General features: G+C 43.5%; 1 protein-coding gene and 2 long non-coding RNA genes across 3 annotated transcripts; 2 read left to right on the top strand and 1 right to left on the bottom strand.

Annotated features, from left to right (window-relative positions):
* Positions 1–3314: 3314 nt before the first annotated feature.
* Positions 3315–9245, top strand: LOC136403538 (uncharacterized). Its single transcript, XR_010751148.1, has 2 exons — positions 3315–4335; positions 4505–9245. It is a non-coding gene; the product is annotated as an uncharacterized lncRNA (long non-coding RNA).
* Positions 9246–10608: 1363 nt separating this feature from the next.
* On the bottom strand, positions 10609–13474 carry IRF2BP2 (interferon regulatory factor 2 binding protein 2). Its single transcript, XM_066382358.1, has 2 exons — positions 12317–13474; positions 10609–11741 (listed from the first exon to the last, which is right to left on the bottom strand). The coding sequence occupies exons 1-2, from the start codon at positions 13347–13349 to the stop codon at positions 11029–11031; spliced, it is 1746 nt and encodes a 581-aa protein (XP_066238455.1). The 5' UTR covers positions 13350–13474; the 3' UTR covers positions 10609–11028.
* Positions 13475–15603: 2129 nt separating this feature from the next.
* Positions 15604–24057, top strand: LOC136403545 (uncharacterized). Its single transcript, XR_010751149.1, has 2 exons — positions 15604–18530; positions 22807–24057. It is a non-coding gene; the product is annotated as an uncharacterized lncRNA (long non-coding RNA).
* Positions 24058–72089: the final 48032 nt, after the last annotated feature.

A 72089-nucleotide genomic window follows, 5' to 3' on the forward strand; every position in this document is an offset into this window, starting at 1 on the left:
AAGAGCCAGTAAGTTCCCTTTATAATTTAAGCTTATTGGAATGGAATGTTTTGTTACTTTGCATTTGAAAGCATCATCACTGATAGAAGTAGGCCATGGAAGGAGGAGAAACCTTAGAAAGGGGCTGTGATAGTAAATTTTATGTGTCAACTTAGTTAGGCCAGGGTACCCAGTAGTTTGGTTGAATACCTGCCTAGATGTTGCTTTAAGGTATTTTTAAGATGTAATTAACATTTCAATCAGTAGACTTTGAGTAAAGCAGATTGTGCTCCATCATATGGGTGGGTCTCATCAAATTGGTTGAAGGCCTTAAGAGCAAGAACTGTGGTTTATTGAAGAAGAAATTCTTTTCAAGACTACAACACAGAAACCCTGCCTGGGTTTCCAGTGTGCATATTTCAGACCAGACAACATCAGCCTCTCCATGAGATTTTAGCCCCCAGCTTGCTCTAAGATTTTAGACTTGCCAGCTCCCACAATCACATGAGCCAACTTATTGAAATAAATATATACCTATCTATTTCTATCTGTATAAAATGCACTGCTCACAAACATTAGGGGATCAGGGAATGTGCAGCTACCCCAGTACTTTCAGCCTTTTCTATAGTGCATTTTCACCATTGAAATAAAAGTTGGTTTTGCATCTCATTTGCATAATCAAACAACTTTCTTTGACTTGTTTTTCTGATGTTCTTGTTTAATAAAAAAACACACAAATGCTTCCTTTTTAATCAATTCATGTTCATTTTTAAATATTCTCTAATTTTTATGAGCAGTATATATGTCATAGAATAAATAAGATGACTCCAAACTGAGACGAGTTATTGAGCTGAGGAAGCAGAGAAGAGTGGCCAGTGGGCTGAGACAATGAAGAAAGGCGTTTCTGGAAGCCAACTGAAGACACTGTCTTTTCACAATTGTCTAACTCCAGACCAGTATCTCAGGGGCACAAACCTAAATTTAACAGGTACTAATTACATGCCAGACATCATGGTATGCATGTGATATACTTCTATCAATTCTCTCAACAACATTATGTGGTTCACAGATAAGTAAGTTGAGACTAAAGAGTTAAATACTAAGGTTAAAAAGAGATGGAGCCAGCCTGACCAGATGGTGGCACAGTGGATAGAGCGTCGGACTGGGATGCAGAGGACCTATGTTCAAGACCCTGACGTTGCCAGCTTGAGCGCGGGCTCATCTGGTTTGAGCAAAAGGCTCACCAGCTTGGACCCAAGGTCGCTGGCTCGAGCAAGGGGTTACTCGGTCTGCTGAAGGCCCGCGGTTAAGGCACATATGAGAAAGCAATCAATGAACAACTAAGGTCTTGCAACGAAAAACTGATGATTGATGCTTCTCATCTCTCTCTGTTCCTGTCTGTCCTTGTCTATCCCTCTCTCTGACTCTCTCTCTGACCCTGAAAAAAAAACAACAGAGAGATGGAGCTGGAATTTAAGCATGAGCAGTCCCTGCAATGCGTGAGTTTTACCATGGAGGGATTTGTGAAGAGAAAGATTAAGTGAACCAGTGAGTGAATGAATAACTATGACCAGATATTGGTTCTCTTCCTGTAATTTTTCTCTCTCTAATCTCTCAACTCTTGCATGTGTCATCTCTTTTTCCTTCTTGTGACTCGTAGTCCATGATGAGTTTCAACTTAATTTCACAGAAGTCCTCACCCCCTCCCCATAAACTCACAGGTGAATTGATCTCCATTTCATTCTTGTCACCACTGATCTTCAACTTGGGTAATGTTTGTGGATGAGACCTGGAATGAGTTCCTGCCATCACTACAAATTTGTGATGTTCATGAATTCTGAAGGTCTATGTGCAGAAATCTGTGACTTACAAGAAAATGAAATGACTTTTTTACAAATCTAACATTTTTACTGAAGTCAAAATCCAATGAAGATGTCCTTTTTTTTTTCATAATACACCATTTTTATTGATTATTTTAAAAAAGGCAATATGCTCAAACATATTTTCACCCCATTCCCCTTTCCTACCTGTCACCAGCCACACAAATACCAACTACCCTTGCTTTTAAAGCCATGAATGGACTTAGGTAAACCATTCTGGTGGTTATAGGTAGGCTGGTCCTTCACTAAATGAATCTGAGCATAGAACCTTTCAAGAAATGCATTCATTTCTTTCATTTGTAGTCTGGGTTATTTTATTTCCAATAGGACTGTACATCCCCCAAGGTGATAACAACTTTGCAAAGCATATGGTCCTACGTTTAACATCTGGTGGGAGTCCTAGGTAGACTCAGATTCGAGGGGTGACACATCTTCTATGATGACAGCAGGGGGAGCCCCTTCTCTCCAGTGTATCAAAACCCTTTGCTAATACCCCCTTTAATATAACCAAAAGTCTCTATTTTTAGTGGTACAATTCACTAAGTCCAAGTACCTAATGGGTATCAATACATCCTGTGCTTTCTCATGTCCGCTTGGTCAATGAAAAACCAAAAAGCTGTCATAGAGATTTCCCAGTTTGATTCCTTAGCTGCACTAAAACAAGCACATGGTAATAAAATAAATAATAAATTAATTAAAATAAAATTATGAAATAAAAACATAAAAGTGAATTGAATAACCTGAAATGACCACACAAAGTCCAAGAACATCTAGAGGTGCCCTGACCTTAATTCCAGTGCTTTTGTGTATCTGGAAGAGACCTGGACCATTCTGAGTTTTCATTTCCCAGCACGTTTTGTTCTCAGAGATCTCTGTGGTGACTGCAGTGCTGCTGGTCATGAGAAAAGAATAAAAGTGCTGCTGGTCACCGGAAAAAAATAATTCCCAGGAATCAAATTTCATCCTGAAAAGACTTCCATGTTTCTCAATAAAATAATGTAAGGAGCAAACTGTTTTGTATGATTTCCATCTTGAGCTTTTTTTTTTTTTTTTTTTTTTTTTGCATTTTTCCGAAGCTAGAAATGGGGAGGCAGTCAGACAGACTCCTGCATGTGCCCAACCGGGATCCACCCGGCATGCCCACCAGGGGGCAATGCTCTGCCCCTCTGGGGCAGTCGCTCTGTTGCATCCAGAGCCATTCTAGCGCCTGAGGCAGAGGCCACAGAGCCATCCTCAGCACCTGGGCCATCTTTGCTCCAATGGAGCCTTGGCTGCGAGAGGGGAAGCGAGAGACAGAGAGGAAGGAGAGGGGAAGGGGTGGAGAAGCAGATGGGTGCTTCTCCTGTGTGCCCTGGCCAGGAATCGAACCGGGACTCCTGCACACCAGGCCAACGCTCTACCACTGAGCCAACGGCCAGGGCTCCATCTTGAGCTTTTAAAACAGTTTTTGTGCCTGTTCTCTGGAAAGAAAAATACGTGAAGAAAGTCTTTGGTGGGCTGTATCTAGGTGTTCTCAAGTCGGGAACACGGTTTTATTTTTTTTGTAACGCTTCCCATTTCTTTAGCTACTACAACCACTTTTTAAATAGTATCCAAAACTATGACACAACACAGTCCATAATGAAGCTCCCATGGCCCCACTCCAAGGCTGGTAATGAATGTCACTTCAATGTCATTAAAAAAAAAAAGGACTGGGGTCATGCCTGTTATTGTTTTGGAGATATTGTTATAGTGTTAAGCTGAATAATTAACAAAAATTAGATGTTAATTAATTCAGTAGCACTTCAAGTGCCCAGTGGTACTATATGATAAGAGAAAGAAACTTTATTTTCTAATTTCAATAAAGGTTTCTTAATTTAAAAAAAAAAAGGCAACTCCCTTTTAGGCAGGAAGTGTTACAGTACTTGGAAGTCCCTATTTGGGCATGTCCTGAGATCTGCTTAATAAAGACATTTTTATGAACATGCCCCGTGCATTAGTAGTATGCTTTCTGCTAAGATGGATGTCCCTTAAACAGGATTGTTTACTCCACCAGCACGAAAGGTGTGCCTTATTATATATAGCCAGTTTAAAAAAAAAAAAAAAAAAAGGCAGCAGCATCATGATTTCCAAAAAGGGAATGACACTTGGGGCAGCTCTTGTCCTGTGCCCTCTTCAGCTCCGCGGACGCGCCAGGCACAGCGAGCGGCGTCAGGTTGTTGGCAGGCCGGCTGGCCGCTCCTGACGTGCGTTTCTTCTTTTCAGGGCCGCAGGGCCCGACGCCCGGGCTGGTGCGCATGGGGAGCGCAGGCTCGCCGGCCGGAGCCGGGCCTCTGCCTTTATTTGGTTCAGCGCGCGGGGCCGTCCCTGGACCCTTCCACGGACGAGCGGGGTATAGGCGCTGCTCCAGTCTGGCGCACGCTGCCCAGGTCAAGTTCTAGAAGCAGACCTGGAGCGCGGTGCGTCCGAGGCACGCGGGAAACAGTCTGCGGCGGAAGTGAGTGACCTCTTTCCCTTTCCTACCCGTTGGGTAAACAGGGTTGGGCAGCGCTGGTGGCTTTCTTCCTTTTAAAAAACGTCATTCCAAGCAACAATGACCAGTTAAAAAAAAAAAAAAAAAGGCTACAGTTGGCCCATTCTGACCAGGGCTCTGGTGTTTTTAACAGGCCTGCGATTTGTGTGAAGATGGTGACTCCAGCATGATGGGTGCAAAGTGAACTTGGTGTGTGACACCACCTTGGACTTGGGACTGTGCTGCTCCCAGGTCGAAGTCCAGCCAGCCGGGGTCCCGGGGTGCACGTACTAACAGACTCACTGCTCAGTGGGAGAAGTTACCCTAACTCTGCTTCCAACCTCTGGAAGGAAACAAGCTCTTGCAGAGGGTGGACTCTTGTCACTATGCGCCCTTAAGCAAGCTGACATGCTTACCTGTGCCAGACCTTCAGCTCCAAAGCCCAGATGATGGGCCCACTTAAAAGTGTTAGAATACAACCACCACCATGACACTGGCGGAGAGAGTATTATTCCAGAACTTCTCTAATGACTGTCAGCCTCTTGTGAAATTCTGATTTCAAGTGTATATGTGGTACAATAAATCTTTATATCTCTCACACACACACAAAACTAATTCAATTGCAGTTTGTTGGAAGAAACAAGAAAATGGGGTAAGAGGCTTTCAGTATGGGTGAAGGCTTCAATGATCTTTTTCTGTTTGGCAGCTGATACAGTCTCTGACACCGAGAAGAATGTGGAGGACATTAAGCCAAGGCTGTGTGTAAAGAAATGCTGATTTATTCAGACCCAGACCATCCCTACTTCTCTGCATAACTCTGAGTACTAGGGTTAATAATGTTAAATAATATGGTAAAAGAAGGTACTTCTCAGTAACTTGAGGCTGTTTTCATAGTCTTTCCCTCCATTAAAATGAATTTAGCCCCTTACTTCCAGTGAAATGTTTCTGTATTTTTCCTAGAGATAGAAATAGCCATTTATAGTTCAAATATTTATTTGAACTGTCCTAGGAAAGAGGTTTTTCTAAATGGCAGAGAAATATGCAGTGACCTAAACCTTTATTGGCTAAAGCTGCTACCCAAGTACTGCACAACAAAACATGATTTGTGTTGTGCATGACTCCTGTCCCCTCATGAATATTAACTGGCAGTCATGATATATAGTAATTACTAAGTAAAAGTGGTGATGGAATCTACAAATTATGTAACACAGCACATACCCCACCCCAAATATAAACTATCTTTAGAAATATTCAAATGTGACATTATGCAGAATATCTTATCTCAGAATCAAGGGCTTCTGCTGAATGGTTTGGAGGCTCTTTAGATTATGCAATCTAACTTCTAAAACCCATTCAAAGGATGAGATCAACCAGTGCAAGATGCCTGCACTTGAAACAGGAATGCTGGAGTCTTACTTACCTCCAGACATTGTCTGCCCTAGGAGAAAGTCATCTGCTAGAGGGTTTTCATGGCTGACTTTGTGATAAATTTTATGTGCCCTGAAAACTTGTTATACTATAATTTTGAGTTTTGAAGAGCTAGTCTACATTTTTTCAAATCAATATTCAAGACTGTATTATGGAAGAAACTGTTTATACCATTATAATAGGGTTGTTCTATTAAGATTTCACTTAATTCTCAGTCTGTTTTTTGGATCCAAAATAAAAGAACAGCTTTAAGACCCAATGTCTAAATGATTCCAAAAATTGATTTGCCTATGTTACACTTGTCCCAAAATAACTGTCTTGCATGGCTTGTGTTATGCTGCTTAATGCCATGAAAAAGCACACAATATTGTGATCAAGACCGGCGCAGATGTCTGTTGTCATAGGGATAGACCAGGTTAACAGATTGACGGGTTAACACCAAACTGTTTAAATTCGATGCAGATTTAATTTGTTAATGGTGAAGAGGGATAGTGTGGATATCCCTAATTATGGGTTTTTCTGGGGATTAATAGAGAAATCCATAGGTAATTCATTAACCCAGTCATTTTCCACCTTTGAACTGCTTAAGTAATTTACAAATTGACTTTTTGTACCTTTAAAATTACTGTGAGGGCCTGACCTGAGGTGGCGCAGTGGATAAAGTGTCAACCTGGAAACTCTGAGGTTGCCGGTTCAAAACCCTGGGCTTGCCTGGTCAAGGCACATATGGGAGTTGATGCTTCCTGCTCCTCCCCCCTTCTCTCTCTCTCCCCTCTCTATAATGAATAAATAAAAAATCTTAAAATATATAAAATTACTGTGAGGGATTCATATCTTTTGAGGAAAATGCAGGCTGCCAACAGAAACATCAAGATAGAAAGTCTGGGAAGTCAAATCCACAATTTTTACTAGACTCTAATCATTTGAATTATAATCAATACTATTGCCTAAACGTATTGCCGTCAGAGGCCTAACCAGTGGCACTGCAGGAGTTAAACAGAATCTTCATGCCCCTCATTTCTAGAACTTCAGAGGATGAAGTAGGTAAATGTGTCCCATTCATTGGTGACTCTGATCTTGGGCTGTGACAGAGGAAAGGCGTGTCTTCTCACACTGTTCCTATGAAGAAAAAGCGAATGAGGGTGACTCAGGACTTCCAGTGGCCTACTCACGACTGAGTTTTTCTGAATGATTCCACGTGTACACTTTGGAATCAGGAAGAGAAACATTTCACTCTTCACTAACCAAATAAAACCATCTATAAATCACATGCAAAACAACATTGAGTAAATCACATGCAAAACAACAGTTGAGTAAGGAAGGAAGGACTTAAAAGTCGTTCCGTATTTCCCCTTAACTTTTTCCCCCCTTTGGGGTATAAACAAAGACATCTGCCACATCAAGAGTCTGGTTTGTTTGTTTGTTTGTTTTTTAACTGGAAACTGAATGCAATCATAAAAGTTTACTTTAGAAGGAGCTTTTGAAACTTCAAAATGACTTCTGCAAGCTGCACTCCCTTAAATTTCATTAAAAACAAAATCTAGCATTCTTAAAAGGTTAACATTTCTTTTAACTCATTTATGAAATATTGTGTTCTGCATTACAATCTATAATTAATAAGACCATAAGACCGTTTCTTGAAAAGTTCTTTAAACGGGCTACTAAAAAATATTAAAATATAGTGATGAGTCCCCTGCCCCAAGTTACTGGACCATTCCTAATGAAAAATATACATCCAACTACATATTAACTGTTGCTGTTTAATTTAAAACACATAGTAAATCTATGTGTACCCACCCTATCCTCTAACTCCTTGTAAGTTTCACAACTTCCTTTCATAGAAAAGTCTGCCAAGCCATTAATCAATAAAGAATAAAAGCTGCAAACACTTAGAAATTTCTTACTGACAGTACAGGTAGTTTGTAAATGTTATCTCCTGCTTTCCACCTTTTCTATTGATAAATTCTTGTTTCAGGATATCAATAAAGCTCATAGATGGCTTTAGCTTTGACTCTATTCCAAAGCTTTCCAAAGGGCAGGCTTTTTTCCCTCTTTTGTCTTCCGTGTATTTCATTTGGCCCAATAGGGCTGTTTCACTCCAAAGCTTTCCAGAGACCAGCTCTGTGTCTTGATCTTTTCAATGCCGTCACTTTTTTCTCCTTTCAATCTGCTATTGCAGCATGGCTGGCTCTACCACAAGCCCAACAATAAACAAGTGCTTCCTGGCTGTACTTTGCTCAGCTCCTCACTCTGTTCCCCTCTCCAGATGCCCTTTCCCCAGACACTAGCTCTTTTTTTTCTATCAGCAGTTGCCTTTTTGTTTGTAACTCCTGTTCCACAGTTTCAGTCAAACCCTGACCCCAAAGCCACACATCGTTTAGTCACATTGCCATTAGTGATTAAAGCAATAGCCATTCTAACCCTACTTTAAAAATATTTAAAAAAAGGCCTCAGAAAATGTTCAGTGCTCCCAATTTTATTTTTATTTAATGCTAAAAGTTAAAGGAAAAAAAAGTATTGTAAATCTGACAAATGACAGAATGCAGGTGATATTTCCATAGCATGATTTTAAAATATAATGTTGATATTTGAGATTACACTCACTTCAGTTGACATGAGTTTTCATCATATATAGAAAAAGTATCACCTTCAATTTAAAAAAAAAAAGTTAAAAGGTGGCACACTTTTAAAATACTTGGTGGTCAAGGAAAGGTGTATAGTAAAAGTTGTAAACCATGAATATGTTCTCATAACTTTTAATGTGAGGCCACAAGAAAGACAGTACATCTGTTAAATTCTATAAATCGGTAAAGCAAAAAAGGGAGTTTCAACACGTATTGCCTAATATTTTGAGTATTAAACGCACATCTGAAATATTAGGATTTGAAATCTGATACTGCCCATGTACAGTAAGTAGCTTTCTGACATTTCTATCCAGTTGTGGAGAATCTCTGTACTGTCATTAGGTACAACAAAAGATCAAACCCATGTCCCCATGTTAACTTTTTAACTTAAGAGAACGCCATTAAAATAACCCAGATCAACACTTTCCAGCTGCAAGTCTCCCATGAAGGCCACCCACGACCTCCATACACAGCCCTTTAAAGCTGTTCATTTTCTTACCCTTCACCATCAGCACAGAGAAATGATAGGCTGTCTTTTCCACAGCTCGATAGACTTATTCACAACAGCAGGATGGTGCTTTATTATTTCTTTTGGAAAACTATCTGTATTAAGATTGCAAAACATACAGATGGCTACCACAAATTAGGTCCAACGACTGATTAACTTGTCATATCTAAGAGGTCAAATTTCAACTTATAATAAAGTGCCTAGGCACACATTTATACAAGACCGTAATAGTTGATTTCTTTACAAATATCTTTATGGGCATGTAAAACTGTTTCTGTGTGTGTACATTTACATAAGAGAAACCAGTCTGATTTAAAGTCATAGCTACTCCAATTTTTAAAAAAATGTAACAACTGATGAATCATGCAAGTCTGTTGGTCATATAACAATAACTGGTAACATGAATTTGCACAGCATTAATAGGTGCACTCAATAAAAACACTACAAAAATACTGTATTTGGTGCAGTATCTGATTTTCAAATGTTAACTCGACATTAAAAAATATTTGCGCAATTTTAAAGACAAAAACATAACTAAAAAATAATCCAAAGTGATTAACAATCTGTTTTCTCAAATTAAAATAGATGCTGGGATACATATAAGTTGTAACAGACCTTGAAGCAATGATTCAGCCTAATTATAGGGCCAAGTTACAAACACCTGAACATAAAAGGACTTATAATAGTGTTCCTGTGAATGTTAAAACAGCACAAAAGAAAATCCAGTATTGCTCTGAGACAACTATATTCTAATAACTGCTGATTGGTTTAAAAAATCATTTTACTGATGCAAAATAGTGATCAAAAGAACTTAGTTTACAAAAGGCTTCTAACAAGTTTGAGGTGGGGGCCTGTATTATGTTAAACCTTTCCTTTAATTTTCACCAGTTTATCATTTTTTTCCCCAGATGAACTAGGTATATTAACTTGGTATTTCAAACACATAAAGAAGGAAATTACAGGTTTCCTCCACCCCCATTTGGACTGTCACTGATATGCCCACAGTCCTAGCAGCACCATGTGCTGTTATTGTCATTGTACCATACTGTATTTAGCACTCACGAGAAACAGGGTGTAAGTGATAGTATCAAACAGCGCTACAGGTAAATGATAAAAAACAAAACACAAAACAGAAATGAAACCAATCTCGAAGTTCACCTGTACTGTAATTTCCCTTGCAACTCAAAAGAAATGACAACAGCAACAACAGAACTCTGGGGTGTTCACAAAGATGAAGGGGCACTGCAGAGCTAGGCCCTGTTCAAACATGGCAGTGCCACCTCTTACACACCATCATCCATTGCCACCACCTTCCGTCACCGACTTGTGTGTTATGTAACCTACTAGCATGCAGCATTATAATCTTACAACTGACTACGTGGGCAGTGGACAGTGATCGACTTTGCCTTAAAAATTCCCCATCAAACTCACACAGCCCCCAAAATCTCTCAGCAGCAAAACTCTCAGGCAGTTGTCAACGTCCCAACAACTGAACTTGAAGAACAAAATAGAGAAGCACTCAAAATCTATTTTCCTATTCCTCTAAGAGGAAATTTTGGAGGGGGGGATAAACTTTGTGATATTTCCCAGTGGCATGCCGACTCCACAACAGTGCCCCATTTCTTCTCCTTCTCCACCATTTGGCCTCCAGCCTGAGAAAGGGGCCAGCAATAAGGAATAACAGACGGTAAGGCAATCTTACAATGTCAGAAAATGTATTTGGCTTTTTTTTTTCCTTTTTAAAGTAAGTGCATACAAATACAGCTAGAAGCATTTCGGATTTTGCCAAGTGCTCTAAAAAAGCAGGGAGAGTCACAGCCTACATTGAATGGTAGCTGTCACCAGAATAATAAAACACAGAGATATGCTAATAACGTTAACAAAGAGGAAAATGTCTTTATAAGTACATACCTTTTGTCGTCAAGAAAAAATATAGAAACACAATGTATTCAAAAAAATCAAAATTATACAGCCATGTTTATGAAGTCTACATTTATCTTGTCTTGGAGATATATATATATATATATATATATAGAGAGAGAGAGAGAGAGAGAGAGAGATACAATTCAAGCAGTTTTAGTTAAGGGTAATGATTGTTTTTTTCTGAAACTGGAAAAGTCAGGAGTCTCTTTCTTTTTTCACTTTCACATCTCCAGCAAGGATGGTTGCAATTTCCCCTTGCATGAAAGCCCAGGGGACATTGGAGCCCACAAGAGGGCATTTTTCCCCACTGGGACAATAGACCTCTCCACTAGCTCCCTGCTGTTTGATGCTTTGTCTGGAGCAAGGGAAGCAGAACTTGTGCGAAGGGACTGACGGGCACTGCACAAAGTGGGTGTCCTCCAACCGCTCATGGCAGAGGGTGCAGCACAGGGGGGCACTGGCTGCCAGAGAGGAGTCTGGGAGGCTGGCAGGGTGCACTGGCTCCAGTCCTGTGCTGCCTGCCCCTTGGCCCACCCCCTCTCTGGGGCCTAGCCTTCTTTGGTTCATAGAGGACGGAGAGGATGGACTGCTGCTATTCCTCCTGGTCATGGAGTGAACCTGGTTGGCATCTTTGGAGGCATGACTGCCCCCTGCATTGTCTGCTACTAAGATCAAGGCTGCCATGGGGGACTGGCCATTCTGGGCTGCTTCAGGAGGTGTGGTCCGGTTGGAATGAGGTGAGGCAGTGGGTGGTGGTGGAGACATAAAAGAGGATGTAGAATTAATGGGGATCTTGAGCCCTTCTGTGGATGTGGACAGCCATGGCTGTGCCTCTCCATTGATCTTAGGGGGCCCAACTTCACCTTCTGGTTCTGGAGAAGGTTTCCTTTTCCTTGCTGTTCTTGCAACTGAAAAGAAACAAGCAAAGAAAAGGGAAAAAAAGAATAAATGAACATGCACTGAAAAAGATCTTTTCCTAACATGAAACAAAACTCACTGAAGTAGTTCCATCCTCTAAAAACCTGTAGGTAAATAAAACCTCACAGGAGTTTCAAATGCACGTGCAATTTAAAATACTTATGGGGCTGGTTCTGGAGCTCTACAGCATCTTTAAAAGCTACAGAAAAGGGCTCTTATACAACGGCCTGTTTTTGTGTGTGTGCGCGCGCGCCCGCGCTTTAAGATCCCCCAGCAGGTTAAAAGGTGACTGGTGCCCCTCTGCTTCCATCCAAGAATGTGCCGGGAAAGGAAAACCCTGTGTCAGTGCCTATCAGCCCAGTGTGACTCATCTCTGTTGTGCTGCTTCAGCACAGGAACACGTTGCCACTAAGCACTGGTTCCGCCTGGGGCCGAGCAGGAAGTTCGGTGTTTGTAGTTTATGGGCTAAGGTAGAAGCCTAAATGGAAAGAGCACTCCCCCCACCCTCCCGCGACTGCTTTCCGTCCCTCTCCCCTAGGTTCCCTCGCTCCATAGACGCCCCTACCTGCTTTAGACCCGTTGGCCTCGAACCCCAACAACCTGCCTGCAGTCAGGGTCGGTTCCTTCTTAAACTTGCTCTCGAAGGGCCCCGAGTGGCCATGCTGGTGCAGCGCCAGCAGCGTGTCCCGCACGGTCTTGGGTCGGTTGACCCAGTCCTGCTCTCCTGGCGCGCGGCCTTTGCCTGCGCCCTCCGCGCCCAGCTCGGCGGCCCCGGCCGCGGTGGACAGACTGTCAGACGGGCCGCGGTGCGCAGGCGGCGGCGCCTTCTCCTTGGCCGCCACCTCGCGCTGCTCGTGCTCCGAGGCCGCGCAGCTCGACACGGACGCGGGTCGCTTGTGAGCGCCCAGCTCGGCGGGCGCCGGGGAACCGAGGCCGGCGGCTGCGGCCCCGGACACTGCGGCCAGCGAGGCGGCGGCGCGGCCGCTGAGACCGAGCGCGGCGGGGAGAGGAGCGGCCGAGCCGTTCATGAGCGGTACCAGCGTAGGCGGCACGGCATGGCCACGCCGTGGGTTCGGGCTCTGGCGGTTCAAATCCGGCGGCTCCTCCAGCTTGGAGAAGCCGTTGGGCACCAAGATGCCATTAACGGGAGGCGGCTGCGGCGTCGGCGTCTGGGTCAGGCCCGCGGCTGGCCGGGCGCCGCCGAAATCGGGGCCGAGGCGTGGGGGCCGCTCGGCGGCGGCCAGTGGGTAGCGCTCCAGCGCCTGTGGGGCGCGCGGGGCTGCGTCGGTCCCGGCGTGGCCTAGCTGCTGCTGTTGCTGCAGGAGGAGGTCCTTGGCCGAGAGCGACGGCGGCTTGGCTGCAGCCGGGGCGGCGGCGCCGGGTGGGGAGCGGCCCTCCGGGAAGCAGCCGTGCGCTCGCTTCAGCTGCCGCGCCGTCTCGATGACGAACTCGACGCGGTCGGCGCCCTCGTAGTTGACGCAGCCGCGGCACACGGGCTCCGTGAAATCCCAGATCATAGCCCAGGGCATGCGGGGCAGGTCACACAGGTAGCACGACTGCCGCCGGGACGCGGCAGCCACTGCCACCGCCGCGGCCATGTCCACGAAGCTCGGGGTGGAAGGGGCGCCGCCGCTCGCCGCCGGCCCCACGCGCGCCCTCCGGGCCCCCCAACCCCGCGGCTCCCCCACCAGCGGCGGCGGCGGCAGCGGCAGGGGCAGCGGCAAAGGCAGAGCCCGCGCGGGCTCGGCGCCCGCACAGCGCCCCCGGGACACGAGGGGCGGCGGGCGCGGGGCGAGGGGCTGCAGCCGTGGCAGCACGGCCCCCCGGCGGGCGCGGGCGGGCGGCGGGGGCTCGGCCGGGGCCGCGGCAGGCCTCCAGACCGGAGCAAAGACGGGACGCGCGGACGAGCGCAGCAGGTCGCGGCGGCAGCGGCGGCGGCGGCGGGCGCAGAGTGTGGCGCTGGGGGCGGGGAGCGCAGGGGGCGGGGGCCGGGGGGCAGCCGCCGGGGAAGTCTCAGCCCGAGCAGCGGGGCATGCCGCGCCGAGGCGGCGGCGATCGGGCAGCGTGGAGCCCGGGCGCGGCACAGGTCCCGGCTCGCTCTGATGCTCCCTCACAGCTCCGGTCGTCGCCGCTCTCTAGCGCGTGCGTCAGAGCCCAGCCTGCCTCAGCTCGCCGCCTCGCTATGCCGCCGCAGCCAACGCCGCCACTGCGCCGCTCCACTTCTACAGACTTGATTCTTCGACAGCCTCACACTGCGTCTGCGCGGGACACCTCCCTCGTGCGCGCGCGCGCCCGTCGTGCCGCGCGCGTCCTCGCGGAGACTTGAGGCTGTTTGGAGAGCCCGCTATGTGTCCAACGGGTCACGCGTCCCGCTGAAGGCACCTCAAGTGTCGCCTGCTGTCCTGCGGCCGCCCGGAGACCTCGACTGCTTAGTCGGGACTCTCTCTCCTCCTGGTCCGTTTGGGTAAAATGTTACTAAACCTCATGTTTTTAAAGCGAGAGCACTTTGTGACTGTGCTGTCAGTTTTGTTTGCAGGCAATGTGGCTCTCAGGTCTTTAGGAGTTACATTGTTCAGTAGTGCTTTACACTTGCATGTGTCTGGGGGTCATGCGCCGCCGGCCCTCTTACGTTTTTCTAACACAGGAGTATGATCCCTCTCAAGTCTGGAACCTTCCAGAGGGCAGAGGCGGAAGACAACCTCCTCTCTCCTCCACTCCTGGGCCTCGCGGCGCCAGCACCAGGCAGCTTGTGTAGGTCTGAGGCGGGCGCGTGAGGTGGACACGGGGTCGAAGCCCGCGTGCGCCGCGGCCGAGAGTGCGCACGCTCCGCGCGGAAGTGACTCGGCGCCGCTGGCGGCTTCATTGAGTGAACGCACATTCCAGGGATCCGAATCTGCGGCCAGCGCGCCGCGTCACTTCGTAGCCCCGTTCCTGTCGACCCCGCGCCTCCAAGTCCCGCCTCCCGCCGGCTCTGCTGCTGCAGGCCTGGTTCCATGGTCCCGCGTGGATTTAGGTGGCGGGGCGCGGGCATCGTTGAGAGCGGAGCGACTGTGCGCCCATCACGCGGTCCGGCCTGGAGACGTCCGCACCTATAATGAATTGCCAGCCCGCTGTGCCCTGCACTGTTGGCATCCAGCTCTGCCTGGGCTGAGCTGAGCACTTCAGTTTCATTCTTGCATCGGGAGGAGCTGGTGTATGTTATAGTAAATCACTTTTGGCTGGTCGTTCGTCTTACTAATACACGCAGGCTTAGTAATTCTAATTTGGAACTTGGACACTTCAACTCTGCAAGGGCAGCCTCTGGAACTGATTTTGTTGGAAAACAGGCCCACATGGCTTTTGAGACTGGAATAAGCTGGTTAAGTGTAGGAAGAACAGGGTACTAATTATATTCTTTCCTACCACTAGATTGGTAGGTGGAGAGAGAAAAAAATCCTGCTGACGTTTCTCTCTAGTTGTTGCTATTGAAATGCCAGGTTGCTTCAAAGGATTAACCACAAGGAAGAGGAAAAACACCCTTAGAAAAACAGTGGAGGGAGCTGCTTAAAGTACATGAAAAAACCTGTTCGCCATGGCACAGAAAACATAATGCCAGACCTAAATGTTTTTTTCAGGCTAACACTGGAGCCATTCTCTAGGGCAGTGGTCCCCAACCCCTGGGCCACAGACCACACCGGTCCGTTGGCCATTTGGTACCAGTCCGCAGAGAAAGAATAAATAACTTACCATTATTTCCGTTTTATTTATATTTAAGTCTGAACGATGTTTTATTTTTTAAAAATGACCAGATTCCCTCTGTTACATCCGTCTAAGGCTCACTCTTGACCCTTGTCTCGGTCACGTGATACATTTATCCGTCCCACTCTAAAGGCCAGTCTGTGACAATATTTTCTGACATTAAACTGGTCCGTGGCCCAAAAAGGTTGGGGACCACTGCTCTAGGGGGTTTCCAGAGAAGGTGCGCCTGCCATAAAGGTGTCCCCTTCTGTACCAGATCCTGCCCCACAATTGCAGTGCTGCCTCACCCTCTCCTAGCTGGAGACAGCAAATTTGGCCACTCCGATCCCCGCTGTTCTACCTCTTTTGGGACCTGCCCCTTTGGTCACTCTCCATGGAGACCGTGTGCCAAGTTCTAGCATTTGACTTGGCCCACCGGGCCACTGCCCAAAAGGGATAAAGCCTAGTCTGTGCTGCAGAGAGATGAGCCATCTCAAGAGATGGCCCTACTTGGCAGTGACAGAAACATTTCAAATCTAGGTGTTAGAGCAATGGCCTAATTATATTCATTTACTTGCAAGCGACACTAATACCCTTAAGGGAAAGCCCAAAGTAGAAATACTGAGATGCAAATTCTGCTTTGAGAGGTACTAAGTAAGGATTTTTGTAGAACAGAGCTATTCTCCAAATAAGTGGAGAATAAGTTCCTTTTTATTCTACACGACCAGTTTAATGTCGAAACGGGGTTGATGTAACTTCCCTAATGAAATGCTATCAGGAAAATGGAAAGTCCTAGTTTATAGTCTCTGGCCATGAAAGGTTCCAGGATCAAGGGGGTTAAGGCTGGTTGGCGCTGGAATCAGGGCAGCAATTCCTTATATTGTATCAAGTCTTTCCTGCTGCCTGGCCTTTCATGTAGCTCTGAAGCAGCTTTATCGCTATATGCTAAGTAAACACAGCTTTGTTTTTGTCTCCCACTCCCACCCTCCCTCCAGCACAGCCTGGAGCTGGATCCTTTCCAAAGCATGGCTGCAGCCATCACTACCTCCTCAAGCGCAGGAACCGGGTTTTTAGGGTGAGGCAACGTGTCTGCAATTCGACGCAATTCGCTGAGACAAGGCAGTAATTGTAATTGTAGTTAATCATGTGATGACTTATGAAAGAGGAAGTCGGTATGTTTTAGTCACGTAGACTGTGCCCTTCTGCTTAAGGCCCCAGGCCCTCTCAGAAGAGAATTATGGTAATCTTTGCCATTCACAGTCAAGATTACCAGCTTGGCTGCAGTGAGCTCCCACCCATTACTATGTAGACCGGCAGGCGGAGGCCATGTGCGCTGTGGTGAGGCAGTGGGTTGAGAGGCTGGCTTTTAACTAGAATGCTGAAATGCTGCAATTTGACTTAAGAACTTAAAGGAGAACACTCCTGCTGAGAGAGGAAATAACAACCCTGTACAGCTCTAATTTCTAAGATGAAAACAAATATCCCTGGCTTGATTGCTCAGTTGGTTAGAGAATCCCCCAGATACTCCAAGCTTGTGGGCTCCATCCCTTGTCAGGGCACAGAAATCAACGAATGAATACATAAGTAAGTGGAACAACAAATTGATGTTCCTCTCTCTCTAAAAAACAATCAAAAATTTTAAATACAAATAAAAATCCCAGTTTAGAAACAAAAGGAAAGACATTCAGTATGATACAAAGCTGGAGTAAGAGAAGTGATGGGAGGGTAAACCAAAGGAAGCAGCTCTACGCAGTAGCTCAATGAGAAGAACAGATCTGACCTCCCACACTGAAGTTTCCATGAGCTTCCACTGTGTGAGCATTAAACGTCTAAAATCTGAACCTGTTACCCAGAACTTACTGCAGTCAAAATGCTCTTGTGCTGACCGTGGACAGGGCAATGTGAAGAAATGGTTTCCTACTACAGATTTCCACATAGCAGGGGGAGGGTACCACCCATACCCCCAGCAGGGTACTGTGCAGGAGGTGGTGCATAATATTTCAGGGAATGCTGAGTTCATGCCTTTACCCTACATCCGTGATGGTGAACCTACAGACACGCATAGCCATTTTTGATGACAGGCAGCCGCATGCGGCCACATACCAGAGAAGTATGGGGCCGCATGCCGAGAAGGACGTTTCAATCTTGGCTCCTGCACGGCCAGGTGCAGTAGCTGAAGATGAAACATTTGCGGTAGTATAGACACTCTGTGCTGGAGGTCTGTAGGCCAAAACAACAGAACTCTGGCATAGAGTGTCTAGTTCTGAGACTTCCGGTTAGGCCATTAGGGGATCTTTGACCTCATTTCCGGCTAGCGGAGCAGGGAGCAGCGGAATGCCGTGGGGGATGCATCTCTGGGGGCCCTGTGATCGCCATTACCAGCAACCACATAACCACAGCAACCATCATCCAGTCTACTGTTCTGGGGTGTCGTGGATTTCTAATTGACCATCATTACTGAGAAAAATGAGGAGGAGGCTGGGAGAGGCGAGGGCCTGTGCTATGAGTGCCGTTTCCCGCCATTAGAAATAGCGGCAGCCATATTAATTTACATAAGATGCAACTTGCAGAATTTCAAGACAACATCTGGGCTCAGGTGTTTGTCGACTTGAGGTCAAAGCTTGAGAATTGGGAAAGGTGCCGCTTGGAGAATCAAGAGGAATGCCACTACGAACAGGAAATTTGGAGTGCCTGGAACCGACTACCAGACACTTTTAGCACCCTGAAAAATATAGCAATGGCTTTACTCACAATTGTTTCCTCTACGTATTTTTGTGAGACCTTATTCGCAGCGTTAAATAATGTCAAAACCAACAAAAGAAACAGATTGACAGATTAAGTTAGTAGTGCTTGCTTGAGCTTGAAGTGTACAAAATACTAACTTTCAGTTGAAGATTTAGCCAATGAAATTCAGCAACAAAAAAATTACTAATAGGCAGATTAGTTAAAGAATTCCCCCTCTCCCTCACTTATCTTAGTTCATGGCACCCCATACAAGTTAAATAATATCAAGACCAACAAAAGAAAACGACTGACAGGTGAACAAAGAAGTCAATAAGCAGGTAAGTTAAATAATTAGTTTTTGGTTTATTAAATACAGTTATATATTCCAATTATACATTTTTGTTATTTAAACTATAAATATCACAAAATTATGGTTTTTTCTCAAAATGACACACCACCTGAGTTATGCTCGGTTTTTTGGCAAATTTTGACACACCAAACTCAAAAGATTGCCCATCACTGCCTTACATCCACATAGTGGATCACAGCTTTCATTCTTTTTTTTCTTTCTCTCTCAATCTCTCTCTCTCTGTGTGTGTGTGTTTGTGTGTGTGTGTATGTTTTAGCGAGAGAGTTTGAGAGAGGCAGGAAGGGAGAGAGATGAGAAGCATCAGGTTGGAGTTTCGGCACTTTAATTGTTCATTGATTTCATACATGCCTTGATAAGGAGGCCCCAGCCGAGCCAATGACCCCTTGCTCAATCCAGTGACCTTGGGCTCAAGCCAGCGACCTTTGGGTTCAAGCCAATGACTGTGGGATCATATCAATGACCCCACACTCAAGCTGGTGGCCCCGTGCTCAAGCCAGATGAACCCGCAGTCAAGTCGGTGACCTCTAGGTTTCGAACCTGTGACCTGGTATGCAGATACCACCTGTCAGGTCACAGCTTTCATTCTTTAGAGTGCACTCTCTGTGAATAGCATGATGTTGCAATCATACTAAAGCTTCTGAAATTCTAACTTGGCATATTTGAAGGAGAAACAATGTAGTGACGTGTCCTTGGATTTCTGTAGAAATCATCCTACGCTCCTGTATTTGAGCAAAGTACCATAAGACTGAAGAAAACGTGTGATAGGGATTTTCCACTTTAAAATGTTATAAATATATATTTGAATGTATTTGTTTGAGTACATCCACACATACTATGGAGAGTCAGGACATAAATAAATGTACCTAATATAATAGACTTGACAGCCTTTCTTCTCAGTAATAGCATTTTTTTTTTTTTGTATTTTTCTGAAGCTGGAAACGGGGAGAGACATTCAGACAGACTCCTGCGTGAGCCCAACCAGGATCCACCAGCACGCCCACCAGGGGCGAGGCTCTGCCCACCAGGGGGCGATGCTCTGCCCCTCCCGGGCATCGCTCTGCCGCAACCAGAGCCACTCTAGCGCCTGGGGCAGAGGCCAAGGAGCCATCCCCAGCACCCGGGCCATCTTTGCTCCAATGGAGCCTTGGCTGCGGGAGGGGAAGAGAGAGACAGAGAGGAAGGAGGGGAGGGGGGTGGAGAAGCAAATGGGTGCTTCTCCTATGTGCCCTGGCCGGGAATCGAACCTGGGTCCCCCGCACGCCAGGCCGACGCTCTACCGCTGAGCCAACTGGCCAGGGTCTCAGTAATAGCATTTTATGAGGCAATTCTACTATTGTTTTTCAAATTGCAAATAGATATTTTTAGGAATACTTTCCCTTTGTTTGACCTCTCCCTATAGCTTCCCTTCTCCTGTGCACAGAAAGCATTTGGATGTTAAAGAGACTTTGCATGTGGAGGAAAAAAACTCTCTGTGGAGGGTCGGATCAGGCCAAAAAAAAAAAAAAAAAAGTCACAGGAGCTCTAATCATCTGCATATTATACACAGAAGCTGTTGGTCACTAGCCTCTGTGTAGACACATGTACAGGTCTCCATTATAGTAGAATTTGGGATCTTGATGTACGTTAACTACTTTACTATGTCAGAATTTAAAGAGCTGAGTGAAAAATACAAAGGAGAGATTGAGGTCACACACTCGCTCAGTCTGCAAGGAAATTTGTAGGAGAACTGGAAGGGATTCAGCAACCTATTAATGCCAGAACCCTCTTATTGACTTTTTTGGAAAGAGTATGATGACATGCACTTTTCTGGAATAATATCTGCATGAGAGTTTAGCTTATTTATTTAAGACACTCAGTAAAATCCTTTAAAAGATATTAGTAGGAAGATTCTGACAAAATAGTGAACTAACTTCACAGATACTGTTTGAAAATATTAAAATGGTAAATTTTCTCTTATTAGCTTAATTAAAATTTTAACTTACCTACATTTCTAAAAGGTTAAGAATAATACGATATCTTTGTATTTTATCTTCCATATGGACATTCAAAAAAGATATTTCAAGCATAAATTATGTCATCTTCTCATCCTTTTTCAGAAACTAAAAACTTAGGTATTAAAAGGTTAAGTGATTTGCCCACAGTAACACTAAAGGTGAGTGTCAGAACTGAAATCTAGATATGAGTCCTGTTGTCTAAAATTATGATATATAGTCTAGAGCGATGGTTTCCAACCTTCTTACATGTGGGGACTGGTGAAAATAGAATTATTTCAGGGACTGCCAAGGCAGAAATCACCCTGAGCATAAACAAATTTGGCTAAGATCTTTGGGTCTATAATCTTCATACAACATCAAGCTGGTTAACCTTTTTGTGGACCGGCATGAAGTTTCTGGCGGACCAGTCCACAGACCAGCAGCAGTTGAGAAACACTGGTTGGGAGCATTCTATTGACATTTAGCATTTTAAAAAGCATGTTAGCACATCTAGAGGCCTAGAAAAAGAGTATTAATGTCTGTGAGTAATAACAAAAGAGAGTTAAGATTTGACTATCTATATCTATATATGGGAAAAAGAATACCCTGTTATATTTTATAGGAAGCGCAATCTGAAGAAAAGTAAATAATCACAACAATTGAGGGAGATGGTAGAGGTGAGAGACAGTGGCCACCACACCATGCTTCTTCCCTAAATGGCAGACCATTTTGTGCTGGTCTTTTGAACCTTAGGGAAAAAGTGATGTTGTTGTTAGGATAAAAGATTCAGTTCTGAGATTTAGTTTGGCAAGAAAATGGTTTGGGCACTCACCAAATTGGCATACTGTACCTCTAACTCTTTATGACCTATTTCCTTATTAAAAAAAAGGAAAAATTTTGTGAACTCATTTAATTGATATGGTGGGACTCCAATCCTGGCTACTTTGCATTCAGACAAATGAATATAATGGGCTACAGTGAACTAAAAGAAAACAACATGATGTCAGATATTTCATAGAATGTCATGGAGCTATAGGAAGCAAAACGATCATAACTTCTTATATAAGCTTTCATTGTTATTGTTTGTATTTTATATGAAATATAAATTAGCCTGTATGAACTGGACTTTTCTCTTCACAAGATGAAAGTATGTTTTGTAAAAGAAAAGCAGGAAAATTTGGCCTTTACCAGTGGGATTTCAGTAATCTGCTCTGGTGGCATATTTGCTGTAGACTAATGGAAAAATGTTTGGTAGGAAAACATAGATAGGAGAAAGAATAAAAACAATCTGAAAAATGTTTAAAATCTAGTGATCTCGTAACTGTGAAGAGATAATAGCCACTAGGAAGTTCAATCTATGTAGTCTCGGGCATGTTTGGTAGGAAAAAAAAAAGTAGTGTTTTTATTTTTAAACAGTTATTTTATGGGTATAGGCGGTGTTCCAATGATATCCAAAGATCTAAACATTTAACAATAAAATTCTTTCCACAAACTCTATTTGTGGTCAGTTTTATGTAGAACAGAGAGCTCCCTACTATAAAAGGAAAAAAGGAAGGAATGTTAAAAAGATTAATTGTAGACTGTAATTTATTAATTGGAGTGAATGTCTGGATGCATTGGCTAAGCCATTCCCATGACCACATGGTAGTACCTTTGTCAAACGGAGTGCATAACTATGGAGATAATTAAGATTCACATTCAGAATTGAAAGTTTATACAGGGAAGGAGAAAGCTAAGCACATGGGAGCAGACAACCTGGGTCTGAGTCCTAGTGGAAGACCACTGGTGAACAGAACTAGAGAAATAGATTTCCTAAAGTGACTAAAAGTGTGTCACAGACAGCTAAAATACAAATACAAATGAGCTTGTGATGGACTTTCAAGCCTTCTCAGCCTTTCAAGCAAATTCCTGATTGAGAAAGTTGATTCTGAAATATGCCCGAGACTACATACATTGAACTTCCTAGTGGCAATTATCTCTTCACAGTTACGAGATCACTAGATTTTAAACATTTTTCAGATTGTTTTTATTCTTTCTCCTATCTATCTAATTTGCATCATCAGACCAATTCATTATTCTTAACAATGACTTAGAACAGCAATGTCTCTTCATTTTATGAATTTTGTAAACTAAGGCATCAAGACAATAAGAACTTTGCCTTGAGACAAAGAAAATGTGCAGTTAAGCAAGAACTAGAATTCAGGCTTCCCAAACTGCAGTTCTTTCTTTAGCCCACTGGTGGACTACCTCCTATTTCTCTTTTCTTCACAGGTTCTTCTTTACATATATTTAAATATCTACACAGGAGATAGCTGAAGTTCTCATCACACACCTGGCAGAGGACCTGAGTCAAGTCACTTGGAGACAGTGGGCCAGTGTTCTCCAGTGGACAAGAAGATGCTGAGCTTGACAACATTTCTGCTCCAAACTTTTATGTGATGGGTGGGGCACCAGGAGTCCAGGAGAATGTGACAAATGCAAGCCTGACATTCTTCTGGCACATGATATCACAAAACAACACAGGAAAACAACCAGTGACTGCTTGCCTATCATTTTGGGGCACTATGCCATCCAAACAAAGCTGTGAAGTTAAATGGCTACCAGATCATCATATCATCTGAGAACATTGTGTCTGCTTGGTATGGGTTCTGGGCCCAGGCTAGGAGTGTTTAAACCACGGCCTATACTTACTTTGAATTAGCCAGGGCAAAAACATCTGTTATCAGCATTAATCTGCCAAGCTGAAGTGTTTCAAGGCTTATGGAAAGTATTTCCACAAGAGATAGCCTTATTTTATATATATTTAATACGTAATGGGCAAAGATTCAATAACTATGCCCAGGACTTTCAAATTACTTAAGAGTGTCTCAAAGAAAAGGCAACAATTCCATATACTGACAAGCCCTGGGCTGAATAAATCAGCAGGATGTGGAAACTTATTCTTACTGTTTTTGGGGCTTTTTTGTTGTTGTTTTGTTTTGTTTTGGTATTCTCACCCTGGATTCTACTACTTAATAGCTGTGTGACTTCTTTACTAGCTATATACTGAATTTATAAAGGATGTTATGAGAATAAGTCCTAGGAATTCTGTTTCAAAATTTGTTGTGTCTTTGTTAACTACAGTGAAATGTTATATTCATAATGTTCTATCTGACTTTTGTTTATTTGGGTCTAATTATGAGAAAAAGGTAATGAAGTTTGTTAAATACTATGTTTTTCAAAAATGGTGGTGGTGGGAATCCCTTTGTAATGTTGTTTCACTTCAACTATTCCTTTTTTTTTTTTTTCCCCCAGGAACAGAGAGAGAGTCAGAGAGAGGGATAGACAGGGACAGACAGACAGGAACAGAGAGATGAGAAGTATCAATTATCAGTTTTTCGTTGTGACACCTTAGTTGTTCATTGATTGCTTTCTCATATGTGCCTTGACCGCGGGCCTTCAGCAGACTGAGTAACCCCTTGCTTGAGCCAGCGACCTTGGGTCCAAGCTGGTGAGCTTTCTTTCTTTCTTTTTTTTTTTTTTTCTCAAGCCAGATGATCTCGCGTTCAAGCTGGTGACCTCAGGGTCTTGAACCTGGGTCCTTCCGCATCCCAGTCCGACGCTCCATCCACTGCGCCACCACCTGGTCAGGCCACTAACTATTCTTAAAAAATTTAAAAAGAGCCATATTCTTAACTTTTCATATAAAAGTACTCAATATATTTTAAAATGATTGTTCCAGAATCAGACTTCCAGATTCCTTGACTTCAGATGGTGGAAAAGGATAGGCAGCAGCCCCTTTTAGCTGTAACAGAAGACATTCTTTTAAAAGCCTGGAATGCTGAAGCCCTCTTACACTGAAAACATGTCAGGACATGCCTTTTTGGGATGCTGTCAAGAGGTTTGGGCTCAGAAGTCTACATTCCATACTTTTAAAGTTGTTTTTTGTTGGCAGACGACCTCTTGATTATTTTCATGTGGTAGGTGTGCAGGCCAGCCTCTCTAGTTCCAAGTAATAATAAAAAAAAAGCCAAGACCTACACTCTACACAGTGTCCATATTTTAGTATAAAGTTAATGAGCTGTGTAAGTGCTGGGTCAAGTCTGCGAGTCATGTCACAGTTCAGAACAAAAGTCAGTTCAAAGACAGACACATATTTCTGTGAATGCTTCATTCACTAGGGCTCAGTCCTGCTTCTTAATAGTGTCACCATGTTACAGGAATGAAAAATTACAGTTATTGAAATTTTTTTTTTTCACATTTCAGGAGCTGTCATTTCCCGAGTAAAACTGAAGAGTAATTTTCATTTATTTTTGGACAAAGGCTGGGAATAGATTAAGGGACAGGTAACTGAATGAGCAAGTGAATGGGGTTTCCTTGTCCTGACTGAGAAAGACACAGCTTCTCCTCATGCAGGAGAGATTAAGTCAGATGCAAGACAGTAGTCACACTCCACAGAGTCCCAGTTTTTAGGTGGTTTTGATTCGTGGATTGGAACCTTGCACTAAATTAGTATGCTATATATAGTATGGGCCTGGTTAGGTTAACAGTAAATGCTCTACCCCCTGGCCTCCCACCACCAAGAGTTCAATTTCTACGCACCGCTATCTAAGTGCCAAACAAAGGTAGCCAACTTAAAACACTTGCCTTGGTATAGACCACATATTAGCAGATGTTTTGGTATTTCTTCAGCACCAGCAGGATTCTCACTGTACCCCAAAACAAGGCATGCTCTTGGGTGACAGTTAAAAAAGAAAGATCTCACCTCATTTCACTTTGTGGGGATTAATTTTTATTTGTCTGTTTTATTGGGAAATTTCCCAGAGACTTCTATAAAAGGAGAAATTAGTCTGGAAGAAGACAAACAGGACAGGCATAACAGAGTCAGAGTTCTTTTAAAATATTTCATTTTGCAGACCAAGAATATAACTTGTAAATCTTTTTTATGCTTCTGTTATGGTACATAAATTATGATGTTTTAATAGAAGCCAATAAAGCCGGCATAGGGAAGAAAGTCAGTTTCTTGAAGCTTCCTTCCATAGGTAGTATAATTTAAACAATTCTGTGGTAGAGTTTCAACACCTTGGATTGAGCACTGTTGTTTACGAAGTAAGAACAGTAATCCTCATGTAAAAGGTAGTATTGCTCCCCTAGACAGCAGATGTTGTTATTAAATATACAGGCAAAGTCTAAGGTCATAAGGAACTAATAATTAACTAGAAATACGATCTGTCACAGTTGTTTAATGGGTAACCTACTTGATATATGCCACTTGTATTATTGTGAGTGTTGGAAGGTATAGTGTCAAAATCAGAGTAGTTACATAGTCAGCTTAGAAATACTGTAATTATATTCCTCTTTAAATATTTAGTGAAACCAACACACCAGAAAGAAAGTGAAAATTTCTTCAGAATATTGCTTTTTGTTGGCTAATTTGAAAAATAATTTACCAATTCAGATTGCACAATTTTACACCTATCCCTGAATATAATTGGTCTCCCTAAACTGTCAACATTTGGGATTTTAGACTGCTAGTATGAGTAGTTCTAAGACCTCTTTACATTATTCTAGGCATCACTTTGCCCATGCAGGTTTTGTAATGTGAATGTGATCAGAAGGGATTTGGGCACACACAGCAGCCAAGGGGACAGCTGGAAACGGGACTGGGGAAGAGGGTTGGTATGTAGGGGTGGGCAGTAGGGAGAATATAGTTAAAGACTTCCCAGTAATAAATGAGGACACTGTTAAAATCTGGAAGTCAGCTCAGTTTCAATTGTAAATCAAATATCAATATAGATATATCAGTAAGATAAGAGCTTTACACATACAGTACAATTCCTAGGGAGGGTTTTCCAGGAGAGTTTGCCATGGAAAATGTGTGCCCTGTTTCCTTGTTAGGGCTTTAAAGGATGAGGAGCCAAATCCTAAATTCACCCAAAGGAAGAATGACCAACAGGACAGCCCCCAGTCTGAATCACAAAGAACAAACTAGGTTAGAATTTGGAGGCGTGAATCTTGTTCCATGGGCAAGAACTCAAAAATGTATCAGAGAATGTTGACTCCGGCTGCTGTATCAACCAATCTGAAAAACAGCATCTGGAAAAGCTAAACCATCCCAGTGCACCAAGTGAATGGAAGATGAACAATGACAAACAAGGTTTGGAGGTCATTGGCTAATCAGAGTAAATACCTGGGTGGATTCCAGTCTTTGGACAAAAACTATTGTTAAATATCCCTGCTGTTGAATGTGGTAAGGAAGTCTAAATCACAGAAAATGCAAGAATCTTTTTCTTATACAGTTTCACATAATTAAGTATGTTTATTTACATCTCTCCAAATTTAAATTGATAAAGTGCAGTCTCTGAAGGCAAGGACTTCCCAATCTGAGACCTTCATCTGTAAGCTCAGATGGCTTGATTTTTTTTTTCTTGTATTTTTCTGAAGCTGGAAACGGGGACTCCCGCATGTGCCCGACCAGGATCCACCTGGCACACCCAGCAGGGGGCGATGCTCTGCCCATCTGGGGCATCACTCTGTTGTGACCAGAGCCACTCTAGCGCCTGGGGCAGAGGCCATGGAGCCATCCTCAGCGCCCAGGCCATCTTTGCTCCAATGGAGCCTCGGCTGCCGGAGGGGAAGAGAGAGACAGAGAGGAAGGAGAGGGGGAGGGGTGGAGAAGTAGATGGGCGCTTCTGTGTGCCCTGGCCGGGAATCGAACCTGGAACTTCCGCCGCCAGGCCAACGCTCTACCACTGAGCCAACCGGCCAGGGCCTCAGATGGCTTGATTTTGCATGTGGCCAGGATTCCTGCTGAAGCTTCCAGCAGCCCTCAGAAAAAGCCAGTGAGATACCCTTGGGCTGAATGAATGAGAACTTTCTGGAGAGCGGAACACTGGTGGAGGACCAGCTGGAAAAACATATGGCAGCAGAGGCAGAAAGAGTGCTTTATGACCAGGAGCTTTATAAAAAATGTCTGCAGGCTCAAGGCAGTCATCACAACCTAAGATCTTACTAAGCATGATTGATGTTCTTACTTCTAGGACTGTCTCCAATTCAACTGGACTGCAGCCAGCCCAGCATTCTCAGGAGCCCCTCTGGATGGTGCGTACAAAAGAACAGCACCACACCACATCCCACCTTTAAGGCCAGGAGTCCGTGCCTGCCCCTCCCACCTGCCCCAGTGGAGCAGCTTATTGTGTTATCCTGGAAAAACAAAATAGTTTGCAAGACTCTGTAGACAGTTTTAAAATAGATGAGTCAGAAGGGAAAATGACTGGTCAAGTCTCTGCTTTACCACATGTGAACTCAAAGCATTTTTGGGCTGCACAGAGAGTGGAACCAAGCTCCAGGAGCAAACCCAGGCAGACACCGAGGTAATGCACAGTCTGGAGACTTTATAACAGTCCCTCCCCGCCCAATGTCATTTCCAAAATAATGGGGAAAACATTTTATTTTCCCATGTTAATGCTCTATAATAATCATCACTCATTGCTAATGATCATTTGTTATCTGTTGCTGTTGGAATGCTGTATTCCTTAGAAAAAAGAGAAATTAGGAGGCAGTTCAGAATATTAAAAGAACACTTTATAAAGTCTAATTTACCACAGGATTATAAAAATATACTAATAATTTTCTCTAGAATGCTTAACTAGTATTGGGTTTTTAAAAAAATGTAACCAATATATACATTTTAAAAATGCACGCATTGTATTGGAGAGGCAGGTGTGTACCTATTCATCCTTAATATAGCTACTTTTTTACAAAAAATTAATGATGCTACTGTTACTGCATTTCTTTAATAGATAATATTATGACCCTTTCAAGATCTCTGGTGGGTGTTCTGCAAGCTGTGGCCATGGTAGGAGCTGCAGTTCCTGTGGTCACCGAATCGGGTCTGACTGACTTCATCACTCACCCATTTGGGACAGTTATCCCTTGGCTTTCTCTCTGTCCATGTACTCCCATCGCCAACGTGCGCATTTTCATTACTGGACAGAGAGAGGCCAAGAGGTCAGTTACACATAGCCCATGTTGATAAAGCAGCATCATTAATTTTTTGTAAAAAAGTAGCAAATTACAGTCTCTTTATGTTTGGGTTGTGTTTTTCCTCTTAAGAACTCAAAGCAAAAACTGAGATGACCAGTGTGTGTGTGTGTGTGTGTGTGTGTGTGTGTGTGTGTGTGTGTGTGATTACTATATTACATATACTTATTAGATATGTTAAATATCATTAACATGTTACATATACTATCACATATATGAAATACATATTTAAAACAATGTTAGGTAGTATGCTATTTGTTTAGAAAGAGTCTTCCATCCTTCTATCCGAAGGAGGAGATGTGTATCTAAGATCACCTGAGCCTAATGGTGAAAGGCTTTGAAGTCTGGCATTTCTAAATGATCAGAGAGAGAAGACAAAGTCACCTCTTCTTAAGCTATTCTCTTTGGGGGGCAACCAGAAATGCAGGAATAGATCTGGGCTGTGGTGTGGCTGAATGTCTGTCTTCTCAGTGGGTTCCCAGCTTCCCTGGCTGCCCGGCTCCACTCCACACATGCCAGGAGCTCTGTGTCCCTGTGCACACCCTCCGAGGTGAAATCACAGGAGAAGAACTCATGCTCTCTGCTACCATGTAACAGTGAAAACTGAGGCAAGTTGCTCTTCTGGCTTCATTCATTGTTCTCTATAAGCTGACAGAACAACAACAACACCAAATGCCAAATACTTGTGAGATTTGTTAATATATCCAGAGACCATTCAGTGTGGGCAAGTCTCACCCAGCATTAAGAGTGCAGGGCCTGGAGGCAGACAGCCAGGGTTCCCATTCTGGTTCTGCCACTTTTGCCAGCTGTGTGATCTTGGGCAACTTACTTAAACTTTCTGGGCCTCAATGTTCTTATCTGTGAAGTGGGTGTAAAGATGATACTGCAGAGGTTGACAGGAGGATTTAATGGTGTGTAGAGTGCCTTGAACACTGCAAGCACACCTGAGTCCTCTATTAACACTGACTCTTGTTATATTAGGTCTTTCCCAACCAGGCTAAAGCAGGCACTTGCTCTTGGCTGGACTGCTGGATCTTAACTTTAGGAACACCCCCTGCTGCTTATAGCATCGCACCACTCCAGGAAGTCATTATTCCCAAAGCTGCCTGGGACCTCATTGTGACCATCTTGAAGAGACAGATCTCTCTCGGCCTTCTGGAGTCATCTGCTACTTTTGATAGCACTCTTTGGAGCCTTTTTCTCACTTTGGATCTTAAAGTCATATCCTGTAGCTACTGACCCTAAAGAAGTAAGAACTTAGGAAGTCACTATGTGTGTTTTATCACTTTGTTCTCAGCCTCTTGCCCACCCCCCCACCCCTTTAATCTAGGCTAGAGGCTTCAGAACTCAGCAGACAGTAGATCCTCAGTAAATGTGTGTGGCCTCAGAATGCATTGTTGAAGTACTTCTGCGTCCCTTCCCTTGGGGTGGTTGTCATTCTTCCTGGAATCTGCTACTGTGAAGTAAACGCTTTAAGAGTGTCTGACTTCATCCTTTCCTCCATTTGAGACTTGAAATTCTTTTTTTATTTTTCTTAGAGGCAAGGAGAGAGATACAGAGAGACAGGAACATCGAGCTGTTCCTGTATATGCCCTGAACAAGGATCAAACCAGCAACCTCTGTACTTCAGGATGACATTCCAACCAACTGAGCTATGCTACCAGGGCTTAATTTTTTTTCTAAATTTATTAATTTCTTTTTAAGAGAGAGACAGAGAGAGGAAGGGAGAGAAGGAGGAGGTGGAGGAAAGCATTGATTTGTTGTTCCACTTAGGTGTGCATTCACTGGTTGCTTCCCATGTGTGCCCTGACAGGGATTGAACCAGCAACCTTGTTGTTTCAGGAGGACGCTCTGGCCGACTGAGCTAACCAGCCAGGGCCAAGACTTGAAATTCTTTATGGTTAAATTTAGCCTGTTTCCAAAAAACATTTTTTGTTGTGAGGGACATTTTTGAGGTCTTTCACTTTATTCAGAAAACAGACTTAGGAATTAAGCCCCCACAACATCAAAACCACACACAATTATTCTGAAAACAACTCCTCTTGGGATGTACAAGAGGCCTTTTAACAAGGGACTCATATTCTCTAAGGCAGTGTTTTTCAACCAGTGTGCCGCGAGACATGGTCAGGTGTGCTGTGGGGAAATTAAACATGGGCCCCCAAACTACGGCCCGCATGCTGGATATGGCCCGCAGAGGCTATTTATCCAGCCCACCGCCAGCCGCCTCCATCCGAACATAAACATTCCCCTCACAATCCCTCCAGCTATCAGTGACAGGAAGAGTGGAGGCACAGGGAACGCTCACTAACCAATCACCTTCTAGGATTCATCCTGACCACTAGCGATGAACCAATAGTAGGCCGCCTCTCATCCACACCCAGGAAGGTCCCTGCTCGGGCTGCCGTGCACTTGTCATTGTGTGGCCACAGCGAGTAGTTGAAGCTGCTACTCCTCCCCATGGTCCCCATTTCTAATCCTGGTCAGGACTGGAGGTAAATGTTGCCACCACTAGATGAAGCCTCAGCCTCAGCTGGTTATGTCTATCCTGATGGTGTATATAAATATTTGACCTTTTTCTTTTTAAAAGAGGCCCCCGCAGAGGGTAATATACAATGCATCACAATGTTATCTAACTTTAAAACTAAAGTTTGCTGATCTTCCTTTGGACAGTTTTTGGTTATCTGTTGCCAAGGAGTTCCCCATTCTGGCCAACAAAGCTATTTTGACATTGCTCCTGTTTTCAACCACATATCTATGTGAACTGAGCTTCTCAAGCTTGACTGCGATAAAAACTAAAAACAGAGAGAGACTGAGAACTGTTAAGGAAGAGCTTCGTGTGTGTCTTTCTACCATTCCTGCCAGGATATCCCTTTTGTGTTCATCAAAACAGGCCCAGGTTTCACACTAAGTGAGTATAAATACATTTAGAAACTATATTATTAACTATATGTATAATATGTACTGTGTTAGAGTATCATTTTGGTAGGTGGTGTGCCCCAGGATTTTGTAAATATAATAAATGTGCCGTGGCTCAAAAAAGGTTGAAAATCACTGCTCTAAGGGGTAAAACCCAAGAATATGCATTTTAAAAATAGAGTCTTTCTTTAAACACAGTAAAATATGGTAACTGTGGGTTTAGTCTCACCCTGAACCTCTTCTGCCACACATCTCAGTTCAGGGCCATGGCAACTGAACAAGGTTAGGTACCTATGAAAATCAAGGTTAATTAAAAGATTAGCTTATCACATGAAAAAAAAAGAGAGAGTGACCTTTCCTTATACACACATACACACATTTTCTGATGTCAACCGTACATGATTGTTAAGAATACCCATTATTTTGAATTATTCACACCATTAGGCACAATAAGCCCATAATACTTTTAGGGGCCCATGAAAATATTTTAATTTCTTTTAAAATCAGAAGGGAGAAAATTTTATGACAATAGTGAATATATAATCATTCATTCTAGATTATATTTGCCTTATAGGCAGTTATAGGATATAATTTTTAGGTTTTTTTAAATAAGGACAGGGCCTACAGAGGAAAAAGTGCCCATGCACTTCTAGGAACTACGAGAGCCAGAATCCAACCCTAGTAAAGATGACTCATTTTGTTTAGACAATATCTTGTATTCAGACAAGATATTCCTAGACTGTTTTTATATTTTTAATTTATACATTGCCCCAGACTTAGTCTTTGGTTTTCTAGTCTTTTTTATTTGTATTGGTCCCTGGGAGACCCCATCCATTTCACTGCTTTTGTTCATTGTCTTTATAATAATGACTTGCAATGCTCCCTGTGTCCAGTTCTAACCTCGACCTTTTAACTGCCCACTGGGCATTTCCACAGATGTATTTCATCACCAGCTCAAAACCAACAGACTTATAACTGAGCTCATCTTCCTGCTCTTCAGCTCTCTGCTTTCCTATCTATTAGAATTACTACCAACTTTGTAGTCACTGAAGAACCAATCTTGGGCTAACTCCCTTGTCTGTAGATCTGGTTGAGCCTAGAGCCCATGCCCACTGTGTCCTGTTTGCCTCTCACTGCCCACCCTTCAGCCTCGCTCAACATGCCACTCATCCCATCCTGACACAGGCCCCTGGTCAACTTCTCTACATTCCAGCTACCTCCTACAGCAGGACTACTAACCATCCCTGACTGGATCTGAGCCCTGCTTTCATCATTTTCTTCCTCTGCTCCAAAATTCCACCACGCCAACCGAAACCCCTACCCCAGTTTCTAAGGCCCTGCCCCGGAGGGGTTTCTCCATTCTGACCTGTGTGTCTCCCTATGCATTAACACCCACCAAAGGTGACAATTAAGGATGCCCTTCACTCTCCTATGCATTGGATTTGCTGTTTTTGTCTTTTGTTCATGTTACACATTTGTTCAGTAGATTAAGGGACTACCCTGTCCCAGGCACTTTAAATGTTCCCTTACTACCTATCCAACACTGCTTTCCAAGCTCAGGTCATGTAGCCAATGGTGGGATTCAGCTGGTTTGCACTGGTTCAGCAGAACCAATACCTAACTTTGGCGAACTTTGTTGAGTTTGGCGAACCAGTTATTAAAATGGCACTTGTAATCAGGTTTCTCTCTGAGGTGGGCACCTGGGCAGCCACCCAATGTGGGAATCACAAATTTACATTTCTTACTCTTTTTTAATGTTCATCTGCACAACAGTGTATGCTAAGCACCTGTAGTAATGTTCATTCTGTCCACAGGTGAAAAAAATTGCAAGTGAGGATGCCAATCAAGAAGCAATATGGAAATATCTTAGATAACAGCTTTGTTGTTTTTTTTCAGGTATTATTTAATATTTTTTCATAAATATTTTAAAACTCATAACATAATCTAGTTTTGTGTACCTCTTTTATTGTTTTATTTAAGTATTAAATGCATGAAATAATAAACTACCTTTCAGTATATAATTTTTTTATACTTAAAGTTGTCATTAGGGCAGAGAACTGGTTGTTAAATTATTTGAATCCCACCACTCCATGTAGCTCCATGCTGGTCTCTTTCCTCTGAACCCCCAGGGTACATGTAGGCAGTGTCCCAGAATTTAGGACTTGGTTATATATGTGGCATGGGATTTCTTCACTATGTTGCGTGTGCTACTTGTCTGAGTTCTGTGAAAGCAGTGATCTACCTTTTCTGTCACCCAGCTGTACCTAACATCTAGCCCAAGGCTGATAATTATTAACAACTGCTACTTTTCAAGGGCTTACTATACTATGATTAAGGCACTGACTGGGGTATGCACTTTATATACACTTACCTCTGTGAGGTTGATATCACCATCCCTTTTTACAGGCAGGAAAACTGAAACTCAGAAAAATTAAGTGACTTAGTGAACTTTATTTAGTCATTAAGAAGCTAAACTGGAATTTACAGCTAGGCCAGACATAATCCAAAAACTATGCTCTTAACCTCTTTGTTAAATTAACTCTACTTTTTGGTTGATTTGAAGATATTAGCATCTACTTATTTTTTTTTTATTAAGTGAGAGGCAGGGAGGCAGAGATAGACTCCCACAATGCATCGCAAACAGAATCCACCCGGCTAGCCCCCTACTGGGTGATGCTCTGCCCATTTGGTGCCACTGCTCTGTTGCTTGGCAACTGAGCTATTTTAGTGCCTGAGGCAAGGCCATGAAGCCATCCTTAGCACCTAGGGCCAACTTGCTCAAACTAATGAAGCTATGGTTGCCATAGGGGTAGAGAGAGAAAGAGAACTAGAGAGAGAAAGGGAGCAGGGAGTGGAGAAGCAGATGGTTGCTTCTCCTGTGTGCCCTGACCAGGAATCGAACCTGGGATATCTACACATTGGACTGATGCTCTACCGCTGAGCCAATCAGCCAGAGTCCACATCTACTTATTCTCTTCTCAATGTCAATTATGCTTGCTTTCTTCTCTTCCTTTATATTTTTTAAGGCCTGTTATTTCTATTCCTTAAGGGCTCATCTCTTATATCAGACCCTTCTAGAACCTCATCATAAATATCCACCAGATATTAGGTATTTGGGATATATGTATATATAGTGTAAATATCAAGCTCACCTGTGTGCCAAAATCAGCCAGTATCTTTCTCTCTTGCAAAGTAGTATAGTTTGTGAATTAAAACCCAAGATTTTTTTAAAAAGCAAATTAAAAAACATACAATGGAAACAGGGTTAGGGTGGGCCTAAACCATTGTGACTTTCCCTACAAGAAGGGGGAAGAATCTCAGGAGAACAACACCATGTGATGATGGAGGCAGATAGTGACTACAAGCCAAAAAATGCCAAACATTGCCAGCAACACCAGAAACTAAGAGAAAGGCATGGAACATATCCTCCCCTTGAACATTCAGAGAGAACATAGCCCTGCTGACAACTTGCTTTTGAACTTCTAGCCTCCAGAACATGAGAATAAATTTCTGTTGTTTTAAGCCACCCAGGTTGTGGTCATTTGTTACAGCAGCCACAGGAAACTAATACACCCTGTTAATGAGTGAATGCACGATACTGTAAAACTACTATACGTATAAGAAGGTCACTGTAGAGTTGTGCTAAATAGTCATACTGATGGATGCCATCTTCTGTGAGGAGATACAGCTGTCCAAGGATTTGAGAGCCTCTAGATATGGCTGCACAGGTGTGCCCACCAGCTTGGGGCACTTAGGGGCAGGAGCCATGCCTTGTTCTCCTCTGTATTACTCCTCTTGTGTTTGGCAAGTGTTAAAAATAGGAATGATTTCACAGGAGAATGTGTTTCACATGAGTGATTAGTATTATTTATGATGTCACATAAATATGCACCATCATCTTCCATGAAGATGTAACTAGCAAAAAAATCAGACGTGTACCTTCACTGACTCTGGGACATGAAAGACAGCCTTGGGTTTCTTTGAAATCTAACGTGGTCCCTGGAGCCCTAAGTGGCAAATGTGACCCGTAACATCTTTTTTAAAACACCTGAAAATCTCACCGATATTGTGATTCTGCCATTCAAATGTGGCTACAGTTTCTTAACTTTTAGGGTAATGCATGTTACTCTCCTTTTAAAATCCATCACCCCAAGTGATAGCCTGCTGTTTCGTGCATGAATTCATCTTAAATGCCTTCTGAGGTTCTAGGTGAAGGGTGCCATCACTGGCCACAATCAATAAATGAAGTAATACTGGATATGAAATCAGCCACAGGGCTCTCCTGGGGAAGATGAGCAACTAGGGGTTTCATCTGCTGCCGAAATCAAGGTATCTTTTAATGTTGAATGTGAAAATATTTATAAATTCCAGAGGACTTTAAAAATGGTTATTATATTTATTATTTTCCCTATTTTATACCTTTGATTAAATGATTAACCCAAAGACTCAGGAACCAGCCTTTTCACTTCTCAGGGCTGGATTTCCTTTCCCGAATGAGGGAGCTTTGGTTGATCCCAAAGTCCCAGATAAATCCATCCTTTTCTTTGACTCTGATTCTCTCAGCAAGGGTATGTATATATAAAAATGTATATGTGTATACGCACACACACACACACACACACATATATCTAAGTTCCCGAATATATATATTAGATCTATCTATCTGAATATATATTAGATATCTATATATCTAATATATCTATTAGATTATCTATCTATATCTCTTAGATATCTATAGATATTATATATAAATATATTAGATATATATATAAATATATTAGATATATAGATACCATATATCTAATATATATATTAATATATATATAGATATATATAGATATTATATATAGATATATTATATAGATATATATTTAAGTTTCTAAAATGTAAGAATATGTTCATGACTCTGTTGGTATATAATATTCTTTTGCATACATTTTTCAGAATATATCTTGTATAATATAGGAGACAAAGTTGTAACATGAAATAAGGGGAAATAGCAGGACATAGAAAAGTATAATGAGAAGCACTTCTGATGTCCATTATAATGATTAAAATTCTCCTAAAAAGCAGAGGGAGAGTATATTTCTGATTAGCATGAATATATTCCATACTCAATGCAAAGTAAAATTTTAGGAAAAAAAGAAAAGCAAAAAGTGCTGTGATGTAATTAGAAATCCTAGCTGCCTTCTAAGTGTAAACAGTGAACTTAATTTTTTACTACATAAAAGAAAAAATTGAAATAATCCTAACTTGCATATAACCAAGCACCATATTCAGAAATGACTATTGAGTTTTTTGGAATTAACAGTTTTTTCTGTAGCTAAAGTGCCCCTTGACATTTCTGAAATCTGCCAATCAGCTAGAATGCATGAAAGAGCCTGCAGAGATGCAAAGTCAGAAAGTCACCTAGGATTTTTAATTCAGTGGAATCAACATTTCTTGTATATTTTTTATTTGATTTTCTAAGACAGTAAGCCTTTTGATTTTAGTGTGTATTCTAGCCTTGAAATCAGCACCCAACAGAGAAAGTCCTGGTTCCATGCAAGGTCCACCAGAGTGTCCTTGAACCACAGGTCACAGTCCCCAGGTGTGGGCAAAGCGACAGGGACCATGGAAATAGAGGAACCTTTGGAGTGAGTGCCCCTGAGGCACAGGATGAGTTCCAAACTCTATGGATGACTTATACTTGGACAGGGCTGGGCTACAGGAACTGAGGCAATAAGGGTAAAACAAAACCAAGGACCTCAAACCAATCATTCTTCTCCTTCCTTTAGCTCTTAATCCTTCCATGTTTTAAAAATAATTCTCAAAAATATTTTAAGAAACATGTAGCAAGAACTGTAAAAGCATTTGTATTTCTTGCCCTAAAAATTCTGCTTCTAGATATTTATCTTAAAAATAATCAAAAGTGTGTAGATGATTTATGAATAAACTTGTGAATAACTTAAATATAATATATATGTTATATATATAAATAAGTTATATAAATAACTGACTAAAGCATTATGTATAATATAGGAACAGTTGGAAACAAACTCAATGCACAAACATGGGGAAATAGTTAAATATTTCACAGTCCATCTACATCAGGGGTCCCCAAACTTTTTACACAGGGGGCCAGTTCACTGTCCCTCAGACCGTTGGAGGGCCGGACTATAAAAAAACTATGAACAAATCCCTAAGCACACTGCACATATCTTATTTTAAAGTAAAAAATCAAAACAGGAACAAATACAATATTTAAAATAAAGAACAGGTAAATTTAAATCAACAAACTGACCAGTATTTCAATGGGAACTATGGGCCTGCTTTGGCTAATGAGATGGTCAGTGTCTGGTTCCATATTTGTCAATGCTAACCATAACAAGTGATATGACGCGCTTCCGGAGCCCTGACGCGTGCGTCCCACATCGCTGCGCTTTGTGGCGCCACCACATACAGCACACAGGATGCATCCTGTGCTCTCTCACTGACCACCAATGAAAGAGGTGCCCCTTCCGGAAGTGCGGCAGGGGCCAGATAAATGGCCTCAGGGGGCCGCATGTGGCCCACAGGCCGTAGTTTGGGGACCCCTGATCTACATGATGGAATACTGTATACATATTTAAAAATCATGTTTTCAGAGATAGTTGTTGATAAAAGAAAATGCCCAAGGACCTGGCCGGTGGGCTCAGTGGTAGAGCGTCGGCCTGGTGTGCGGAAGTCCCGGGTTCGATTCCCGGCCAGGGCACACAGGAGAGGCGCCCATCTGCTTCTCCACCCCTCCCCCTCTCCTTCCTCTCTGTCTCTCTCTTCCCCTCCCACAGCTGAGGCTCCATTGGAGCAAGGATGGCTCGGGCGCTGGGGATGGCTCCTTGGCCTCTGCCCCAGGCGCTAGAGTGGCTCTGGTCGCGACAGAGCGACGCCCGGGATGGGCAGAGCATCGCCCCCTGGTGGGCGTGCCGGGTGGATCCTGGTCGGGCGCATGCGGGAGTCTGTCTGACTGCCTCCCCGTTTCCAGCTTCAGAAAAGTACAAAAAAAAAAAAGCCCAATCTATAGCATTCATTGAAAAAGGCAGACATACAACTATATATTCTCTATAGTTCTAATTGTAAATATGTGTATTATACACACACACACACACATACACACACACACACACACAGAAAAAAGTGGAAAGAAATACACCAAAATGTTAATTCATTATCTCTAAGTAGTTGGATTTGAGATAGTAGGTGATTTTTTTTTTCTGGTTCTTTATAGTTTTTATTTTTTTTAAATTTTCCTACAATGGGCCTATATTACTTCTAATATCAGAAATATTAATTTTAAGGTTATGACAATCATGTATGTGCCTTAAAAATGACAGATTTAACCCCTCTCCCAAATTAGAAACTTGGATACCATACTTTGGCTTTAGTATTAGTGAAGTGAAAAATTAAGTTTAAAAACATTATTTAATATGTTAATTACTCAAAAAGTGAATAGATATTTGCAGAGCACATACTAATCCAATCCACCAATGCTTACTGAGCACTTGTTATGTGCTGGCCACTAAAGTCACACCCAGGAGCCAAGGACCTTATTGATAAGGATGTCAGGTCTGAATGGTGAAGGAGAGAAGCTCCCGATCTGGGACCTTGTGACTGTCACAGTTTGCTGAGGAATGAGACGCTCTGACAGGTGGACAAACTAGCCCGAGTTCACTTCTGAGGAGTCTGCCCTTTGCCCAGGAACTAAGACCCAGGCCCTCTGCACGGCTAGGTCGCTCTGAAACATGAAGGCAAAGCTCTTAACTTCCCATCATGACCTCGTGGCTGCTTTGTCATCAGCTGTTTGTCTCAGAAGCAAGTTCTGTTGTCCAAGAGGCTTGGTTTGTATGTGGTTGGTTGTTCCACATAGAAGTTTTTTGTGTGCTGTTTAAGTGCTGACAACTTGGCAGTTGAGTCAGCGGTTGCTATACGTCTCCATATGTGTTGACAGGCTGATCATCTCCAAAGTCAATTCCCCTCTCCTTTCCCTTTCTCTCCTTCTTTCTACCAACTTATACATTCCTATTTTCCAATTGCTTTATCTGCTTTTGTAAGGACCTCTAAATAGAAGAAAGCAGGGCTTACTTGATCTCCAGGGCTTGTTATGTCCTTGAAAGTCATTGAGGATGGAGCTGAGGCAGCCTTCATCTCACCTGAAGGCCATGCCTGTGCTCAGAGCACATTACAAGTTCACAAGTGGTTTGTTTGCAGGGAGCTCCACCCCCCACTGAAAAGGATGGGTTTGCTTGTCAACATTTTGCTCACTATGGCAGAAAGCCTCTAAGTGAGCAGAAAGGCATCTATCTGCACAGGAGCTGCCTGGGATGTGCCGTCTGCCCACATCAGCCCCTGCCCCTGATCTTTGGTTTCCACATGAGTCACTCAGACGGGCTTTGTGCCAGTTACTAAACAGCACTAGCATGCCCAGCAATTTTATTCTGTGTAGAGAAATGTCCTCCACATGGTCCAGGTCTTTGAATATGAAGTGGTTATTTTTCTCAACCATTCCCTCCCCTTGGGAAAATGAGAGTCATTTACAGGCATAAATGGTTAAGCCTTAATGGGAGAGAGCATAGCCCAGTGGTTAATCAGTGACCTTGTTTCAAATCCCATCTGTGTTGTGTGTTAGCTGTGTGTCTTTCAGCTAAAATTTCTCAAGCCTCAGTTTCCTTGTGGGGTGTGGCCAAGTGCTAAAGTGCTGTCCCTTAACCCCATGCCTGACTGATAGCCTTCTGTGGAGGGAAGCTGTTACAGTAACTCCACATTCCTTCCACTGCAGCGTTGCTAATGGGAGGTCTGTGCGTGTGCATGTACGTGTGTAGGAGTGTGTGTTGTATGTGGGAAGAGAGAGGGGTACAAACGATGAGACTCAACTTCAGGGCCGTAGCTGAACTTTCATTCCTTAGGAAAATGTGACTGTCAACATTTCTTCAATATCATATACGGAGGTGACTGAGGCATTTCTATCAGTGTTTCATCACTTGAAAGAAAATTAGGTGACAATGAGCAGTTTTAGAGGTCTGTCTGTGAGCTGAGCTAAAAGAAAGGATAAATGGAAAGGGGAAATTTTGTTTATGCTTTCAGGGAACCCTCTTCCCCCTCCCACTGCAATGACAATGTAATATCCTTCCGACACAGCGTCTCTTTACAATCCATCCGCTTATTTTCACTTCTTTTCCTTTGGAGTAACAGTATCTTCTCCAGCAGTGGTTCAGTTGTCCAGAAGCGGTGAAACTCTCAGTGACTCTTAAAGGATGTGAGCCAGTAGAGATGGCACACTGTGTAGTCACCAGGCATTTGCAGTGGCGTGTGGCAGCACAGCTGCCACGACCCCCCAGCTGTCCTTGGGAAAATGGGGACCTTTATTTAACACCATTTTCCCCTCTTCTTGGTTTTGAATTCATCATAATGCGAACCAATTCTAACACCACTGTTTAATAAAATTATGTGCCTACCCAATTGAGGTAGATATTTGCCTGCACTCTAATACCCAAATTACAGTGCCTTTTAGAATTGTTGTGTCTGCTTTTGGCACATTTCTATTTCTCCCTCCTTTGGGCTGTTAGCAGTCACTTCCCACTAACATGTGTGCCTATAGGAAGCGCTCTCCGCATCTGCTGCTCGGTTTCTAAAGCATGAAGGGGCATGGAAGCCAGACAGCTACGCTGGTGAGGGCTGTGTGCACCATACGGGCAAGGGTGATTTCTCCTACAAGAAAAGCAGTGTCATAAAAGTATTTCTCAAGTTCTAATCTTTAAAATTCTTTGTTTCTAAGCTATTTTCTTGATAAGTGAGGTCATGCTATGGTCAGTTCTATGGAAATAAAAAGTATAAGGTATTATCAACCCCTGTCATTTGGGCAAGGTGAATTATCAGATATTCAAATGATGCATGCATATAGATAATATATATCATCAGTGCTCTGAAATTTTGGAAATGTTAATAGCTCTGTGGATTGAACTGGCATGAGAGAAAAATATTTCAAGTCTTCTTCAGTGATTTTTATGCTCATAAAAATGTTCTCAATTTATCAAAAGCCACGTCTGTGCACGGGGAACTGATAGCTTCAGAAATCTGTCTTGGGCACCATCTTCCTATTGAGGACACTTTCCTCTTTCCTCGGCTAAGATGCATTTGCCAGTGACTAGGCTTTTCTGCTCAAGACTCTTGTTGGTCAAAAATGTAATCTAGGCAATCACCAGTCTTAGGATTTCCTGGCAGCAACTGCAATGAGTCTTAACAGCTGGGAGCAGTTAGTTACCAAACACTGTCACGTTCAACTCTACGATGCTTCTGATTTATGCCTCCAGTCCTCTGTGACGAACAGCAGCAACGTGGGAGGTTGGGGGCCCAGAGCAGACTGCAGCTCAGCTGGCCTTCCAGAAAGATCTGCACACTGGTCCCTGGACCCTGGGAGACCTCCACAAGCCTGACACTGTGTTGGTTCTTACACACAGAATAACCATGTGGCACACCTTGCAGTCAGCAAGTTTGTCTTGTGTTAGTTTTACCAGTGGAGATGAAGGAGTGTTTACTCCAATTCTGTGGTAAGTCATATGCAAAGAGCACCCGAGGACATTTTCAGCTCACGCATTGGATACCTCCTTCATATTACTTGCAGTGAACATAGAGGGAAAGCCAGCAATTGTCCAATATTTGGCAAGTGTTGAAATATCAGAAATGGTTCATAGTCACTGTTGTTAAGGTGCATGGGCAATTACCACCTCATTGTCAGCCTTGATTGTAGACACTCGTCCCAACATAAACCCAGACTCAACACACAGGTGAATACTGATGCTGTCAATAGATATTTCCTCCCTGTAACAAGAATACTCTATAATTAGAATTTTAAAATGCATTAGAATTTAAAAGGATTTCATAAACTGGATTTCATCATACTTTCCAACCTCTTGATTTAATATTTGTCTATTAGTCACACTGTGTTAAGCATTAGGTGCTAAGTCATTTAATCCTCATAACAACCTTGTGAGATAGGTACTATTACCCTAGTTTGCACTTGTGTAAACTGAGGCACAAAGAGATTAAGTAATTTGTCCAAGGCTAGATTGCTAATAAGTGATGGAGTGAGTGGATTGAACCCAGGCCCAGACCAGCACAAGTGTGGACCCACCACACTCTGCTGCCTCCCTATCTGAATGGGAGTATTGTCAATACTGTATCTGATTGATTGATTGATTTTAGAGAGAGAGAGAGAGAGAGGAAGGGGGGAGAGAGAGAGAGAGAGAGAGAGAGAGAGACATCAACTTGTTGTTCTTCCCATTTATACATTCATTGGTTGACTTTTTAAAAAATTATTTATTTTAGAGAGAAGAAGGGACAGAGAGAGGTATACAAGAACATTAATCTGTTCCTGTATGTGCCCTGACCAGGAATCAAACTGGCAACCTCTATGCTTTGAGAGGATGCTCTAACCAACTAAGCTATCTGGCTAAAGCATCATTGGTTGATTCTTGTATGTGCCCTGACTAGGATTGAACCTACAACCTTGGTATAGCAGGAAAACACTCTAACCAAATGAGCTACCCAGCCAGGCTGTCTCCCCCTGCCCAAAACAAATTGAATGAAAGTTGATTTTTAAAATATCTACTATATTAGTTTCTAGGACTGCCATACAAAGTACCACAGACTGGACAGCTGCAACAACAGAAATTTACTTTCTCACAGTTATAGATTCTAGAAGTCCAAAATCAGAGGGTCAGCAAGGTTGATTCATTCTGAGGCCTCTTTCCTGAGTTATAGATGGTGTCTTCTCCCTGTGTCTTCACATGGTCTTCATTTTGTGTGAATCTGTGTCCTAATCTCCTCTTCTTATAAGGACACCAGTCAGATTGGATTAGACCCTCCTCTCATGATCTCATTTACCTTAATTAACTGTTTTAAGACCCTATCTCCAAATATAGTCATGTTCTGAGGTTCTGGAGGTTAGGACTTCAATATGTAAATTTGTGAAGACAATTCAGCCTGTAACATCTGCTAAATAGTCATAATATGCTACCCACTATACAGAATGACTCCCTGCTTTTTAAGAAGGGAAAATATCTAAAATGGACATTTATTTTAATAAAAAAGTTCAGACAGCTCTTGTTTTCTTCTAGATGGTTGGTTTGATAAGCCTCTCCAGTTTGAAGTGGGCACTATGACAAGGAACATCATGCTGAAACCACCATTTTACTTCGACTTCTTCCTTTCTTCTTCTTATACCATGTGTGAGAGTTTGGGTATCTGTCTATTCATTTATCCAGCCAGCCAGCCATCATTCCATCTCTCTTCCATCTAGCCATCACCCACTGAGACCACAGATTGAAGAGCAAAGCAGTCATTTTGCTAGTTAACTACATTTTGGGCAGGTCTTTAGAAATACTTAATTTTAGCTTTCTCTTCCAAAAATGTGTCTTTTAAACCAACTATAAGGTTTGAAGCAGTATAAAGAGAAAGAACTTTATAGGGAGAAAATTATGGTAGGCTATCTTTTACTAGAAGTAAATCCCAATTACAATGAAACTTCAGAGATATGTGTAAATAATAGGTGTGTACAGGTGAGATATTTATTTCACAGTGTCTGGCATGTCACAGGTGGTTAAAAGTATCAAGGGAAAGGAGGGAGGGAGGGAGGGAGAGAAGGAGGAATCTGAAGGAAGACAGGTATTAGGTCCCAGTTTTTTCCTGACAAATGGCATAACTGGATACCGACAATGATTTAGGTCCTGCAACATTAATCACATAAAGCATTATAATTTTACTTTTCTTATAAGAGAAAAAATTATCTTGCTTCTTGTCTTAGCTGTGTTCATCCTTTCTGCAACTACTAGTCATAGTAGTAAACGTGTTATCTCAACAAATGCGGGGGCATCTTGTGAGTGTTAGCTAAGTACTAGCCATTCCTTTGTGTTCCTTTTGGCTTTAATCCCACAAAATTTAGAACAAGTTGGGCACTAATGAAGAGAGGGTGCTGGCATGTTGCTGAATAAACTATAGCAATCTTTTTTTTTAAATTTTTATTAATTTTAATGGGGTGACATCAATAAATCAGGGTACATATATTCAAAGAAAACATGTCCAGGTTATCTTGTCATTCAGTTATGTTGCATACCCATCACCCAAAGTCAGATTGTCCTCCGTCACCTTCTATCTAGTTTTCTTTGTGCCCTTCCCCCTCCCCCTCTCCCTCCTTCCCTCCCCCCCCCCCCCCCCCCCGTTACCACCACACTCTTGTCCATGTCTCTTGGTCTTGTTTTTATGTCCCACCAATGTATGGAATCATGCAGCTCTTGTTTTTTTCTGATTTACTTATTTCACTCCGTATAATGTTATCAAGATCCCACCATTTTGTTGTAAATGATCCAATGTCATCATTTCTTATGGCTGAGTAGTATACCATAGGCAGGCATCCCCAAACTATGACCCGCGGGCCGCATGTGGCCCCCTGAAACCATTTATACAGCTCCCACCGCACTTCTGGAAAGGGGCACCTCTTTCACTGGTGGTCAGTGAGAGGAGCACTGTATGTGGCGGCCCCCCAACAGTCTGAGGGACAGTGAACTGGCCCCCTGTGTAAAAAGTTTGGGGACCCCTGCTAGTGTCTATGTGCCACATCTTCTTTTTCCAGTCTTCTATTTTTATTTATTTATTTATTTATTTTTTACACTGATTAAGGCCTTTAAGCAAACTCTTGGCCAATACAGCAAGAATTCATAAAAGAGTAGTGTCCTTAACATGTTCACCAAGTCCAAGTTGGCACCAACACCATTCCAAATCCCTGCAAATGCAACCCAACCCCAGTTCAGTCCGTTAGGAGCTGTCCCAAGGAGCAGGAGTCCAGGAAAAGTCCACATCCAGGAAAAGTCCGCATGGCACTGGAATTGTTGTCACAATTCTATACTTTGCAGCTCATGTCCGAGTCCCAATGACCGCTGCTTCTAGCAGGTAATGATTCAGGTAGACTGGAAAAGCCATCTGCAGCATGTGTGGAGATGGAGCTTCTGTTCTCTCTGCCTGGAGAGATGAGACCAGGTTGCTTTTCCCTGGAGCTCTGCAACTGTGGCATGGTAAAGAGAACCTTGGGATACACTAAGCTGAATGGCAAAGGTAAATTCATAATAGAAGTTGGCAAAAGGGGGAAAGAGAGCTCTAAATTAGGAGTAGGTCCCAGCCTGAAATATGAGTGGGGCATTAAGGTAGGAGGAATAAAGGAAACACTATATATTAAACAAAGCAGCAGAAAATAGGACTATCAACACCCACAACAGAGATCTTCGAGGGAAGAATAGAAAACCTGACTATTCAGGCAAGACATAGTTAAGTGGCCCTTGTGCAAGTGAGATCAGTTTACCTGCTTCTTGGAAGAAATACTCTAGGCTCGTCCACAGTGTCGTAGATGAGGCTGATGGCCCTGGGCACCTTCAGCCTTCAGTGGTAAACCCCAACATTCTGGGCAAGGTTAGGACATAGGTGGCTGGAGCAGGGCTGGAAGAGACTGAACCCTCCCTTAGAGGAACAAGGGGGAAGCCTACCTTCCAGTGTCCCTTTTTCCTCACAGCAAAGGGATGTAAGCCTGGTAGGCTTTAGCTCAATGACCTTCCTATTCACTATTGAAGCAGGACCCAGATGGAATCCTATGAGACCCCTTTGGGGTGTTGGAGCCTTTAAGGTCATATCCTAAAAGCTGGTAGTTCACCTGATCTCTACTGGGCTTTTTCTGCCTCTTGGTACCTTAAAAGCCATGCTCAGAAGATCTTGCTGCGGGGTTCGAGGATCCCCATCCGCCTATATAAACCTTTTCTGTATATCTGGAGCTATTTGGAAAAAGACAAAACAGTGTTATTAGCTGGATCAAATAAAAGAAGGTAGAAGTTTGCAGGAGAAAAAGATTTGGTGTCTCCTGTTCATCAGCATTCAAAAGAAATTTAAAATTTTTTAAGTAAAAAGCATGATATGGTAGACCCATAGGAGTTCCAGGACATGACTCCCCGCCTTTAAATTTTCCCAAACTGACCTTAAAATATTTGCTGGGTACACTCGAAAAATAACTTGACTTTAACGATTGTAAGAAATACCCATAATTCGCCTGACCAGGCGGTGGCGCAGTGGATGGAGTGTCGTACTAGGATGCGGAAGGACCCAGGTTCGAGACCCCGAGGTTGCCAGCTTGAGCATAGGCTCATCTGGCTTGAGCAAATGGCTCTAGCAGGGGGTTACTCGGTCTGCTGAAGGCCCATGGTCAAGGCACATATGAGAAAGCAATCAATCAGCAACTAAGGTGTTGCAACGAAAAACTGATGATTGATGCTTCTCATCTCTCTCCGTTCCTGTCTGTCTGTCCCTATCTATCTCTCTCACTGATTCTCTCTCTGTCCCTATAAAAAAATAAAAAAATAAATAAAAGAACATCTATGAATATATATGTCCATAGAAAAAAAAAATACCCATAATTCGAAAGGTTTGACAAAATACAGTAAATGCTTTTGCTACATATGCAGGAACATTGTCAGTTTAGGAAATCCAATAATAGAAAAATGCATACAGACAATGAGCTATAACATGCTTAGCAGCCTCTCCTGGTCTGACAGAGGTTACTAAAATCCAGAATAGGTATCCACTGTAACGTGGACATAGGACTGTTTGCCAGATAAAGGTATATGAGTAACATCCATTTGCCAAAGTTGTCCTGGTAGGAGTCCTTGAGGGTTAACTCCAAATGAAGGGACAGATTGTAGTATAGGACCCCTTGGATAGGATTTACCAATCTGCCATGCTGCTTCCCGAGAAAGTTGAAACTGTTTACACAGGGCTGCAGTGTTCTGGTGATGAATAGTATGAGACTGAATTGCTCGATCTGTCATGGTTGCTCCAAATAATTTTCTTTTGGGTAGCTTGATCAACAAGGGCATTCCCTTGTGCTAAAACTCCAGGGAGCATGGATTGAGCTTGAGTATGTCCTATGTTGACTGTTTCAGTATAAAGTTGTCCATTGATTTGCAAAAGCGATTTGCCATTTAGTGGAAGTTTCCCAGAGCCATTGTTGTTGATCCTTTGAAAAAAAGAACAGCCATAATTTTGAGGCTCAAAACCTATAAGCTGTAAGGGTCGCCTATGCCCCTTGATAATCCAGGAGGCAACAAGATCAAAATATGGAAGTGTATTCCATGGGCTATTAGATGGTTCAATGTGCCCAAGCTGTAGCTACTCTTATACCAATTGAGCAGCTGCCCTAAGTTTCTCCTGAAGAAGGGGCCATTGGTCTACCCATACAGGATTATCCGATTTCCAAGTAATTGGGTCTGCACAATGCATTATTGGGGTAGCAGGAGCTACCAAGGCCCCTATGCTAAAATTTGATATCCTAATCCACGCCTTCTGGTATTGGGTGCCACTTCTATGGAAGTGAGAATTCCTCGCTGTTCTTTCCCTAGTACCTTAGGCAAAAATCCCCAATCAAGCATCTGAGTACTGACTAGACCATTAGGACTGACAAGCAATGCTCCTGTGGTTTTCAAAACATTTCTACCCCACAAATTAACTGGCCATTCAGGGAGCACATAAGGCTTAAAAAATCCAGAATGACCTTTTTAATCTTCCCAATGTAAAAAACTAGAACTTTGTTGAGGGGATTTACTCTGCCCTATACCTTGTAATTCTGTGGCTGCTGCATGAGTGAGCCAGGAAGGAGGCCAATGTAGCTTAGCAATAACAGATACATCAGCTCCATTATCTAAAAGTTCTTTAAATTTATGTCCATGTATTGTTAGTTCCATTTCAGGGTGTTCCTGACCTATTTTTTTTTAATCCAATTGGCAAAATCAGAGGAGCCAAATCACCAATTTTCTTGGGGCCCCTTTTGCAGGATGTAGCCTGAGAAGCAGAATTAGCATCCTTATACTATTCTTCTAACTACCTGAATTAGCTGTGAGACAAATTCTTTTTCTTTTTTTTTTTTTTGATTAATTTTAATGGGGTGACATTGGTAAATCAGGGTACATATGTTCAGAGAAAACATCTCTAGATTATTTTGACATTTGATTATGCTGCATTCCCATTGCCCAAAGTCCAATTGTCTTCCGTCACCTTCTAACTGATTTTCTTTGTGTCCCTCCCCTCCCCCAACCCCCTCCCTCTCCTCCCCCCCCGTAACCCCCACACTCTTGTCCATGTCTCTGAGCCTCATTTTTATGTCCCACCTATGTATGGAATCACATAATTCTTAGTTTTTTCTGATTTACTTATTTCTCTCAGTATAATGTTATCAAGGTCCATCCATGTTGTTGTAAATGATCTGATGTCACCATTTCTTATGGCTGAGTAGTATTCCATAGTATATATGTACCAAAGCTTTTTAATCCACTCATCCACTGACGGACACTTGGGCTGTTTCCAGATCGTCGCTATTGTGAACAATGCTGCCATAAACATGGGGGTGCATTTCTTCTTTTCAAACAGTGCTATGGTGTTCTTGGGGTATATTCCTAACAGTGAGATAGCTGGGTCAAAAGGCAGTTCAATTTTTAATTTCTTGAGGAATCTCCATACTGTTTTCCACAGTGGCTGCACCAGTCTGCATTCCCACCAGCAGTGCAGGAGGGTTCCCTTTTCTCCACATCCTTGCCAGCACTTATTCTGTGTTGTTTTGTTGATGAGCACCAATCTGACTGGTGTGAGGTGATATCTCATTGTGGTTTTAATTTGCATTTCTCTAATGATTAGTGATGTTGAGCATTTTTTCATATGCCTATTGGCCATCTGTATGTCCTCTTTGGAGAAGTGTCTATTCATTTCTTTTGCCCATTTTTTGATTGGATTGTTTGTCTTCCTGGTATTAAGTTTTACAAGTTCTTTATAAATTTTGGTTATTAACCCCTTATCAGATGCATTGTCAAATATATTCTCCCATTGTGTACTTTGTCTTTTTATTCTGTTCTTATTGTCTTTAGCTGTGCAGAAGCTTTTTAGTTTGATAAAGTCCCATTTGTTTATCCTGTCTTTTATTTCACTTGTCTGTGGAGACAAATCGGCAAATATATTGATGCAAGAGATGTCAGAGAGCTTACTGCCTATGTTTTCTTCTAAGATGCTTATGGTTTTACGGCTTACATTTAAGTCTTTTATCCATTTTGAGTTTATTTTTGTGAGTGGTGTAAGTTGGTGGTCTAGTTTCATTTTTTTGCAGGTAGCTGTCCAATTTTCCCAACACCATTTGTTGAAGAGGCTGTCTTTACTCCAATGTATGCTCTTACCTCCTTTGTCAAATATCAGTTGTCCATAAAAGTATGGGTTTATTTCTGGGTTCTCTGTTCTGTTCCATTGATCTATATGCCTGTTCTTATGCCAGTACCAGGCTGTTTTGAGTACAATAGCCTTGTAGTATAACTTGATATCCAGAAGTGTGATACCTCCCACTTTATTCTTCCTTTTCAAGATTGCTGAGGCTATTTGTGATCTCTTTTGGTTCCATATAAATTTTTGGAATATGTGTTCTATATCTTTGAAGTAAGTCATTGGTATTTTAATCGATATTGCATTGAATTTATAAATTGCTTTGGGTAACATAGACATTTTAATGATGTTTATTCTTCCTAACCACGAGCACAGTATATGTTTCCACTTGTTTGTATCTTCCCTGATTTCTTTTATCAATGTTTTATAATTTTCCGAGTACATGTCTTTCATCTCTCTGATTAAATTGATTCCTAGGTACTTTATTTTTTTTTTGGTTGCAATGGTAAAGGGGATTGATTCCTTAATTTCTCTTTCTGACAGTTCATTGTTAGTGTATAAAAATGTCTCTGATTTCTGAGTATTAATTTTATATCCTGCCACCTTACTGAATTCATTTATCAGGTCTAGAAGTTTTTTGACTGTGATTTTAGGGTTTTCTATATACAATATCATATCATCTGCAAATAATGATAGTTTTACTTCTTCTTTTCCAATTTGGGTGTCTTTTATTTCTTTTTCTTGTCTGGTTGCTGTGGCAAAGACTTCCAGAACTCTATTGAATAAGAGTGGTGAAAGGGGGCACCCCTGCCCTGTTCCTGATCTTAAGGGGATTGCTTTTAATTTTTGCCCATTGAGTATGATGTTGGCTGTGGGTTTGTCATAGATGGCCATTACCATGTTGAGGTATGCTCCCTGTATTCCCACTTTGCTGAGAGTTTTGATCATGAATGGGTGCTGGATTTTATCAAATGCTTTTTCTGCATCTATTGAAATTATCATGTGGTTTTTCTCCCTTCTTTTGTTTATGTGATGAATCACATTGATTGATTTACGAATATTGTACCAGCCTTGCTTCCCAAGAATAAATCCCACTTGATCATGGTGTATGATTTTTTTCATATATTGCTGGATCTGGTTTGCTAATATTTTGCATTTTTTTTTCACAGAGGCAGAGAGAGTCAGAAAGGGATAGATAGGAACAGACAGACAAGAACAGAGAGAGATGAGAAGCATCAATCATAAGTTTTTTGTTGTGACATCTTAGTTATTCATTGATTGCTCTCTCATATGTGCCTTGACCGGGGGCCTTCAGCAGACTGAGTAACCCCTTGCTTGAGCCAGTGATCTTGGGTCCACGCTGGTGAGCTTCTGTTCAAACCAGATGAGCCTGCGCTCAAACTGGGGACCTCGGGGTCTCAAACCTGGGTCGTTCCGCATCCCAGTTTGATGCTCTATCCACTGTGCCACCACCTGGTCAGGCCAGTTTGCTAATATTTCGTTGAGGATTTAGCATTTAAATTCATCAGGAATATTGGCCTATAATTTTCTTTCTTTGTGTTGTCTTTGCCTGGTTTTGGAATCAGAATTATGCTTGCTTCATAAAAGAAGACTGGAAGTCTTCCTTCCTCTTGAATTTTTTGAAATAGCTTGAGAAGGATAGGAGTTAGTTCTTCTTTGAATATTTGGTAGAATTCACTTGTGAAGCCATCAGGTCCAGGACTTTTCTTTTTTGGTAGTTTTTTGATAACTGTTTCAATCTCATTTGTTGTAATTGGTCTGTTTAGGTTTTCTGATTCTTCCAGATTAATTTTTGGAAGATTATATGTTTCAAGGAATTTGTTCATTTCATCTAGGTTGTCCAGTTTTTTGGTGTACAGTTCTTCATAGTATTTTCTTACAATATTTTGTATTTCTGTTGTGTCAGTCGTTATTTCTCCACTCTCATTTCTAATTTTATTTATTTGAGCCCTCTCTCTTTTTTTCTTGGTGAGTCTGGTTAAAGGTTCATCGATCTTGTTTACCTTTTCAAAGAACCAGTGCCTGGTTTCATTGATCCTCTGAATTGTTTCTTTAGCCTCTATGTCATTTATTTCTGCTCTGATCTTTATTATTTCCTTCCTTCTACTAGCTCTGGGCTTTACTTGCTGTTCTTTGTCTAGTTCTTTTAGATGTAGGGTCAAGTTGTTTATTTGAGCTTTTTCTAGCCTCTAGAGGTATGCCTGTAATGCTATGAACTTTCCTCTCAGGACTGCTTTTGCTGTGTCCCATAAATTTTGAGTTGATGTATGCTCATTATCGTTCGTTTGTAGGAATTTTTTTTATTTCTTCTTTGATCTCATCGTTTACCCACTTATTATTTAATAACATGCTATTTAGTTTCCAAGTGTTTGAGTATTTTTCAGTTTTTCTGTTGTGGTTGATTTCTAGTTCCATGCCATTGTGATCGGAGAAAGTGCTCAATATGATTTCAATCTTCTTCAATTTGTTGAGACCACTTTTGTGCCCTAACTTGTGGTCTATTCTAGAGAATGTACCATGAGCACTTGAAAAGAATGTGTATTCTGCTGTTTTAGGGTGAAAGGTTCTGAAGATATCTATTAAATCGAGTTGATCTAGTATGTCCTTTAAGTCTGCTGTTTCTTTGTTAATTTTCTTTCTTGAGGATCTATCTAGTGATGTTAGTGGGGTATTAAAATCCTCTACTATTATAGTATTGCTGTTGATCTCACCCTTTATATTCATCAAAGTCTGCTTTATATATTTAGGTGCTCCTATATTAGGTGTGTAGATATTTATAACGGTTATATCTTCCTGTTGAATTGCTCCCTTTATCATTATGTAGTGACCTTCTTTATCTCTAACTATAGTCTTTGTTTTTAAAGTCCATTTTATCTGCTATAAGTATTGCCACCCCTGATTTTTTTCATTTCCATTGCGTGAAATAATTTTTTCCATCCTTTTATATTCAGTCTATGTGCATCTTTTGTTTTAACGTGTGTCTCTTGTAGATAGCATATGTATGGGTCCTGTTTTCTTATCCACGCAGCTACCCTATGTCTTTTGATTGGATCATTTAATCCATTTACATTTAAGGTTATTATTGATATGTAATTGTTTATTGCCATTTTATTCTTTAAAATGAATTCCTCTTTTGCTATATTCTTTTTCCTTTGATCTGTTTACAACAGGTCCCTTAGAATGTCTTCCAGCCTTGGTTTGGTTGTAGTGAATTCCTTGAGTTTTTTTTTTTTTTTGTCTGGAAAGCTTTTTATTTCTCCTTTAATTTTAAATGATAGCCTTGCTGGATAAAGTAGTCTTGGTTGTAGGCTCTTGTTCTTCATTACTTTGAATATTTCTTGCCATTTCCTTCTGGCCTCAAGTGTTTCTGTTGAGAAGTCGGAAGTCATCCTTATGGGGGCTCCTTTGTAGGTGATAGTCTTCTTTTCTCTAGCAGCTTTTAATATTTTCTCTTTATCACTTAGCTTTGGTATTTTATGATGTGTCTTGGTGTTGATTTCTTTGGATTTCTATTTAATGGAGTTCTCTGTGTTTCTTGAACATGTGAGATGTTTTCCTGCCTTAATTGAGGGAAGTTTTCAGCTATGATATGCTTGAACAAAGTCTCTATCCCTTGTTCTTTCTCTTCTTCAGGAACCCCTATGATGCAGATGTTATTTCTCTTCATGTTGTCACAGAGCTCTCTAAGAGTTTCCTCAGACTTTTTGAGTCTCTTTTCTTTTTTCTGCTCTGCCTCCATGCCTTTATTTATCATGTCCTCTAACTCGCTGATTCGATTCTCAGCTTCATCCATCCTGCTTTTAATTCCTTCCATTGTGTTCTTCATTTCTGATATTGTATTTGTCATTTCTGACTGATTCTTTTTTATTATTTCAATGTCCTTTTTTATATTTGCTATCTCTTTATTTAGGTGTTTGTAATGACCATCTATTGTTGTTCTAATATCTTTGAGCATCCTAACAATCGTTATTTTCAATTCTGCATCTGGTAATTTGGTTATATCTGATTCATTCAGGTCCTTTTCTGGGGATTTCTCTTGATTCATTTGTGTTGCATTTCTTTGCCTTCTCATTTTCTCTATGTAAAGAAAGGCTTTGGCTACTGGAGTCCACTGGGTGTGGCCTCTGTTCCCTAGGTATGCACTGTCTGCAGGCCCCCCACCCCCTCTGCTGTTGCTGCCTAGGGCATTTGGGTATGGGTGTTGCCAGTGCCTGCCCACTGGGGCTGTTGCTGTGGTTTCTGCCTCTCCTTCACGGGAATGGCTGTGATCACATGCTCGGTGTACAAGCCTTGGTGGCCTTGGCCTTTTTCCCGCCCCCGTGGGTGGCGTTATGCTCGGCCCTGAGGGCAGTGGTGAGCACCTTTGCTCAGCTGCGGGTCTCTGCCTGTTTCTGGGCTTTCGCTCTGCCCTTGCAGGAGGAGCCCACTCATGGGATGGCTGCAAGCCTTGGCTCCACAGGCCAGGTGGGACTGCATGCTCACACTCAGTAGCAGGACTCTGCCTGTTCTGGGCTTTTGGCTCCACCCCTGCAGGAGGAGCTGGCTCCCAAGTCAGGCCTCAATCCTCAGTTCCATGTGCAGGACAAGGCTGTGCTCCTGTGCCTTTGCTCAAGGGCTGGTCTCCACCCCTTCTGGGGTTCCTGCCCTTCCCCCCGCAGGCTGGATTACAGGCTGCCCTCAGCTGGGCTTGACCACTTTTGCACGCCCCCTCCTCCCCAGCCGGGCAAGACTGAGCTCACACCTGGGTCCAGGGGTGGCCAGCCGGCTTCTGCCCCTGCCGACTGAATGGCGCTTCCGTGTCCCACCGCCGCCCGCCCTCAAGCGCTCGCCGCTGCCCACCCTCCAGCAAGCCCTCAGCCGTGTGGGTGGGGGCGCTGCAGCTCAGACCCTAAGACTCACTACTGTAGTCCCGAAAGCTCCCTCCTTCTAAGCGACTCTGCTCTGAGTGCTGCAGGAGAGCTTGTTTGGCTGCTGTCCTGCTTCCCATTGCTGGTATTGCTGTTTCCAGGGGAATGTTCGCTTCAGATTTGTGGAGTGACTAGTCCCAGGGGTTAGGGTGGCTGTCTCTCAAAGTGTTTCTCCCTGTGCCTCCTAGATTACACTCTCTTCTTGCTACTCTGGTACTCTCCTCTCTCCCCATCACCCAGAGCCCTGGGTGAGTGATTGTGAGAGAGGTGTTCTGTGCGGTCTCTTTAAAAAGAATCCTGGGTCTGAGAAATCAGTCTCTTTCTCACAAACAGTATCCTGACTTGTTTCCAGCTAAATTCTGTCCATACGCCTCTTCTAGGCTCTGGGGCCGCAGGCTGGGGCTTTGTTCCTGGGACTCAGGCCTCTCCCCTCTCTGCTAAACTCACCTCCGGCCACGCGTCTCTCTCCCAGCTGCCGTTCGCTCCGGGGAGCTGGGCAGCCCTCTCCGCGTTTCCGCTTTTCCTACCAGTCTTGGTGTGGCTTCTTCAGTGTTCCTTGGTTGAAGAGTCCTCGTCGTTTAGTCCAAAATTGTTTTCTTCAGATGATAGTTCTTAAAATTAGTTTGTAATCCACCTTGGTTCTGGGAGGTGGATGTTGGCATGTCCACCTACTCCAGCGCCATCCTGCCTTCTCCTCAATATTTTATTAATACTAATGAATGATAGGAAACTTCTGATAAGCCTGGTGTTATGATGATGTGGTTTTATATCTGTTTTTTTTTTGTTTTGTTTTGTTTTGTTTTTTAATTTTTCTGAAGCTGGAAACAGGGAGAGACAGTCAGATAGACTCCCGCATGCGCCCGACTGGGATCCACCCAGCACGCCCACCAGGGGCGATGCTCTGCCCACCAGGGGGTGATGCTCTGCCCATCCTGGGCGTCGCCATGTTGCGACCAGAGCCACTCTAGCGCCTGAGGCAGAGGCCACAGAGCCATCCCCAGCGCCCGGGCCATCTTTGCTCCAATGGAGCCTTGGCTGCGGGAGGGGAAGAGAGAGACAGAGAGGAAAGCACGGCGGAGGGGTGGAGAAGCAAATGGGCGCTTCTCCTGTGTGCCCTGGCCGGGAATCGAACCCGGGTCCTCCGCACGCTAGGCCGACGCTCTACCGCTGAGCCAACCGGCCAGGGCTATATCTGTTTATTAACTTCAACAATATATGACCTTTTGTTCTACATTGGGCTTAGTTCACTCCTCTTACTAGTGGTGACTATCCTCTCCCTTGGGCTATGTGTGCCAAGGTTGTGGAACAATCTCCATTCTGCTCTGCCATGAATGGATGGGAAGGTAGGTCCAGAAAAAATGTGCCCTTAAGCTGCTCAGTATTATGGGAAATGGCCAGATGGTTACTGTGGTGGATTATAGTACATATTGTTCACAACTATGTCTTTTATCTCCTTTGAGAGGATTTACATTCCTACTCATGTCAGGCCTCCAATTGGTAGAATATATGTTCCCACCTCATTGTCAGGCTGGCCATGTGATTGACTTTGAGTGACATGCAAGTAGACATGATATATGCCAGTATGAGCAAAAGATTTAAATGTGATTGAGTAGCTCAGTTTGGTCTCTTCCTCTTCTGACCCCTACCAAGGTGACAACAGGTTACAGACAAAGACTACCCCTTCAGCTGACACGTGGGACAGAGCCTCAGATGGCCCAGAGCCCACCTATGTCATAAATGAGAAATTAATTACTGATGTAAGTTATTGAGATGGGGGGAGTGTTTGGCACATAGTGAAGCTGACTAATACAGTTACACAAGATTTTGCTGAAATTTTTACAAATAAAACAAGGTAGCATGTGAGGTCAAGAAGATGCTACCTTTCAAGCCGGTAAGGACTAATTTATAAACATAAAAGAACACGCAGCTCATACAACAACATGTGCGGAAGAGTGTGCCTTATAAAAACATGATCTAAACACATGGTGCGCACAGCTAGGTTACAGTTGTGAGTGCATGAAACAGCTTATTCTCTTATTGCTACTTATTAATTGTCCTCTTATTTATCTGTATTATTTGTAACCCTGTAGACTGAGTGTCTGACAGAGAGCAGGAGCAAGCGTTTGCAGCTAGACTGGTCTTTAATACAGAGCTTATCTCAAAACTGATATCTTCCTGAGTTTTTGTTTCAAGTATATGTATTTACATATGCATTTCTGTTTACTTACACATAATACTAGTTTTATTTTTTGTACTCTAAACCCCATTTTCTATGAATTCTTGATCTTTCCAGCTGAGGTTTGCCAGTATTTTTAAGGACTGCATGGTTAGTGACAGATTATAGCTCTGCTATCGAGCAGGTTTTCTGATATGTGTTTCTTGAGTATAAGTGCCAGGAGGAATTAAGGCCCATGAAAAAATTTGAGGCTATCATGCGCTTGTCACAGAGTGGCTGCCAAACTAAATGAATCTGAATACCACGGAGTTTAGAAAGGTAAGGGGTTTCCTTTGTGCCAAGTGGTCTGCTGTCTGTGTCACTGAATTATCTCACAGGGACTGAGGTCAACTCACTCCAGAGAAGGTGCATTATGCATTAATTTTCTCATCCTGGCCTGTTTGCCCGCATGGAGAGTGGGAGTCGTGAGTGGGAAATGTCTAAAATGTTTTAAGAGTGTCTGCACGTTGTAACTATGTACTGTTGCGCCCTTTGTCTGCTGTTGAGGAGTTTTGTCCCTGTGAGTGGTTCAGGCCCATAGCAATGCTCTCTTTTTCTGCTCTACGCCTCCTGCTAGACTGGACACACCTATGAGGGGAAGACCCCAGTCCACAGAGGACAATGACTTGAGACAACACACTCTGGCCCCATACTCTGAGATGCTCTGCAGAAAGGCCCATGTAGCAACGAGTTGGGGGAGCTTCCCAGCCAACAACCAGTGAGGAGCCGAGACCTTCCATCCAGTACCTGCAAGAAGTGGCATCCTGCCACCCACCACGTGCATGGCCTGGGAAGAGGAGCCCCCCCAGTCAAACCTTCAGGAGGGACTGCAGCCCCAGATTACAATTTGTCATCAACCTCAAGACACTGAGCCAGAAGCTTCCTGCTAAGTCATGTCTGGATTCATAACCCCACAGGAAATGTAAGATAATGATTGTAGTTCTAAACTGTGAGGTTTGAGAGGTAATTGATTACACATCAAGAGATAAGTAAAATAGGTGGGTATTATATGCACTGTACAGAAGAGGAAACTATGTTGGAACCCAGATGCGGACTGACACAGCCAGACCTCACAGGCTACCTGATTAAGGACTAGGGTCAGTTTCAGATGGCACGGAGCACATTACTATCATTCAGCCAGAGAAGGCATGGTACAGGATCCTCATGTCGCTGGATCTGGAAAAGCTCACATGTCTCCTCCTGTACCAGGTAAAAGAATTGAAAGATACCAAAGGAAAAAACATTATAGATCATGAAAGCCATAATATAGCGTTACGCTCCATCTCTAACACAGATGACTTCCTTGCCTCCCAGTCCTCCACTCCAGCAATAATCACTCCTCACTGTTTCTTCTGTTCTCTACCCCCTCAGAATTATGCAAAACACAGCAAATGTACACGTGCAATCGAATTTATATAAATATGGCATACACATAGACACATCAGAATTTGGGATTGTGATGGCTCTGTTACCTATTCCTGTATAACAAGTCACCCCAAATATAGAGATTGAAAGCAACAACAGCATTTTCTTACTTCCCATGGTTCCTGTGGGTCCAGAAAGTGGGGATGGCTCACTAAGTGGTCTGGCATGGTACTGCTGATGCCATTGCCATCAGACAGAGGCTGGGCCACCTGGATGCTGGTTGGGCATCCCTTCCTTCCATGTGATCTTCCCACAGAAGCTGTTTGAGCGCCTACACAGCATGCTAATCTCAGGCCACTCTGGCTGTTCATTAGGGGCTGAGGGCTTCCAGGGCAAGTGTGGAGAGACCAGGCAGAGCAGCACTGCTTTTCATCAGCCAGACACAGCATCATGTCTTGTCATTTCTGCCATGCCCTGTTGGTCAAAACAATCACATAACCCTAGCCAGTTTGAAGGGAGTGAGGTATAGACCTGGGCTCCCAATGGAAGGAGTCTCAAAGAATTTGCAGATATGTTTTTAAATGGCCACACTGGTATAGTCACTCAAATGTGAAGTGCCTGACTAGTGGTGTCACAGCAGATAGAGCATCAGCCCGGGACACTGAGTTCCTGGTTCAAAATCCCAAGGTTGCCAGCTCGAGCACGGGCTTGCTGACTTGAGTAGAGAATCATCAACATGACACTATGGTCACTGGCTTGAGCCCAAAGGTTGCTAGCTTGAAGCCCAAAGGTTGCTGGCTTGAGCCCAAGGTTGCTGGCTTGAGCAAGGGATCACTGGCTTGGGTTGACCCCAGTTAAGGCACATATGAGAAGCAATTAATAAACAACTAAAGTGAAACAATGAGTTGATGCTTCTCATCTCTCTCCTCCTCCTCTTTTTCCCCCTTCCTGTCTCTCTCTCTCTCTCAAAAAGAAAAAAAGAAAAAGAAGTAAGAGTTCTGTTCTGGGGACAGAGGGTATTAGAGCTTATATATCTGTGCTTTAATTCACTCCATTGATGCTATTTTTGTAGATAGGTAGATAGATAGATAGATCAATTTACAAGTTATAAGTAAACAAAAAATATGTTTGGGAATGTGCTCAGAAGTTTTGCTAACAGGCCCACAATCCAAACACATTTTTGAGTTTGCTGCATACCTTGCTCAGAGCCTTGTTTTCTTTCCCTACTCACTAAAAAATTAAAGAGCCTTTCTAGCAAGACCAATCAACTTCTACTCTTTTTTTTTTTTTATGCTTCATGGAGGTTTATTTTCTAACCCACTCAGTTGATGGGCATTTAGGTGGATTCCAGTGTTTTTGTTTTTCCGAACAGTGCTGTAGTGCACATGCTTGTCCTTTGTGTAATGGCATAATTTTGCCAATGTCATTGTAGGCTAAAGGCAAGCAATGGAATTCCTAGGTTAAAGGTTACATGCATTTAAATTTTGATTGATATTGCTAAATTGCTCTTAGAAGAATCTTAATATTGGCACAATGACCACCAATTGACAGTCCCCACAATAATATTTACAAATACCTCTTTCTCCACATATCTTCACAAGCACTGATTTTTATGCAACTAAAATCTTTGCCAATTATGTGAGACATGGTGTCCTGTTATCACTTGGATATGCGTCTTTAATTTCCAGTGGATGTGCTTATCAGACATTCGATTACTTTTTTTTGTAAATTTCCTGTTCCTGTGCTTTGCTCAATTGTTTTATTGGGTTATTCTGCTTTTGCTTTATTGGTTTGTACTAGTTCTTTGTAATTTTAAGGAAATTAGCCCTGTGTTTCTCATATATGTTGCAAATATTTTCCCTGTTTTGTCATGTTTTAAAGGTACTTTAGTAGTACAAAACTATATATGGTTTCATGGCATAGAACTTTTAATCTATGGCTTCTGCACTAGAAAGGACTTTTCCATACAGAGATAACCAATAAACGCACCCATGATTTTTAAATCTCATGGTTTCAAATTTTATCTTTAAGGTTTTTATCCACATGGAATTTATTGGCAGTAAAGAATAAGGTAAGAGTCAGCTTAAGAGTAATTTATTTTTCCAAATGGCTAGCCAATGGTTCCAACATTATTTGTTGAATAATTCCTCTTTTCACCACTTTCAAGAAACTCTTACTAACTCCTCCTGACCTGCACTCACTGATTGCCTAATGCTGACCACTCTGGACAGATGGAATGTCCTAGAATTAAGGGAGAAGCTACTGCGTAGCTTCGGGAAATGAGGGAAGATTGAGAAGGCCTATTAGATTACTTCTCCCCACAGGCAGATTTATTTCCCTCCTCGGAGGCTGAGCTGAGTGCCTGCCCAGTATCCTTGACCCTTAAGTCCCCCACCTCCATCCCAGTCCTCTCTGAGAACACATACATCCCTTATGTCTATTTGGCAGTTCCTTCTTTTGTGGTGGGCAGAATCAGAAGTAAAAGAGACTATTTCAAATAATGAGTAGAGTAAGTACTACATCTGGGATTGGAACCCTGCTCTACTATTTACTGGCCCATGGCAATTTGCTTTCTTCTCTTTGAACTTCAGGTTTCTTCTATGTAAAGTGAGAAAAACAATACCCATCTCCCAGGGTAATTGTGATAAGTAAATGGCTTAAATCTTGTAGTAGGCGCTGACACACGGTTGGCAGTCAACATCCATTTGTTTTTACCTCAATTCTTGATTATATATTTTTTTCCTTTGGTGGCCAGAACAGATCCTTTAATACAGGGGTCCCCAAACTACGGCCCGCGGGCCGCATGCGGCCCCCTGAGACCATTTATTCGGCCCCTGCCGCACTTCTGGAAGGGGCACCTCTTTCATTGGTGGTCAGTGAGAGGAGCACATTGATCATCTCATTAACCAAAAGGAGGCCCATAGTTCCCATTGAAATACTGGTCAGTTTGTTGATTTAAATTTACTTGTTCTTTATTTTAAATATTGTATTTGTTCCTGTTTTGTTTTTGGTTTTGTTTTTTTTTTTTTACTTTAAAATAAGATATATGCAGTGTGCATAGGGATTTGTTCATAGTTTTTTTTTATAGTCCGGCCCTCCAATGGTCTGAGGGACAGTAAACTGGCCCCCTGTGTAAAAACGTTGGGGACCCCTGCTTTAAAAGCTTTCTGAAGCAGGGAAAGTGAACCTTTTTAAAAGTGAGCTCATTAACTCACAGAGGAAAAAGAAATAACCAGGGACCATGTAAGTTACATGTAATGATTTTTTTATTTGATGTTTTTTATTTCCATCCCTCCATATCCCACCTCCCTTTGGCAAGCATGAGCTTGTTCTCTGTTATCTATGGGTCTGTTTCAGTGTAGTTTATTTTAGTTATTTATTTTGTTCTTTAGAGTCCACATATAAGTAAAATTATATGGTATTTGTTTTCCTCTATCTGACTTATTTTATTCAGCACAGTACCCTGATGATGTCCAAATGGCAAGATTCCTGTTTGTTTTCTTTTTATTACTGAATAGTATCCCATTGTATGTATGCACCACATTTTCTTTATCCATTTATCTACTGATAGACATATTAGATTGCTTCCAAATCTCAGCTATTATAAACAATGCTGCAATGAACAGAGAGTTGCATATATCTCTTCAAATTAGTGATTTTGTTTTCTTTAGATAAATACCCAGAAGTGTGATTGCTGGGTCATATATCAGGTCTTTAATATTTTTGAGGAACTTCCAAACTGTTTTCCCCAGTGGCTGCACCAATTTACAATCTCACCAACAGTGCACAAAGATTCCCTTTACTCTGCATCCTCACCAACACTTTTTATTTGTTGATTTATTGATGATAACCATTCTGACATGTGTGAGGAGATAAATCATTGTGGTTTTAATTTACATTTCCCTTTTGATTAGTGATGTTGAACATCTTTTCATATGTGTATTGGTCATGTGCATGTCCTCTTTGGACAAATGTCTTTTAATTGTTTTTTTTGGTGTTAAGTTGTATAAGTTCTTTATATGTTATGAATATTAACCCCTTATCAGATGTATATTTTGCAAATGTCTTCTTCCTCTCGTCCAATTTCTTTTTTGTTATTTTTATTTTTTAGCATATATCTGTTCAGTTTTCCCAGCACCACTTGCTGAAGAAACTCTTTATCTCATTGTGTGATCTTAACTCTTTTGTCATAGACTAATTGACCATATTGGTATGGATTTATTTCTGGACTCCCTGTTCTATTCTATTGAGTGATGTTTCTGTTTTTATGCCAGCACCATGCTGTTTTGATTATTGTAGCTTTGTAGTACAGTTTGGTAGTTTTTACCCAAGTGATCCTTTTCTGTATCAATGCACTGGGCACAGCCACCTTGCAAGTTGTCTTTGAAAGTGCTTTTGGAGAGTGTTTAGGAAAAGCTACCAATAAACAAAATGGAATTCAAAATAAATTATTTGTCTCTATGCAGGTGAACAACTGTAAGACTTTATTGACATGGCCCTGGTATTGAGGACAGTGCAAGGCTCTTAGCCCTATCATTAATTCATGTGGCTTGGTAGAGTGGGGTGGGAGGAATTCTCTGTGAAGTTAGCACTCCTGCCTCTACTGATATAATAGAAGCTAGAATTGGGCTGAAGAGGTCTTTCCAATGGCCTCATCTAGGCTGCTTGGGAAAAGTTATATTAGTGCTGGGGTTTACCCCTCACCTAGACAGAGGTGGGTACTAGATGTGAACATGTGCACCCATGACCCAGAGGTCCAGGATCCAAGCCAGTCACCTGGGAGCCTTGGGAGAGGCTCCTTCCCACACTGGAAAGATACATGAACTGGAGGCCAGCCCCTAGGTCTGATCGGAAACAGAAGGGTCACTCACTGAGGATGGGGCAGCCCTCCCCACGCATGGTTAGCACAAACAGTGTCTGGGTTCCCCTGGCACGTGCGACAACTTGGAAGTCCAAGGGGTGCAGGAGGCCCACAGCTCTCTGCCCCACAGCTCAGCACGCCTCCCTGTCCCACACTAGGCTGACCCACAGAGACCTGACTAGCACTCTGGGCTGGTCAGGGACCCAGTTTACACCTGTGTTGGTCAGTCCCCTGCAAGGTTCAGGTGGTAAGGAAGAGGAGAGAGCTGGCATATAAAATCTTACCCCCACCCCTAACACCATGAGTGGCACAATCTCAGGGCCTCTTATGTCACAGAAACAGAAGTGGCCATCTCAATTTAAAAACAATTTAGATGTTGCATTCATGAATATGGTCTGTAGGCACAAGACCTGAGGAGATTCAGACCAGTAGTTAACAGAATATCAGATGGCTGGAAACAGGAATTCCAAATGAACAACACAATGCGAAGCAACATGGAATCAAGGGGTTGCAATGTCCCATTTATCTTTCAGACTGAGGAGGTGTCTCCTCTTCAGGTCCCTTGTTCCTGACTTTTCTATTCACTTAAAAATTACATTTGAAAAAAAAATGAAAAAAAATTACATCTGCTGAAGAAAGTTGAATGACTCCCACCTTTTTTGCAGAGTTGTCATGTAATTAGGGACTTCTTTGTTTCTTTAAAGATACTGGGGGCGGGGGCAGAGGGGTCTGCTAATGGGTCCCACAGCGGCCTGTGCGGCCCTAAGGGTGGTGAAACAGTTGGGGCACTGAGGTCACAGTCTCTCAGCTACCCTCAAGGAGGAGTCTGGCCCCGGGCAGAAAAGGGGCCACCTCTCACCTGTGCTGCTGAGTCCCACAAAATGTGCTGCCACAAAAGATCCAGCTGGAGTGACACAAATGGTTTTCCAGAAAGAGGACCTTTTGTGTCTGGGTGTTGAAAAGTTTAAGTGTCCCCAGGTGATCGTTGAAGTCTGGGGCTGGCGCCTACAGGAAGAAGGCCCAGGGTAGCAAGGAGCCACCGGGTCCCTAAGGTATTATGTTGAATTTCTCAATCTAACTTGGTTTAGCTTGGGGAAAACATTTTTTTTCGGTCCTGAAAAAAAAATCCACTGTGGTTTCTCTTCTCCTGCCTTCTTTTATAACTGGTGCATGCAAGAAAATGTTTTGCCATTTTCCCATAAAACCAAAAAATGAGGATGTTGGGCAGACATTCTTTGTTTCTTTTTTCCCAATTCCATTGGTTCCCCTGACACCAGCCGCTGTGCTCTGGGCAGGCCAGGCTGCCCACTGTTCCCACCCATCCCTCAGCTACTCTGGCTCCAGCCAGACCTGTCTCGCCCCATCTCCTCCTGTCAGACTTCTTGCAGAATCTGGCACTGCAATCCCTGGCTAAGTGACAGCCTGGTAGAGTGGGGGGTGGCCTGGGGTCCTGCTGCACACACAGTGCCCGGACAACCCTGGGCCACTTCCCAACAGCAGGGAGCTCCCCCTTTTCCTCCCGGCAGTCACCCACATTCATGCAGTTACTGATGGGCACTCCCTGCTCCTGCAGGCATGCGGTTCACCCACCAGCAGCACTGGAGCTCTGTGGTGCTCAGTTGTATTGGACACTGTCATTGTGCACCCACCCCTGTGTAAGTCCTCTGAAGCCATTCCATGTGTACACGCAGCACCCTGTCCTTGACCAGCATCCTGTAAGGGATTCTTCAGGTCTCCAGTCCCCTTCTGTTGCTGGTTCCTCCCCACAGGTTTGCTCACATCTTGGCACCCATGTGCTGTTTGCGGACCAATTCTGTCTCCTCCTCCCTTCACAGGGTGGAGGCAGGGTGAGTAGTGCATTAGTCAGAGCCCCTGGATTCTCTTAAATTGTTCTGCTGCTGACTCACTGTGTGAGCGTGGACAAGTCACTTCCCTTTCTTGGCCCCAACTTCCCCAGCCTTCCCAGGTTCTCAGCACAGCTTGAAAGAATGCGGCTGGAAAGAACATGATGTCCCTGACCATAGAATGACTATTGAATTCATTGTCCAACTGTCACTTTTGAGAGCAAAAGGGGTTGTTCGTTATTATGCTAAGACCAGCTTAAACAGGCTTGTCTCTGGCAGGTTGTAGACCTTATGTAAAACTTGGGAGTAGAGCAAGCTTTTCATAGCTTCTCACCTCATTCATGGAAACAGAAGGACAGCAATTGGTGCAGCCGCTGTATCTTGGCTCTAGAAAAGGGCAAGAAAGTCAGGCTGCTGTTCATACACTTCTGACCTGTGTGCAGAACTCACCAGGCAGAACCCTTCAGCACTTGCATGGTGATCTGAGAGATGGGGGGTGACACTGTTCACAGCTGTCACAGTGACAAAGAAGGCTCTTATCTGCTCATTGTAAGTCCCAGTCTCAAATACTAAGTCATGCCATGCCCTCTGACGTTTAAACTATCCTGACATCAAGCCCTTGCCTATTTGAGGTTATAAAGTAACACTGGGCCAAGTTGACTAATCTGGACCCAGAGGAAGGGCTAACAGAAGTCCACTATGGATCTAGTGGGTCTTAGCATCTTCAGAGAAGGCCATACATCGGGACCAATGGCTCTGAGTTCCTTCTCCTGGAAGGAATATACAGGCAAGAATGGAGACCAGTCTGGAGCATACAACCACTACCAGGAATGAGCAGAAACAAACACCCATGCTTGGCTCAGAAACCAGATACCAGGTGCTGGGCAGGAATTTGCCTTTGGGAAGCTGTTGCCTAACCCTCTAGCTCCTCAGGCCCATGCCTCCTTGACAGAGGCCAGGTCCAACAGGAATCCTGGGTGAGGCCAGACTGGCCAGCCAATGCCAGCTCTCTTGGGATTAGACCAGGGCTGGGAGGGGCCCAGGCAAACCTACAGGATGCCAGGCACTGGGCAGAACCCCAGGAAGGCAAGTTTCTGCAGCTTCTGTTTCCCAGTGGAAAGTGCACCCTTCCTAAGGCTGTTAAGCAAAAGACACAAGTCACCTTCAGCCTGAATCTAATCTAGCTAGAGCTGTGTGAAGTCCAGGGGATGCTGGGTGCAGTTCCAGGCCTTGCCAGGAAGTGATGAGAGGTTTGGCTATGTCCAGTTGACACAGCCTCAGTGGCGAGTCCAGTCCCTCCGGGGTACAGAGTTGGGACTATGGGTTTTGCTGCCTGGCAGCCACACTGATCTCATTTTGTGTGTGTGTGTGTGTGTGTGTGTGTGTGTGTGTATTTTTATGAAGTGAGAAGTGGAGAGGCAGGGGGAAGAAAGACAGACTCTCACATGCGCCCAACTGGGATCCACCCGGCATGCCCACCAGCGGGTGATGCTCTGCCCATCTGGGTCATTGCTCAGCTGCAATTGAAGCCATTCCAGCACCTGAGGCAGAGACCATGGGGCCATCCTCAGTGCCCAGGCCAACTCTGCTCCAATAGAGCCTTGGCTGCGGGAGGGGAAGAGAGAGACAGAGAGGAAGGAGAGGGGGAGGGGTGGAGAAGCAGATGGGAACCTCTCCTGTGTGCCCTGGCTGGGAATAGAACATGGAACTTTCACACACCGGGCTGATGCTCTACCGCTGAGCCAACGGGCCAGGGCCATCATGCTGATCTCTTGAAGGGATTGTTCCACTATCAGGAGGGGAAGACAAGTACAGGAGATGACTGTCTGGGTTTATTTATTTTCTTTAAAATGTAAACTGAGTTGGAAATGTCCACAGGGACACCCAAGGCATTTTGATTGTCATCCCATTGGGAAAGCAATCTGTCTACTCTCTGTGCTGCCCTGCACACTGCTGGCACTTGATGAATGGGTGACAACACCCACATCATGGTGGCTGCCTCACCAGAGCATCTGATGCATCAGAGGGCGGGGCCGTCATCAGGATCTCCTTTAGAAATGGACTGGCTGCAACACTTTGGAGGGAGATCGGGTAAAGAAGTCTACATTGAAATGTTTCTCTGTTCTCCAGACCACATCTGGGGGAGTGGAGGAGAGAGCCCAGTCGATGCTGGTGCTGAGTGGGCTGGCCCAGTGCCAGAGCCTGTGATGAGACCAGGGAGCACTCGGCCTCAGAGCGGAGCCTGCTCTTGTTGGCTTTAATGACATAACCAAGTATGCACTTTTTGTGCAAAACACACAGCTGCCCTGTCTGCTCAGGGGTGAGATTTGGTAGCTGGTCTTTTCAGTCCCTCTGATTTCCTGTCACTCAGCCCCAAATGCAGTATGTCAGAGGACAGGCTGCTCCCAGGGGGTAACACACAGCTTGGACATTTCTGGAAGATAAAAGTTGGTAGTTGGGGGTAAGAGGCCAGTGGGTGAGGAGGAGAGACCCCCTGCAGGTGAGGCTCATCATCATCACCATCCAGTCCTGAAAACTTAGGTTTACTGTCTCGAATCCCTTGGCTCTGAGTTGTCCCCATAGCCATGGGGGGCGGGGGGGGGGGCTGGCATGTGGGAGGTGGTGTCTGGCTCAGAGTAAAATGTTGCAGTTTCTCAGGTGAGTTAGAGTGAATCACCGGCCCAGGCTTCCTTCTAATGACATTAGGACAAGCCCCAGTTGTGTGATTACCAGAAAAGCCAGCTGGTGAGAGGCTGCACACAACGGGGACAATTGCAGCCCCAGTTCAGAACCCACTCCCTTCATAGCTTCCAGAGACCCAGGGGATCTTTCCTCCTCCCCCTGGCCTCTGAGTGGGCCAGCCCAGCCTCCCTCAGTTCCCTTGAAATAAGCCTCATTGCACTGTCCTCAGCCATGCCTTCCATGTGGAAATTTCTGTGTTCTAGGCAGGGAAATGCCACTGTTGACATCACACCCAAGGAGGGACCAGAAACACCAACAGGGTGAGTTGGGATGTCACCCTGTGCTCTTGAGCACGGAGGTGGTCTATTCTCATGCCAGGTGCTCTGTATTCTTTGCTGTTCGCTCAAGCCAAAGCCCCTGTGATCAAACCAGGATGGGAAAAGTTACCTGGGATGCCTACATCCTTTATTAGTAAATCCAGAGAACACAGAAGATAAATTGGACAACCATTACAGCTAGGGTAATTAATTAATTTATTCATTTGGACTTTTCCATTTCTTAAAGAGTTAAGGGTAAGGGGTGGGTGGTTTTGGATAGTAGCTGATTAATGAAAGACAAATTTGGAGTAAAAAAAAAAATCCAAATTTGACTGCCTTGGACACTTGGGTGATCATTGAAAGCTTATAATTTAAGGAAAACAAGCATGGTGTCCTCTTTCTGTGCCTTCCACCAGATGCCTTCCCACAGATGACAAGAGCATGCCTACTGATACCGCACAACCTGGAGATCTCTGCTTCGAGTGGCAGGTGTGTCTGACGAGCACCCGGATGCTGGCTGCATGGTGTTGGGTCCTTTGTCCATGGGGCCTATCCAGGTCTTTCAGCGAGCTGTGGCACGGCCTCACTGGCTGTCCACCCTGTGTCCTGTGGCAGAAAGTCAGAAAGTAGAGGCAATGCCAGGGGAGGCCTGGGGTGACCTGACCACTCCCTTTGGGTTCAGGACTCTCCCTCAAGGCCCAGGCTGTGTGAGAAATGGGTGCACAGCCTGGTCACCTCACACCATGCAGTGACTGGCAGCAGGCATAGACAAGTTTCCTGGGGACCTGAGTGCCTCCAGGTGTTGAAGTAGGGCAGGGACACCCTTGCATCAAGCCACTCCTGGAGCCATGGAGGGGGGTGGCAGACGCCCAGAGAGTGCAGGTGGCTTTGGGGGAGCTCGGGATGGAGCAGCGTCTGGAAAGAGAAACAGTGACCAGGAAACCAGAGGCTGAAAGGTGCATGGGCCTGGTGAGAAAACGGGCGATGTACACATGAAGAGTGTGTTTGGGAGACGTGAATGGTCAACATCCAACACTGCCAGCCATGAGGGCAGGGACAGTGTTGAGAAAGTGGCAAAGGCAGATTCAAGTCAGCCTTTGGCTACTGTTGACCATGAGGTAAGGGCTGTGGACTGTGCACAGAGGGAGCATGAGGGGGTTTGGGTAAGGAGGCCCAGGTTCAAGTTGACAGTATTTATTGAGAACCTTCCATGTGCCAGGGTCATGGTAGGTCCTGGAGGTTCAACCATGATGGAGATGTGGTCTAGACAGTTCCTAGCTGGAGGACACAACAGGGAAGAAATAGTAAAATGTGGTAAGTGCTGTAGGGGAAATACTCACAGGTTGCTGTTGGGCTGAAGGATGAGGTTTGAATCCTCAGTGTGTGTGGGGGACTTCGAATTCGGGAGGTGGCCAAAGGCAAGTGACCACTTGTTGGCAATAAAAGGGGTCTGCTCTGTGTCCTGAGAGTGATAGAGAGGGGTAGGGGAGAGACAGGGATGACCCAGGGAGTGGCCAGAGGGTATGAGGGAGCTTAGCAGACAAGTGAGCAGGTAAGGGAAGCAGCAGGGATGGTCATTAGTCAGAACTGGGCAAAGGATGGGCAGGAAGACAGTAAGAGGTCAGAGGACCCCCAGGATCCCCCTGAGCTGGCTGGCGTGAGGGGCGAAGCTGGAACTGACAAGAAGGAAGAGAGGGACAAACCCTGTGCAAGTCTCAGGGTAGTGGGCACAGGTGCTAAGGGTCATGCCAAGGGGCATGCTTAGTGCAGCCACTTGTCTCTTTTAAATTCATCTGTCCATTTTTTTTGTTACATAAAAAGAAGAAAATTCCCCCTACCACAACCACTGCTAGCGTTAGGAAATACTTCTGTCTTTCCTGCCTCGAGTTCTATTTGGTTTTAACATTATTGCAATCCTATCATGTTTACCGTTTTGTGCCCCCCACCCCTCCCAACACCCTAGTTGTTGCCAATGTTGGATGCTGATACATGTTTACATGCGAAGGTTCACCTCCTGACTGTCTTCTTCCTGGGCAGCAAGCTATGAGAATGTTTCCCTTCTCTCTCTCTTCTCTCCTTTCCCTCCCATCTTTCTTTTCTTCTTTCCTTTCTTTTTCTTATATAGTTCCATCCTTATTCCCTGCTTTAATTTCTTTTTTTATTAAATATTTTTAAATTACAGTTGACATATAATATTGTGTTAGTTTCACTTGTTCAACATAGTAATTAGACATTTATATACCTTATGAAGGGATTCCTCGATCAGTCTAGTGCCCGCTTGGCATTATACATGGTCATCACAGTACCACTGACCAGGTTCCCACACTGTTCTTACATCCCCACGGTTTATGACTGACTGCCACAGGCACGAAGGGACACCTCCTTCAAACCTGCGCACTGCTGTAGGACATACAGTGGAGGAGTTCTCTAAGGCCTAACTCTCTTCTGAGGTAACCCCAGGGCAGAGAAGAGACTTCTTGTGATGGTAGCTGTCCCTCCAAGGTGCTGGGCCTGGAGGCTGATGACTGTAGGTCAGAGATAGTTGTCAAATGAAGAGGAGAGGAGGTGAGTGGGCCGGGGCATGCAGAGGCATTTCCTGGGTTCTTCAAACCACAGAGTATCAAAGAGGGGGAAATATAACCTATTGTACCTACAGAGGGAAAATGTGTGCTGTCTACACTGGAGACAGTTTTGGCATTATATAGTTTTCACAGTGATGTATTATAAAAACCATTGCCCTTCCCTGGCCTGGCTTCATCAAGAGGCAGGAATATGGCTGCTCTCATGTTCCCATCCCCCTCCCTCAATCCCTCTCCTTTAACCCAGTGAAATTTCTAAATGAGTTTTTGTTCAGTGATCATGATAACAAGCCCTGTGTGTCCCAAGTGCCTGTCACTGTCTCCAGGCCTTGCATGTCTATTTCTCAGGAGTGGCTTGGTGCAAGGGTCTCCCTGACCTAATTCAACACCTGGAGGCACTCGGGTCCCCAGGCAACTTGTCCATCAGGAGGCAGAGACTGTTGTTATGAACAGAGAAGTTACCTCATTGCCCAAGGTCACACAACCAGTATGTGTCAGAGCCTGAATTTAGTCACCCGGCCCTGAACCAGACTCTTAACCACTTCCCACCCTCCTGATTTCCTGATTCCTTTACCTTCACAGTTGTCAAATAAAAGTAGAATTTAGTGGGCTGTTATTGCAGAGGTCCCTGTGATGTTCAAAGCTCTTTTAACTTAAGAATGTAGATGATGTACCAGTAACTCTAAATTTTTTGCAGGTCAGTTTTTGGGTGATTGCTCTTGAGGGCGGACAGGAAGAAGCCCAGGAAAAGTCCTTGCCTTTCCTGAACCACCTAGAGAAGTGCCTGGGATTTTAAAACTCATTGAGTGTGACAGCCTGGCCTTAGGCACGTGGAGGCTTTGTGCTCATCCTACGACCACAGCCAGGCCTCAGTAAGGACAGTATGTTCCACTGGCCTAATCTAATTAGGCACTGCCACAACTGCTCAGTCTGTCCCTAGTGTGTCACCAAGAGTTCACCTTCCTACCTCCCAACACCTCTGTTCCTGTTCACTTATTGACTCGCAGAGTTGGGGGTTGTGGAGTGGAGAACTTTGTCAGGAAGAGGAGCTGCCAGCGTGGATGTCTACAGGACCCTCTGCGTGCTTCACTCTCAGGGCTCTGGAATGACTTTCACTTGGGGTTGCAGCCCTGCCTGAAGTCCACCCATGCCCACTTGCCACATGCTTCCTGCCCCAAATGTCAAGGTTTTCATCTAACCATGATATAATGAGCTGTATAAAATTAAAAACAGCCAAATACCATCTTATTTACAGTAATTTCTATTTTCTGAAGTCATCACAGAAACCTCTCCTTAACAACACCAACCCCCAGATCATGCCAGTCACCAGAAGAGGCCGGTCCCTGCAGCCAACCACCACAGCACGAGCCAGCCGAGGCCAGCCATGAACATGTCCCCACGCTCTGGCCTCAGCACAGGTGGGTTTTTCCATCACATGCATTTTCTGCAACAAGGAGCTGGGGCAGAGGGAACGCTCAGTTCCCTTTCCAAAAACTGGCGACACTTAAAAATATCTCCAGCCCTGGCCAGTTGGCTCAGTGGTAGAGCGTTGGCCTGGTGTGTGGGAGTCCCGGGTTCGATT

The sequence above is a fragment of the Saccopteryx leptura genome, chromosome 1, assembly GCF_036850995.1.
Source record: "Saccopteryx leptura isolate mSacLep1 chromosome 1, mSacLep1_pri_phased_curated, whole genome shotgun sequence".
Lineage (NCBI taxonomy): Eukaryota > Metazoa > Chordata > Mammalia > Chiroptera > Emballonuridae > Saccopteryx > Saccopteryx leptura.

What these genes read in the sequence shown, in the direction of transcription:
- IRF2BP2 (XM_066382358.1), bottom strand. Translation starts at nt 13,349, where the DNA reads ATGGCCGCGGCGGTGGCAGTGGCTGCCGCGTCCCGGCGGCAGTCGTGC. An exon ending in GGCCAACGGGTCTAAAGCAG is followed by an intron (nt 11,742 to 12,316) that starts GTAGGGGCGTCT and finishes GTTTCTTTTCAG; the next exon opens with TTGCAAGAACAGCAAGGAAA.